General features: G+C 47.0%; 4 protein-coding genes across 10 annotated transcripts in view; 3 read left to right on the top strand and 1 right to left on the bottom strand.

Annotated features, from left to right (window-relative positions):
- Positions 1–8,223: 8,223 nt before the first annotated feature.
- TRIM52 (tripartite motif containing 52) lies at positions 8,224–21,427 on the top strand. Of its 4 annotated transcripts, XM_084885287.1 has the most exons (3): positions 8,224–9,606; positions 19,765–19,837; positions 21,231–21,427. In XM_084885287.1, the coding sequence occupies exons 1-3, from the start codon at positions 8,824–8,826 to the stop codon at positions 21,290–21,292; spliced, it is 918 nt and encodes a 305-aa protein (XP_084741413.1). In that variant the 5' UTR covers positions 8,224–8,823; the 3' UTR covers positions 21,293–21,427. The 4 variants fall into 4 exon arrangements, with proteins under 4 accessions (XP_084741413.1, XP_084741414.1, XP_084741412.1 ...); XM_084885288.1 differs by lacking the exons at positions 19,765–19,837; positions 21,231–21,427 and adding an exon at positions 14,776–15,185 and having other exon boundaries at positions 8,275–9,606; XM_084885286.1 differs by lacking the exon at positions 21,231–21,427 and having other exon boundaries at positions 8,276–9,606; positions 19,765–20,006.
- Positions 21,428–26,110: 4,683 nt separating this feature from the next.
- Positions 26,111–30,465, top strand: RACK1 (receptor for activated C kinase 1). Its single transcript, XM_084885280.1, has 8 exons — positions 26,111–26,356; positions 27,306–27,477; positions 27,923–28,070; positions 28,277–28,372; positions 28,732–28,842; positions 29,267–29,407; positions 29,975–30,085; positions 30,350–30,465. The coding sequence occupies exons 1-8, from the start codon at positions 26,248–26,250 to the stop codon at positions 30,413–30,415; spliced, it is 954 nt and encodes a 317-aa protein (XP_084741406.1). The 5' UTR covers positions 26,111–26,247; the 3' UTR covers positions 30,416–30,465.
- Positions 30,466–32,052: 1,587 nt separating this feature from the next.
- On the bottom strand, positions 32,053–42,444 carry TRIM41 (tripartite motif containing 41). 4 transcript variants are annotated; one of them, XM_084885224.1, is made up of 7 exons: positions 40,882–42,444; positions 40,041–40,097; positions 36,821–36,916; positions 34,768–35,031; positions 34,213–34,235; positions 33,948–34,075; positions 32,053–33,543 (listed from the first exon to the last, which is right to left on the bottom strand). In XM_084885224.1, the coding sequence occupies exons 1-7, from the start codon at positions 41,731–41,733 to the stop codon at positions 32,939–32,941; spliced, it is 2,025 nt and encodes a 674-aa protein (XP_084741350.1). In that variant the 5' UTR covers positions 41,734–42,444; the 3' UTR covers positions 32,053–32,938. The 4 variants fall into 4 exon arrangements, with proteins under 4 accessions (XP_084741350.1, XP_084741351.1, XP_084741352.1 ...); XM_084885225.1 differs by having other exon boundaries at positions 34,768–34,998; positions 40,882–42,443; XM_084885226.1 differs by lacking the exon at positions 40,041–40,097 and having other exon boundaries at positions 40,882–42,443.
- Positions 42,445–60,267: 17,823 nt separating this feature from the next.
- Positions 60,268–60,948, top strand: part of TRIM7 (tripartite motif containing 7) — a 10,997-nt gene continuing 10,316 nt past the window's right edge. The window contains exon 1 of the mRNA XM_084885260.1: positions 60,268–60,397. The gene's annotated coding sequence lies outside the window, so the exon portion shown is untranslated. The remainder of the gene's footprint in view (positions 60,398–60,948) is intronic.

Genomic DNA, 60,948 nt, shown 5'->3' with positions numbered 1-60,948 from the left:
CCTGGTGTTCAGAATACACCACTTCTGAGCTTCCTAGGTTTATGTGCTCCTGAGTACTGGTGTATGTGCCAAGCTGGCTTGGCCTGGCCTGCTCTGGGGAGGTATCTGGCAAGGAGAGACCTGGGGGTATACTACAGCATTTCTTTTTTTTTTTTCTTTTAATATATTTTTAAATATATTTGATTGATTTTTTACAGAGAGGAGGGGAGAGGGATAGAGTTAGAAACATCGATGAGAGAGAAACATCGATCAGTTGCCTCCTAGGAAACTGGGTAAAAGGAGTGAAAAGATGAAGAAGTACAGATTGGCAGTTACAAAATAGTCATAAGGATGTAAAGTACAGCATAGGGAATATAGACAATAATCAATACTTATAATAGGGTAATATGCAAATTAGTTGGGACCTCATCACATAACAACAGATCAGCAGGAGGGTGGGGCAGCGAGCTATGAGCTGAGGAGAGCAGCTGCAAGACACCCACCTCAAAACGAAAGATACAGATAGACTACAAGTAAAGGGCTGGGACAAGATATTTCATACAAACAAACATGTGAAAGAAAAGAGCCACATGCTAACCTGACAAGCTCAGGGAAGGCCTGCGTGGCAGTCTTGCAAACCCAGAGACCTAAGATAACCACAAAAGATGGTTTGAAAATTAAATATCTCTTCATAAGCACGCGGCTTCCCTGCACTTTGATCTACTTTACTGAGCCCCTCTGCCTTCCAGCATCTGAGATAACATATCTGTGAGATGTCTGGGTAACTTATAACTTCCTTTTTACCCAGGACCCCTCAGGGCACAACAAATGGCCTCGAGACATTCCCTCATTGTTATTGTTATCAAGTTAATTGTCAACTGTTAATTACATTAGAGTATCCTGTATCCATCTCTGTAAAAGAAGCTCATGTCCATCATTTCACCTTTTACCCTATCCCAGAGGTTTCCCCAGTTCACTCTGTCCCACCTCCCTAATCTATCACCAATGAATTTCACGTCACTCACCTATGTCCCTTTCCTTTGATTCCAATGTATAAATATAGAAATTTGGCCGCCATTCTCCGGAGCATTATCTCAATCCGTTGAAGTTCTGCTTCCCGGCATATGTCAACAGTTCTTCGTCACAAAAATTCTTTACAGGTTTCAATTGTTGTTGTTTTTTTCCATTAACAGATATATATAAAAAAAAAAATCTGGGGTAGCAATACTTATAGCTGATGAAATAGACTTTAAAACAAAGGCTATAGTAAGAGACAAAGACACTACATACTGATAAAGGGAGCAATTCAACAAGAGTGAAATATAGTGGCAACCATACTTTGGTAAAAACTGCTGTCTGAATTTTAACCCTGCTAAGTCTGGCCCCTGCATCTGATTAAAACACTGGGTACTTACCTCAGCTTCCCGGTGGAGACCTGGAGGCTAAGGCAATTTTCCCTTGCCTGGGACCAAGACCACAGGAGTTTGATTCCCACTGACTCAGTAGCTTCAAGGATAGAAACTGTAGATAAACTTTAGAGACTAACGCTGAGCTCTGCTTCTGTGTTATCGCTATCGCAAGGTAGGACCACATTCCAATGTCCAGCAGGATGTGACTGGGAACCAACCCTGCGGGCTGTCCCGTCTTTAGAATTTAGTCTTTAGGATTTAGGAACAAAGGAAAATTCTTGTGGTTTAAACCTTCAGAAGGAATTGCCTACCCCTGAAACAGTGCAGTCATTTGGAGTCCACCTGCGTGTGGTGCTCTTGTGGCTGTCCTGGCCAGTTCAATAAATCCTTGCCTGCTTTTTTTAAATTAATTAATCAGCCTCCGGTGGTCTTATTTTGAACCCAGGGTTCGACCCCACAACAAAGAGAATGTAATTTTTGTAAACATTTATGCACCTAATGTAGCACCTAAATATGTAAAGCAAGTCTTTTTTTTTTTTGTCTCCCAACATCTTTAAATGACAGATTTCTTGAAATATAGTCCATTTCATGTATCATGCAATCTACACATTAAAGTATACAATTTTAGTATATACACATATATATGTAACCATCACCACAGTCTTTTAGAACATTTTTTTTTATTTTATAAATTTTAATTGTTCATATTATTACAAATGTTCCTTCCCCGCCCCCTTCTCACCCCACCCTCTGCCCTTTCCCCACCCCCCATTGTCCTCATCCATAGGTGCAGTTTATATTCAGTCTCTTCCCACATCCCCCTCTCCCCTTTTCCCCAAGAATCATCAGTTCACTCCCCTTCCATACCTCTGATTCTATTATATTCAACAGTTAATATTGTTCCTCAGATTTTTATTTTTTTTTAGTTTCCTTGGTTTTTAGATTCACTTGTTGATAGTTACGTATTTGTTGTTCATAATTTTTATCTTTATTTACTTTCTCTTCTGAAAGAACCCCCTTCAGCAATTCATATAATTCTGGTTTGGTGGTGATGAACTCCTTTAGCTTTTTTTTATTAGTGAAGCTCTTTATCTGACCTTTGAATATGAGTGATAGCTTTGCTGGATAGATTATCTTTGGCTGTAGGTTCTTACTATTCATCACCTTGAATATTTCTTGCCATTCCCGTCTGGCCTGCATGGTTTCTGTTGAGAAATCAGCTGACAATCGAATAGGTGCTCCTTTATAGGTAACTACCTGCTTAGCTCTTGCTGCTTTTAATATTCTCTCTTTGTCTTTTGCTCTTGGAATCTTAATTATGATTTGTCTTGGTGTGGTCCTCTTTGGATTCCTTTTATTTGGAGTTCTGTGTGCTTCCTGGACTTGTAAGTCCAATTCTTTCACCAGGTGGGGGAAGTTTTCTGTCACTATTTCTTTCAGTATGTTTTTGATATCTTGCTCTCTCTCATCTTCTGGGACCCCCATAATTCTGATGTTGGATCGTTTGAAGTTGTCCTAGAGGTTTCTTACATAATCTTCAATTTTCTGGATTCTCTTGCCTTCTAGCTTCTGCAGAGGAGTGTCTTCTGGCTCTTTATGTTCCAAATCTTTGACTTGATTCTTGCGATCTTCTATTCTGTTTTTAGGACTCTAGAATATTTTTTATTTCAGACAATGTATTCTTTATTTCTTGTTGATCCCTTTCATATCCTCATAGGTCTCATTTATTTTATCGGCCTTTTCTAGGAATCTCTTGAAAAACCTTATAAGTATGTTTTTGAACTCTATATCCAGTCGCTTTTTGTCCTCCATTTCTTTCGTTTGTGATCTATTTGGTTTAGACATTTTCGCAGGCAGCTTTGCTGATGGGGCGGGGTTTCAGGATGGAGCCTACAGCCTTGGCTTCCGTCAGCCCCGCCCTATGCGACTCCTGAGACTCAGGGTCCTTCAGTACTTGTTGCAAGCGCCTCTGAGAGAAAGGTGCCCTCAATTTTCGCCTGCTGCCAAACAGTCTATGCTCTCCCCCAATGAGTCCGATATTGGGGTTCCAGTTGGTAGTGGGATTGGAGGTGGCGTTCAGAGCAGTCTGGAGCCCCAGTCTCCTTCCAACCGGAGCAATCCTGCGGCACAGCCGGTTGGCCCTTCTCTGCGCGCAATGTGCGTGCTGCAGGGACCTCCTTTCACCGCTCCCCCGGGGTTCCGCCTTACAGCCCGGCTCCCTATGGATGAGCCTGGGTCCCCAGGGTCTGGCCTAGAATTGGGGTTCAGAGCAGTTGGAGCTGGGCCCAGCACAGTCGGAGCTTTTCTCTCCTTCCTGCTAGGGAACGCCAGCCAGGCACTCAGGCACCCCTCCTCTCCGGCTCCGTCCTCTCCGCGCACGCCGCGTGTCTCGGTACCTTAGGCTTTTACAGCTCCTCCACGCTTCCTTCTGGTTTTCTCCTTGCTTCTTCTTGTAGAATTTCCAGTCAGTCGACTTTCCTGTAGTTCTGGGTAATGTCCATTTTATATTTTAGTTGTATTTTATTGAAATTGTTGTGTGCGTCTGCGGCTAGTTGCCTACCTGAGCAGCCATCTTGGATTCTCCTGTAAAGCAAATCTTGATGGACATAAAGGGAGAGGCTACAATAATATGGTCACAATAGGGGATTTTAACACTCCATTGAAATAAATGGATAGATTTTCAGACAGAAAATAGACAAGGAAATGGTGGCCTTAAATGACACACTTTAGCCCTGACAGGTTTGGCTCAATGGATAGAGCATCAGCCTGTGGACTGAAGAGTCCTGGGTCCGATACCGGTCCAGGGCATGTACCTTGGTTGTGGGCACATCCCCAATAGGGGGTGTACAGGAGGCAGCTGATCAATGTTTCTAACTCTCTATCCCTCTCCCTTCTTCTCTGTAAAAATTAATAAAATATGTATTTCTTAAATGACACACTATATCAAATGGTTATCTTCAGAACATTTCACCCCAAAGCAGCAGAATATATGTATTCAAGTGCCCATGTACTATTTTCTAGAGTTAACATTAAAACATTGAAACCTGTAAAGAATTTTTGTGAGTTTATTTAAGCCAAATTGTCGACAACTGCCAGGAAGCAGAACCTCAATGGATTGAGATAATACTCCAGAGAATGGTGGGTTACATTTGTATTTATACATTGCAACCAAAGGAAGGGACGTAGATGGGTCACACGAAATCCATTGGTGATAGACTAGAGAGGCGTGAGAAAGCAAATCGGGGAAACCCCTGGGATTAGATAAAAAGTAAAATGATAGACACATACTTAGGTGGGAACAGGAATAATTAATATGATAATGAAGAAATTTTTGTTATCTGTCCTGGTGCCCAGGCACATTATGTTGTGCCCCAGAGGGGGTCCAGAAAAAGGGAAGTTACAAGTTACCCAGACATTTCAAGGGTGTGTTAGCATAGATGCAAAAAGACAGATGGGCTCAGTTAAGGTAAAGGGTGACCTTTTCAGTGAAGATACCATCCTAGGACTAGGACTTAACTGCCCACCATAACTGCTTTTAGTTAAAGTTTAACTTCAGACCATCTTGTGTGGTTACTGTAGGTCTCTGAGTCTGCAAGACTGTCATGCAGGCCTCCCCTGAGCTTGTCAGGTCAGCATGTGGCCTCTTTCATCCACACTAGGATAGACCATGTGTTACAAGTTTCAATAAATTTAAAAAGAATGAAATAATGTCAAGCACCTTCTTTAACTATATGCCATGAAACTAGAAATCAATCACAAAAAGGAAGCTGAAAATCAAAGACATAGAGGCTAAATAATGTTACTAAACAATGAATGGGTTAACAATGACATCAAGGAAGAAATTAAAAGATACCTTGAAACAAAAGAAAATGAGAACAGAGATTTCAAGATGGCTACAGAGTAGGTGAAGACTGCTCCCTGCTGGAAAACAAATCCGTTTCACTAAAAAAGAGATGTTGACAGGAAGCCAGGAAGGCTGGTCAACAACTTTAATTGCTCTAACCTTTAGTTGAGATTTTGTTAGCTGAAGCAGCCTCCACCTTGTTTGTCCCGTGAAAGTTTCTGTTATTTCCTGCCTAAGGGCTACATGTAAATTTCTGTCTATGTTGCCTAAGATGTTTTCCCCAAAGCCTCAATAAAAGGGATGGCAGGGCCAGAGCAGGGAGTAGTTCTCCCACTAGAGTTGGACTATCGCCTGGCCCCCCATATCACCAAGTTGAATTTCTTCAAGTCTCTTTTCATTTGTGTGCGGCCCTTCTCCAAAACCCGAACCCTGAATTGGAACTCTTTCCACACGGGCCGTGAAAGAGAGTCCTGCAGCTCCCGCCTGCTCCCAGCTCCAAATCAGATTTACAACTAAATTGCAGAGCAATCAATCTGACCAAGTGAAGGCTACCTAAACCAAAACATTATAACCAAGGACTACATAGTGCTGGAAGTCCTAGCCACAACAATCAGACAAGAAGAAATAAAAGGCATCCAAATTGGAAAGCAGGAAGTAAACCGTCATTATTTGCAGAGGACATGATATTGTACATAGAAAACCCTAAAACTCCAACAAGAAACTGCTAGATCTAATAAATGAATGTGGCAAAGAAAGAAAAAAAGGTTAATATTCAGAAATCAGTGACATTTTATTTAATTTTTTAAAAAATATATTTTATTGATTTTACACAGAGGGGAATTGAGAGGGATAGAGAGTTAGAAATGTCAATGAGAATCATCGACCAGCATCGACCAGCTGCCTCTTGCACACCCCCCACTGGGGATGTGCCCGCAACTAATGTACATGCTCTTGACCGGAATCGAACCCGGGACCTTTCAGTCCCCAGGCCGACGCTCTTCCACTGAGCCAAACCGGCTTCGGCCAGAAATCAGTGACATTTTATAACTAGAGGTCTGGTGCATGAATTCGTGTACAGGTGGGGTTTAGCTGATCTGCCCCTGATCAGGGTGGAGGTGCCGATCAGGGGTGGGATTGGGGGGGAGGAAGTGGTGTCAATCTAACTCCAGGTTAAACTCCCAGTTGAACTCCTGGTCGAGGGGATAATTCGTATTTTATTATATAGGATGAACTAATTCCTTCATTATCATGTTAATTGTTCCAGTTCCCCCCTAAGTATGTATCCATTCATTTTACTTTTTATCCAATATCAGGGTTTTCCCCCTGCTTTGCTTTCTCCCACCCTTGGGGGTCCCGGCCTGCAAGAGGGCACAGGCTGAGCTAAGGCACACGCACGTGCACACACCCGCCAGTGCACAAATGTCATGCACCAGGCCTCTAGTATAAAGATAACTTCAATGGGCACTGTTCCAATCACTTTACAGATGTCAGTTAATCTAACTTAACAACAACCCATGACTTGTGTGCTACTATCATCTTTATTTTGTAGATAGTAAACTGCTGCACAAAGATGTTGAGAAACTAATCCAAGTGGGTACTTGAATCATCAGGGGATCACTTTGCAAATTACATAATTGTCTAACCACTATGTTGTACGCCTGAAACTAATATAAAGTAATACTGAATATCAACTGTAATAAAATTAAAAAATACTAATCCAAGGCCCCACAAAGTAAGTGACAGAGCTGGATCCTAACAAAGCCTGGTGCCAGCGTTGGGGAAGAATCTCCCTCAGGAGATTATGCCTGGCAGAGACCTGGAGGATAACGAAGAATTATATCTGGATAAAGCCCTGAGACAGCAGCCCTAGATGAGGGAGAGAACAACATGTACAGACAGCCTGCTATGAGTATATCAGACTCCCATTCCAGATGAATGGTTCTGGCGGTTGCAGGATGGACTGAATTGAGGGCAAGTGATTCTTTAGGAAACTTTGATCATTGGGAGATAATGGGGTCAGATCTAGAATGGCAGAAACAGGGAAGAAGAAGGCCTAAGTCCGAGAAGATGAAAATCAGTGAGATCTGATTCATTTATGTACTCAGCAGATATGTGGGGAGCACTGGATGCATGTTCCCCACTAGGATAGAAAACTATGTGTACATGGACAGCACAGTTCCAACCATCCTTGCTTTGTGACACTTACAGTTCAAGTTCGGGCCCAGAGTGAGGAACGGGGGTTCCAGGGTGTGTTGAAGGTTCCATTAGGGCAGGTGATGTTCCTCAAACCAAACAGTGACCAAGTACTGAGGGGTGGAATCACTTCGGTGGATCTTGAACAGCACTTACTGAAGTAAAATAGAACACATCAAGCTGCCTTGAATGCCATAAGAATAATTTCCAGAAACTTTGTTTCTGTTACAGATGTGCAAGTGAGCACTGGATCAATATATGCAATATACTTTTTACTGAGGGTGAAGTAAAAGTAGTTTAAAAAAAACCTTAGAGAACCTTCAATGAACAGTAACCACACACCTATAACTCTGTACTCCTTAAGGAGGCTAATTATGTCTTACTTGTTTTTTGTTATTGTTGTTCCTATAACGAGGATAGATCAAAGTAGATGGATAAATAAATGGGTTAAGCATGCATAAGATGGATGGCTAGATGGAAGAATGAAAAATGCATGGATGGGCGAGTGGATGGCAAATGGAAGGATGAAGAATGGTAGGAGGGAAAGGGTATGCAGAAGTCTGAGGTACCCAGGGGTCGCGGGGCAGTGGAGATGAACACAGAAGTGAAGGTCGTGGGAGAAGTCAGCGCTGGGAAGCGGAGGCTCTGCAGACAGCAAGAAAGGGTGCACTGGTTTGAAAAGTTAAGGTGGAGGCACACAAATCCCAAAGACAGATACTTTGACCTTGCGGCCACTCCACGCCACCGCCAGCTCAGTCCCACGCGGCTCCTCTGTCCCACAGCGGGACCAGCCGCCGAGGACTCCGGCGGAAGCGCGAGGCGCGCGGGCCCTGAGCCGGTGGCGCACGCAGCGTGCTTCATGTCCGTCTCGGTGCCGGCTCTCCCGAGCGGCTGCGGGACCCTGTCTGCGTGGTGAGAGCGCATCTCACCCGCTCAACAGCTCCGCTTGCTCCTCAGCCTCACGCGTTCGCCGCAAGCTGTGCCCTCCCGCAGCCTCCAGGCTCCCGGCGGCCCCGCGCACCATAGAGATGAGGTCCGCCGACGGCCCAGACGGCCCTCCGTATGGGTTAGAGCGCCCCTCCGTCACTTCCGGTCGCCGGGAGCCGTTGGGTGAGGAAAGCGGCGGCTGAGGCACACGCCGATTGGGCAGACTCTGAGGGAGGGAAAAGCGTGCCGGGACCAGCGTTTGCTCGCTGAGCCTCGAAGGGGAACGAGGCCCGCGGCCCGGTCAACCCCGCTGCCCGCGGAGCGCGGCCGTGAACCTGGGCCGGGGCCTTCGGGCCTGGAGCTGGGAAGAGCCTGAGAGGGAGCAAGGCTTCTCTGCGGCCTGAGGGGGAAGAGAAGGAGTCGGTCTCATCCCCGCTCCTCGACGCCAACACCTGCAGATAGCGCATTGAGATGGCCGGCCATCCCACTACTCCCAACCCCGTGCAGACCCTGCAGGAGGAGGCGGTGTGCGCCATCTGCCTCGATTACTTCACGGACCCCGTGTCCATCGGCTGCGGGCACAACTTCTGCCGAGGGTGTGTGACCCAGCTGTGGGGCAAGGAAGACGAGGACAGGGAGGAAGAGGAAGGTGGATGGGAGGAGGAGGACGACGGGCAGGCAGTGGGGGCCATCGGTGGATGGGACAACTCCATTCGAGAGGTTTTGTACCAGGAGAGTGCTGACGAGCTGTTCCGGGACCCAGAGGAGGGCGAGCCCTGGGTCGGAGAGAATGGCATAAGGACCTGGGGTAACGTGAACTACGTGTGGGACCTAGAAGAGGAGGAAGATGGGGACTATTACCTGGGAGGCCTGGGAATTGACATCTACGAAGAAGAGGTACTGGGAGGATACGATGAGGAAGAACTGTATCCTGACACCCACCAGCCTCCTCCCCGGATCCCTCCGGCCCCTCCGCGGCAGTTCACCTGCCCCCAATGCCGAAAGAGCTTTACAAGTCGCAGCTTTCGCCCCAACTTGCAGCTGGCCAACATGGTCCAGGTGATTCGCCATATGTGCCCCACTCCGTATTCAGGGAGCCTGGGGGACGACAAGGGTATCTGCTCCAAACACCAAAAAGCCCTGAAGCTCTTCTGTGAGGTGGACAACGAGGCCATCTGTGTGGTGTGCCGAGAATCCAGGAGCCACAAGCAGCACAGCGTGGTGCCATTGGAGGAGGTGGTGCAGGAGTACACGGTGAGAGGCTTAAATTAGGGAATATGGAAGTTTGGACAGAAGTTGGGAGGGATGGGTACTTGTTAAATCTTTTGCGAGGGGGAGGGGGGCGCGGGTACAGAGGAGAAAGATGAACACATGTGAACAAAGGCTGAGGCTGTCTTCCCCAGAGGAAGCTAAGCAAAAACATGACAGAAGCTGACCATTGTCATTCCCTTTCAGTCAACCTAGGTATAAGGGATAGAGGTAACAGATCCCTAGTACTTAATTTCTGTCTGATGTGAGTTCTGAGTTTATCCCTAAGATTTCAGGACTCTTAACACATAGGAATGGAAAGCTGTAGTACTTGAAGATAAGACTTCTAAGCACAAGCAGTATCAAAACATAACTGGACTACTAAGAGCAGCTGGCCATGCCCCACTACCAATTGGCCATGTCCTGATCACTTTGCTTCCCTAGTATGATGTAGAGTGAAGGACTTAGGATAAGATGACCTATCTCATCTTATGCAGGTTTCAACCTATTAGCATTACTTTTTCCCTAGGCTTGTTACAATTAAGAGATCACGTGTGCCCTGGCCAGTGTGGTTCAGTTGGTCGAGTGTCGTCCTGTGCACAGAAAGGTCACCAGTTCAATTACCAGTCACGGCATATGCCAAGGTTTGGGCTCAGTCCCCAGTCAGGGTGCATGCAGGAGGCAGGCAATGGATGTTTCTCTCTCCCCACTCCCTTCCTCTCTCATATATATATATATATATATATATATATATATATATATATGGCACTGTTTACTTTTATCTTTTACTTTCCTCTTTGTCTTCCCTTCTTTGGATTTTGACTTGGTTAATGCCTTGCTTTCTAGTTCTCATCTGAGTATTAGAAAGTTGACTAAATGACAAGTCGGTATGAATGCTATCTTCCTTACCAAAACCTAGGTGATATGGCCCCTTGCAATACCAAGGAAGAAGAGGTTGTCTTCAGGCCCATAAAAGTCTTAACCTGGAGGATATTTAGTAGCAGCTGCTCACACCTCAGTAGTGCTTTACAATTTATAAAATGTATTTCCTCATGTTCTCCTACAGCAGTGATCTGTGGTTTTTTGCCAACTAATGGGTCTTAAAATAAATGAGTCATGCCCAGCATTATTTAAAAACTAAATAGAAAAATATCAGAGTGCATGGAGCAAAGGAAGGGTATCTATAAAAGCCGTTTAATCAGGTCGCTATGACATGCACTGCCCACCAGGTGGTGACACTAAACACAGGAGCTGCCCCACCTGGCGGTCAGTGTGTTCCCGCAGCCAACCTTCCTCAGTCCCTCCCCTATTTCCCCTAATAGGGCCCCAATCCCCAGCCAGGCCAAGAGACCCCATCCGTGCATGAATTCGTGCACCAGGCTAATAGTTGTTTTATAAAACTTATAAATTATATATACATATGTGTATACTTGGTCCAGAGTAAAAGGTATTGCTTACTCTGAGTTGCAGTCAAAACACAAGCAGAACATCATTTATTAGACATTATCCCACACACTCATTTTACAGTAGCTATTGGTAAGTGCACAGTTAAGATAAATCTTTACAGCCAAAACCGGTTTGGCTCAGTGGATAGAGCGTCGGTCTGCGGACTGAAGGGTCCCAGGTTCGATTCCCGTCAAGGGCATGTACCTTGGTTGCAGGCACATCCCCAGTAGGGGGTGTGCAAGAGGCAACTGGTCAATGTTTCTCTCTCATTGACGTTTCTAGCTCTATATCCCTCTCTTCCTCTCTGTGAAAAATCAATAAAATATATTAATATTTTATTTTTAAAAAAGATAAATCTTTACAAATCACTGCTAATTCCATATTAAGATGACTTTAAGGACAAACCCAAGCACCCACTTTCCACCAGCGTAATACTTAAATTTGCCTACAAACGGAGCTATGTTCTATACATCTGGGTTTTAGTACACTGAAGCTGAGGAAAAGAGATAACCATAACATTCCTCTTAGAATTTTTCTGGAAAGGATTTGAAACTGGAATTTTAATTAAAAGTCAGTTTAAACAAGAGAAAAGAGGTGGTCTCTTCAACTGGGAAGGTCAGTAACATATATGAAACCTGAAAATTATTTATAAACAAATTCAATTAAAGAAATTGAGGATAATCCCTTTTGAAATATAGAATATTTAAAACAAAACATTTACTCTTTTTTTAAATGTTTTTAATGATTTTTAGAGATAGAGGAAGGACGAGGGATAGAAACATCAATGAGAGAAAAATCATCAATCGGCTGCCTCCTGCTGGGGATCGAGCCCACAACCCGGGTATATGCCCTGACTAGGAATGGAAACAGCAACTTCTTGATTCCGGGGTTGATGATCAACTTCTGAGCCACACTGGTCGGGCTTACTTTCAAATACACACCAGAACTTAGGTATAGATAGCACTGCCAACCAAACATAGGAATTACAATGAAAAAGGTAAAAATCTTTTGTTTTATATAAGTTATATGTAAATTGATAGTAATTGACATATTCTTTCATTCTTTATACAGTTCATAGTTTTATAACTTGCTTTCAATGGTGAAGGCACATGATTTAGAATTTTACTGAACAAAAGTCTTATAATAGTTAACATTGTATAAAGAACCTTTTGTACAGTGGCTTATTTAACATACATTATCTATCTCACAGTTCTGGTTACATGAATTCTCTCGTCAGCTACTAATTCAATACAAATTTTTTATCTACTTTGGAGTGGTCAGGCTTTTTAGTTTTAGGCGTTATGAATAGAGTTGTTACTTATCAATTCAGGAATAGGAGAGAAAGGCATTCTCCCCCTCCTTCCACAATTTATATCAGCATTGCAGGGTATGGGGAGTTATAGTGGGTAGAGCAAGCAGCATTCAGATGAGGGCTATATTACTTAATGAGGTATTTAACAGGCTAGTTAGCCACACAGTTCATTTATACCAGTGGTCAGCAAATTCATTGTCAACAGAGCCAAATATCAACAGTACGATTGAAATTTCTTTTGAGAGCCGAAAATCAACTTCTGTGCATGGGCCACTAAGTTTCTGTACATGCGCATCCGCATGTGGTATTTTGTGGAAGAGCCACACTCAAGGAGCCAAAAAGCCGCATGTGGCTCGACAGCCGGTTTGCTGACCACTGATTTATACTACTGCATATCCAGGATAATTATATTGTTTTGAGGTCAATGTTTTGTTTTTCATTTCCATCCTATTGTTCAAAGTATTATAGATATCCCCTACCCCCTTCCTCTAATCCCCCTCCTCCCCTACATGTGCCCCCTCCACTTTCACCCCACTATTGTCTATGTCCATGGGTTATGCATATATGCATATAAGTGCTTTGGTTAATTTCCTCCCACTCCACCCTCCAAAGTCATTGTTCTTTTAAAGTTTAAGGTTTACTTTTGTATAAAAAGAGGCTTTTTAGCTCTGAAAACTTATTTACATCTTCCTTTTTGTCCATTCCATGAGTTAGAGTTCGTCTTGACTCTTCAAGCTAGAATCAGAGGATTATGAAAGTAAGATCATTTAGATTTGACCAAGGGCACCATTAAATGGTGTCAGGTTTTAAGCAGCAGATGGGTGTATAAAAAGATGAACAAAGAATTTCAGGGCTCAGGCATAGCTGGATGCCTGTATTGCCCTGCCACCCAGCTGCCATCCATAAAGTCATTCATCGCTCTGCAAGAGGGACCAGACGCTTCCATCACCAGTACTCCTTGTTTATGTATTTTCCTTTGATATAGCTAAAGATGACAGCCAATTTTTTTTGAGGTTTTTATCAAGCATATATTCGCATTATGATGTAGAAGATAGGGTCAACTTCTCCAGTTGAGTAATTTGTGTGTTGGGCAGTGACACCATGCCAAACACTGTTAAATTTATGCCATTAAAAAGTGTTCTGCAAAGCACAATTCTCTGCAGGTTTAAGATTGGACTGTATTGGAATATTAACAGGAATCTTCAAGGCCATGAAAACTTAAATAGCCCTTTTAATTGCAAAGGGGTAATTTGTGAAACCTTACATTCCAAATACTGTCACAACTTTAAGAAGAAATTGAGGAATCCCAGAATCTCTTCATTTACTTCTGCAGTTTTAACAACGAATTGATGACTGAGCATATCACTCTTCAGGTTTTAAAAAAACATCATCTCATCTTTCTTTGTTATTAGTTGAGATGAATCTACTGACAAAGGAAATTGTGCTTTGCTTATTATCACAGTTAGGCTTTAAAAACCATGGATGTGCTGTTTTCATAAACCCTGTACTTGACCACTAAAGACAATATTTTTGAAACTGTATCAAATACACTGAATTTGTTGAAAAATTATAGTATTTATTGATGGTGCTACAGCAATGGCATGTTTTAGATCTGTTTGTTTCGTTTTGGGGGGCAAAAATTGAAGAAAATTGGCATTCAAAATGTTCTGCAATAGTCAATGCCAACCATAGACTTCCATCTATCTGCCCACAATCTACTGGAAATCTTCAGCTTTGCTGTCGGCATCATTGTTTGAAAAAACGTTACATTTGATCCCAGTTTGCCTTGGGTTTTGAAGATGTGAATGCTGTTCAGTGTTTTCTATTATATACTGAGGTTCCTTGGTTGTTAAAGAACCGAATTCAGCTGAATTTATGGTCAGAACAACAGAATTTGGAACACCAATGACAGCCCTGATTTTAGAACACCTACAAGAACCTGTACTTTAAAAATTAAAACTTTCAGAATGTAACACATTGAAGTTTAAAATACACTGACCCTGAAATGTCCAGGAGCAAACACCAGCACTGCTCATTATTAAATACTTTAAGCAAAACTTGCCAAAATTCCAGCTACAGATAGCAAATTCATGCTAACAATGTGTAATTTTCTTGGTCAGTCTTTTGAGGACCAGATTCATGAATGTTATTTCAAGAAAAAAGTGAAATATACATAACTATTTTGGGTTGATGTATTCTTTGGTAGCTTTTGGGAAGAATGTGTTTCACACTGATATTTAGCTTTCACTGGAAGAACTTCAGAAGGATTTTATGGAACTCAAAAGTCTGATTGTTTTTACAAGCCAACTTCCAGATACTCTAAAGAAATTTAGATGTCAAATGACTAAACAGAATACTTCATTCCATTTTTTTCTTGTATCGTAAAAGCTTCTTTTTTCTTTTTTTGCTGTATCTAGCTGTGGGGTGAAAACAGTGAAAAGAATATTGTTAAACAGCTTGCGTTTTGTTGCATCTTCTACACTGCCCAGGAAAAAAAGTTAAGTTATAACTGTAACATGGTTATCACATCATCTGAATAAAGTTTTGCCTTCCAAGATTACCATTTTTTAAATTGATTTTAGTTGTGATACTTAATTTTGAAAATTTAAATATCACTGGAAGGAAAATGTAAGATTTTTAGATATGAGTAGAGGTGTGGGTTAGAAAAATGTTGAGAAAAACTGGTGTATCCATAGCCACCAGATGTTCATCAGTTTACTGCATGTCTTCCCTACTAGGTTTAGCTACTGACCACTGTATCACAAGTCAGACTGTTTATTTTTTTTAAAATATATTTTATTGATATTTTACAGAGAGGAAAGGAGAGAGATAGAGAGCTAGAAACGTCAATGAGAGAAAAACATCGACCAGCTGCCTCCTGCACACCCCCTACCAGGGATGTGCCCGCAACCAATGTACATGCCCCTGACCGGAATTGAACCTGGGATCTTTCTGTCCGCAGACTGACGCTCTACCACTGAGCCAAACCGGTTTCGGCACAAATCAGACTGTTTAAACTTGCTCCTCTCTATTCCTGTGGCTGTACTCGGAACCTCATTTTCACAGACTTGCTACATACCTGAAATCCTCAACTTCAATTGCACTATGATCTTAGCTCTTAGCTTTTAGCTTTCTGGTGCAGTTAAAAACACTCATTATACTAGCTAATGTTCCATCAACTTCTAATTGGTTTCCTTCCCAATTTATAAGATGCTTCCTAGCCTTATTTACTATCCTACTGAGCCTGAACCTTGTGATTGGTCTTGGCATGAAGAACTGGTTCATATTATGGTCTAGACCAGGGCTTCTCAACCTCAGCACTGGTGACACATTTTGAGTGAGCTAATTTTTGGTGGTGGGGAGAGGATTGTGCATTGTAGGATACTTAAGAATCTCTGGACGTATGTAAGTAGCACCACTACATCAGTTGTGACAACAGATGTCTCCAGACACTGCAGGATGAGATGTCAGGGGAGGAAGGCTACACAATCATCCCTAGTTGATAACTACTGTTGTAGATGCAGGGAAACTGGTTATATTCACAGACTAGTCTCACTCAGGCCCTATAGCCAGTGCTTGGCATAGAAGATTAGCCTTACCTAGCTGGACCCTTACTAAATATAGTCTTAACATTAGTAGGTTAATTGATAGGACCCAGACTTCTCCCAGCTCTTGGCATGCAGATGGCAGAGTCAGCAAGCCTTTTATAAACATTAGTGCTGCCTATGTCACTGACATTTGGGAGAAAAGGACAGTGACAGAGCAATATATGAAATCAAGATCTAGAAATGATTAGTAAAAAGCAAAATCACTTTATTTACTGTTTCAGCCAGGCCACAAGGGCAGTCTTTTGTTTAAGTATTATGCAAAACTAATACAGGAAATCAGAGACTGTCTATTCTTATCAGAGTGTGGGTGGCCCTGCATCGGTACATATGAATATCAGCCCCTAAAGTACTTCCTTAAAAGCTAAGACTCCATCCTAACTGGTTTGGCTCAGTGGATAGAGCATCAGCCTGCAGACTCAAGGATCCCAGATTCAATTCCAGTCAAGGGCATGTACCTTGCTTGTGGGCATATACCCAGTAAGGGAGTGTGCAGGAGGCAGCTGATCGATGTTTCTCTCTCTCAATGTTTCTAATCTCTCTCTCTCCCTCTGTAAAAAAATCAATAAAATATATTTTTTAAAAGGCTAAGACTGCCGAAACTGGTTTGGCTCAGTAGATAGAGTGTCGGCTTGGGGACTGAAGGGTCCCGGGTTCGATTCCGGTCAAGGGCATGTACATTGGTTGCGGGCACATCCCTAGTGGGGGGTGTGCAGGAGGCGGCTGATCGATGTTTCTCTCTCATCGATGTTTCTGGCTTTCTATTTCTCTCTCCCTTCCTCTCTGTAAAAACTCAATAAAACATATTTAAAAAAAAAAAAAAAAAGCTAAGACTCCCCTGCCATTGGCCATCAATCTCTGGCCACTATGCCATGCCTCCTGAAACTTTTATAGGACTTATAATTTCCTTGCTATTTCCCACCCCAATCCCTGACCCCTCTCTGAAAGTTATAACAGTGAAGTTATTACAAACATGTATTGACTAATAAAATAAGACTAGAGGCCCAGTGACCAAATTCATGCATGGGTGGGGGGCACAGAAAAGGGCTATCTCTCAACCCGGCCTGCATGGTCTCCAAATCCAGGACCCGCAATCCAAGACCGCTGGCTCCTAATCACTCACCTACCTGCCTGCCTGATCACCCCTAACCACCTCTACTTGCCTAATCAGCCCTAACCTCCTCTGCTGCCTGCCTGCCTAATAGGCTCTAACTGCTCCCCTACTGGCCCAATTGCCCCTAACTGCTCCCCTGCTGGCCTGATCGCCCCTAACTGCCTCTGCCTCACTCCGCACCCAGTATTCCCTCCCTCTGGCCAGCTGCAGGCACACAGGACTCAGGCTGGCTTTACCCAGACTGGCTGCAGCAGCAGGGGACTGTGGGAAGGCAGCTTTGCCTGGGCCACCATCACAGGCACCTGGGACTGCAGAATGGGCAGCTTGTCCCTCCCCTGGGCCAAAGCCACAGATGCTGGCACCCAGGATTGCAGGGCAGGCAACTTGTCCCTCTTTAGCTGGGCCCATTCCTCACTTACGAGCGCATTTCGCCTGGCTGGTCCCCATTCCTCTCTCCCCAGTATTGAGTGTTTGAGCTATGATCGTATGACAACCATTTGCATATTAGCTTTTTATTATATAGAATTACAAAAAGGGTGAGGCAGGCTTACTAGTCCTATACTAGATCTAATAGGACTTTCTACACTGATGGATGTGTTCTAAATCTGTACTGTCCAATACAGCAGGTACCACTAGCTACATATGACTTGAGCTCTTGAAATGTGGCTAGTGCAACTCAGGAACTGAATTTTCAATTGTGTTTAATTTTAATTGATTTTAAATAGTTATCCTTGGCCGAAACCGGTTTGGCTCAATGGATAGAGCGTCGGCTTGGGGACTGAAGGGACCCATTCCGGTCAAGGGCATGTACCTTGGTTGTGGGCATATCCCCAGTAGGGGGTGTGCAAGAGGCAGCTGATCGATGACTCTCTCTCATTGATGTTTCTAACTCTCTATCTCTCTCCCTTCCTCTCTGTACAAAATCAATAAAATATATTTTTTTTAAAAATTAAAAAAAAAATAGTTATCCTTGGCTGATGGCTAAAGTATGTTGAATTCTCCTTCCTAGGGCCCTAAAGAGTAATAGCAAGTCCAAAGGAGAGATGAAAATAAGCCAAAAAAACAAGTGCAATTTCTTTACCCAATCAGGAGAGAAAAGCTGTAAGAAGATATTTTAAGGCATATAAGGAGAACATATTTAAAAGGCTTTCTTGTATTTTTTAAAATATTTTAGCCGAAACTGGTTTGGCTCAATGGATAGAGTGTTGGCCTGCGGACCGAAGGGTCCCAGGTTCGATTCTGGTCAAGGGCATGTGCCTTGGTTGCGCGCACATCCCCGGTGTGGGGTGTGTAGAAGGCAGCTGATGGGTATTTCTCATCGATGTTTCTAACTCTCTATCCCTCTCCCTACTTCTCTGTAAAAAATAATATATATGTGTGTGTGTGTGTGTGTGTGTGTGTGTGTGTATTGTATATATATATTTGATTTTTTTACAGAGAAGAAGGGAGGATAGTTAGAAACATTGATGAGAGAGAAACAACAATCAGCTGCCTCCTGCACACCTCCTACTGGGGATGTACCCACAACCAAGGTACATGCCCTTGACTGGACTTGAACCTGGGACCTTTCAGTTCACAGGCCGATGCTCTATCCACTGAGCCAAACAGGTTAGGGTTTTATTGTATTTTTTTTTAATGTAACAAAATGGCCTTGAGCCAGTTTCACTTTATAAGTGAATGTGACAGGGTTTTAATAGAAATTAGCTTTAAAAAAAAAAAATTTGTAATAACCCCTTCAAAAAAAAAGCTGAGAGACTTGGGTCCTCAAAACAGGGAAAGTATAAATGAGGTTTTATTTGGTACATGATGTGGGGCAAAACCTAATATTAAGCAGGTAAGTGAATTCTTCCCTTTCTCACTTCACAGCAAATCCTGACAGAGGAGGTCTGGGAGCCCTAAAAGGGAAAGCAGTTTGTTTTGACAGTATTAATGAGAAAATTGAGAGATGTAGGAAGAACAGGGCTAAAAAGGAGACCATGAGAAATAATGGGTGGTGATATATTACATTTCTAATGACAGTTTTGGCCCACAAACCAGAGAGTCCTCAGAGGGACAGTATGAGAATTCTGTGCTTGGAGAAATGGCTCGTTTTTGCTGTGAGAAGTACAGGAGAAGCAGTAAGGCTCCTGTTATCAGACCTGCCAAGAGGAAGGACATGGCCTCTGAGTTAGTACTTTTCTCCCCCTCCCAAAGGGGGAGAATGGACAGCTCGGAGATTTGTATAAAGGAAGGCTTGCACAACCTGTATGGCTCAGTGGTTGAGCATCCACCTATGAACCAGGAGGTCACAGTTCGATTCCCAGTCAGAGCACATGCCAAGGTTGCAGGCTCAATCCCAAATTGGGGGCATGTAGGAGGCAGTCAATCAATGATTTTCTCTCACTGATGTTTCTCTCTCACCCTCTCACTTCCTCTCTGAAATCAATAAAAATATATTAAACACAGGAACTCTCATTCCTCCATAGCAATCTGATGTTCAAACTTGAGGCGTTCCTGACTTGTTCATCCTAAAGTACTTCGATCCAGAGTAGGTCTGAGGCTTCTGGTTGACAATTCCATTTGGCACCAAGATGGGCCCAGAAATACAAAGGGGGATCCATGTGGCCTGGAAGAGGCTCCCTGAAGGTCACATAACCCTTTATCATCTGCCATTTCCTTGGCACCCAGAATCCCCTCTCCCCCTACAGCAAAGGATGGAATTTCTCAGCAGACCAAGTGTGAGCAGGAAATACTGTCTCGTCTTCAGCCCTCTATCTTGTGGTAAGCTAACCAGCTTCAAGGTTCCATCTCAATACATTGTTCTGACCCTAGTTCATATGAAATTCTCTTGCTGATAATAAACTCAGAATAGGCACCTTGGGTCACAACTTTTATTTCTCCCCTACCACCTAATGCTGCTTTAAATCCTTTAATAAAGCCAAAAGCTTGCCTTCTCCCTTCATTTCTTAGAGGCCCAGTGCATGAAATTCATGCATGGAGCGGGGGACAGGGGGGTCCCTCAGCCCAGCCTGCATCCTCTCCAATCTGGGACCCCTAGAGGGATATCCGACTTCCCGTTTAGACCCGATCCCAGTTGATCAGGCCTAAACCAGCAGTCGGACATCCCTCTCACAATCCAGGACTGCTGGCTCCCAACTGCTCACCTGCCTGCCTTCCTGATTGCCCCTAATCGCTTCTGCCTGCCAGCCTGACCACTTCATAGTCACTCCCATGCCAGCCTGATTGATTGATGTCTTAACTGCTCCCCTGCCAGACTGTTTGCCCCCAACTTCCCTCTTACGCCGGCCTGGTCACCCCTAACTGCCTTCCCCTACTGGCTTCTTTCAGCTGCAGGGCTACCTTGTATCAACAGTAGATGTTTAGACAGTCCCACCTCCTTGCTGTCAGGTGAAATAAGAGTCCTGGCTGTCAGGTGGCAGGGAGCTCCTCTGACCAATGGTCAATTCTCTACGGGTGGGACTTCCTCCTCCCTGCTGTCAGACCACTGAGCTGCCTGACCAATGGCTGATTCTGTGGAGGTGGGACTTCCTCCTCCCTGCTGTCAGAGTCTGGGCCAGCACAAACTGGGACACAGCATCAAGTCCCCCTGTGCCAGAAGAGTCAACTCCCCCTCCACTTGTGTGTCCCCTGAATGCAACATCCAGTCTCATGGAGGGGCTGACAGGCCCAGACATGCCAGAGGCTGGGAGCAGTGAGGCTGGATCTGCCACTGGAGTAAGCAGATCCCGCCTGTCCACCTGGTCCCCAGGGCCCCTGGCCAGGCCTATAGGCCCAAACGATCCAGCCTCGCTGCTCAGCCCCGGACACTCCAGAGGTCACAGGGCAGCCAGGCTTGACCTGCTACTGGAGTGGGCGCATGACCCCTGGCCGGACACGCCAGGCACCTCTCAACCACACATCCCAACCACTGGTGGCGGGGATCCATGTGTGGGGCCTGGCCGCCTCCCAGCCGCACACCCAGTGCTGCCTCAGCTGGTGGCACGATCAGTTTGTGGGGGCGTGAGTGCCTCCCAACCAGACTGTGGGACTCCAGAGGGGTTGGACTGGGGGACTCTGGCGGGGCTGAGAGCACTGGACACCGCCATCTTGTGGCTATGGGCGCCGCCATTTTGTAGCAGATTGATGTCTAATTTGCATATTACTCTTTTATTAGATAGTATAGTCCTGCCTGGACCAGGCCTGCTTCCACAGCTTTTGACTCTGCACATCAGGTAAAGCACCCAAGGCCTAGGGGATCCCACAGTCCCTCTTCCAGGGAAGACTCAACAGAATGCTTTACGACCCGCTTCCTGCGGGACTGTTAGATCTCAGATTTCTGCCCAAGATGAACACCGAGTCTTTATCAAGAGGGGGGAAAAAGGCATGTGATTTCTTGTAATTACTGTTCCCAGTACTGATTAAATGCCACATCCCCACTTCTTACTAGGAGGAATGGACAGAACCTATAATTATACCCCCTTATTTCCTTGTTAGCAATTTTTTAAAGCTAATTCTTAGGCCTTAGTCATTAAATAATTTTTATATACATTCCAATACTAAACTCAGGAGTGAAGGTAGCATGGGGGAAGAGAGATGGATTGGAAGAGATATTCAACTCCTCACAAGGCCTTTGGTAAGTCATCAGTCCCTCCCTTCATAGGTCTCATGATCCTCCTAGAGACTCTCCTGTCCAGCTTTGGAACTCCTTCTTTCTAGTCTTACTTCAACCTAGCCTACACTGTGACAATCAATACCTTTTAGCAAACTCAAGTCTAGGCAGGAGAGATGAGAATCCTTAAAAAAAAAAAAAAAAAAAAAAAGTCCTTTGATTTCAGGACAAATTCCAATTTCCTTAGCACCACCTCTGGTTTCATTCTCTCCTCCCTTTTCTCTTGAAAACATCTCTCCCAAGCTTGCATGCATACCACTTGTATGCCTCTTCCCTGTGCAGTTCCTGTTTCCTGAACATCCTCCCTTGCATTAGTCACTTGCCATTTAAGTCTGAGGATGGCCACCAAGATTAGACTCTTCCACATGCCAGACTCTTTAGCTTGTGCTGGGAATGCAGCATGCTGGCAGAAAGGGAATGAAGGTCTCTGCTCCTTGGAGAAGGAATCACGGGCCTCTGGCAAGAAGTCCAAGGGGCTCTTCCCAGCTATGCAGGTCTTGTGGGCTTCCCTCCAGAAAAGGAAAGTTGAGACAGATTTCCTTAGAAGAACCTCTCTGATCTCCTCTTGGGATTCGAACCTTGTGTGGAATGGAGAAAATGCCTATAGGGTCATGAGAGAGGGGCAAGTCCAGGGGTTCTAACAAGTGGGGGAGACCCAGTTGAATTGCCAGGTGGATTGGTGGGGCTGAGCCCAGACCAAAAGAGTCTGGCTAAAAGAGTGTTTAGGGGTGGAGGAGGCTCTGAATACAGTTGGAATTTTCCCCAAAGGCCAGGTAGGTCCTCCAGCAGGCTTCCACCTCTAAGAGGCTAGAGAAAAGATGTTCTGGATGAGATGGACGCGATGGAGGCACAGCTCATTTTCAGATACATCACACAGCTGAGGGACGTCACCCCAATGGAAGGAGCTCATCTCTCGGCTCTCTTTGAGGACAACAAGTGAATCCAGACTCCTGATTGAGAGTGAGGAGTCCAGGCGAGCCCTTGAACTGGGCCAGATGGGGGCCCTGTATATACCTAGCAGTGAGCCACAGAGCCACTGGGGGAAGCAGGTGTGGGTGGGGTTTAACTCCAACTGAATCTGAGTTGGAAAGGATGTCCCACCCATGTCTCCACTCTTAGCTTTACCCAAAGTGGTCTCCAGCGTTGGGGAGCCACCTCCCTTGGCGCAAGATTGTCCCTCAGAGGCACTGTGGCCTGCATCTCCAGGGAGGGAGGAGAGGCTGGGCAGTGGTTGGAGGAAAACACCAAAGTGGGAAGCCCAAATGCCTCAGGCTCTAGTTGTCTGCAAAGTCCACTCTGTTCCATTTCTCTCTCTCCACTGGCATTGCCAGCTTGGACTGTGTGCTCCAGGGCAAAGTCCAAAGACCCCTCTGAGACCCAAAGAGGGGACACTTCCAGAACCATCTCACAGAGGGAGGGATCCATGCGGAAAGAGGCCCGTAGACCTGAGGGAGGTGAAAGGCATCTATTGTGGCCAGAGTTTAGCTCTCGAAAACAATGCGGGAAAGATGCGGGAAGTAGGGGCTAGCCTGAGAATTGCCTGCCTCTGGAAAGGGGCCTGGCGATGCAGAAAGGTTCCACCCTTGAGCATGAGTGTGGGGGACTTGGGAGACTCATTTCAAACCTGGGCTCCTGGCCCTGTCTCAGGGGTGCTGATTCCACAGGGGCTCCTTGGGCTAAGTTCAAAAACCAAATGAATTTTCTCAAGTGGGAAAAATATAATGTGACTATTGATGTCTTTGGGAAGTGGAGGAGCAAGTGCTCTTAAGAGCAAAGAGGAAATCCTCTGCGTATAAAGACCAACAGCCAGGGAAACCCTTACGCAGCGAGCATCTACTCACCCAGATAGATGGAGTCCCTGGCCTGACCAGTCATAAGCAGCGAGCTGATACTGGGGTGGGTAAAGACAGGGGGTTGGGGTGTAGCACAGTGTTAGAAAAGTTAAAGGTTGGAGTGCAGGTGGCTACCTGGATGAATCATCAAGCTGTAGAGGTGCAATCAGGACAGAGCCCTGAGGAAGGAGGAGAGTCTGCAGGCCACCAGAGGATCAGGTGCTCTCAAGGGAGGGATCATGGCCCTTCTCCACAAGCCTGAGCAGCCACAGCCTATGGCGGCTTTGTCACTGCCCCTCACCTAACTTCTGCCCTCCTTCCCCAAGGCCATCCAGCATGTTGCCAAGGTCCTTCCCTGAGGCTGTGAGGCCCCCAACCACCACCTCATTTTCAGTCTCAGCTTCTCCAACATTCCAGCTCTTTCCAACAGACACATTTCCTCCCATATACCTTCCCTCCAAGTGGAACATTAATTTCTCCCTATATCCACTGGTATCTGTCCCACATCTCCTTGTCTTTGCTCCCTGCCCACAATATCCCTTCCCCCAGCTCCATCTAACCTCCAAAAACGGGTCCCACCTCCCCAAGACCTAAAACAGGGCCTGGTCCCCAAGAGGTGCTCACTAAGTAAGCGGTGCATTACTCTGCCACGCATTCTTCTGGCCGCTTTATCTGTCTTAGTTCACTTACTCTCCACACCACCATGTGAGGTGGGTACTTTAACTTCCCACCTCATTCCGCAGGCCTGAAACTAAATTTATTCAGTACACAGAAAAGTAAGTACTTGTGCACAATTCTCTATTTTGCCTATAATATAACTGCCATCATCCTGATCTGTGCCCCGCCCATTAAAAAAACATTTGAGCCCTGGCCGGGCGATTCACCTAAAGCAGTGATTCCCAAAGTGGTCTATATCGACCCCCAGGGGTCTATGACAACCTGCAAGGGGTCTACATCAGCGGGAAAAAAATTGGGGGGGTCCATGAAATGAAAATGGGGGTCCACGATAATGGATCTCAACATACACTGATAGTACCTATTTACTTACATTATATTATCTTATAATATAAAAACATATAAATTATTTATAAAAGTACCTATGAAGTAAAAAATTTATTACATATGTTTATAAAATTGTGTAAGTTGTAGGATAAAAACCTGCACATAATGATATACCAGTATCATCTTGTTACAAGCATTCGCGCAGTAAACATTCTTGCCAATTTTTGTCTCAAAGCTTCACGAACTTGCACCGACTTGTTCAATTCGTCACTCTATAAATATGAATGTGAGAAAAATACGTTCATTCGTTTCCTGAATCTTGAATAGGAAAGTGCTGAGAAAATATTTAAAAAAATATAAACTGGTAGTTTATCATACAAATTATAGTGAATCAGTGTTATTTTGTTTGAGAATGCCGGAGAAAAGTAGGTACATTATTTTTTATTAAATTTTAACACTAAACTTCACTACAGTTAGAAATTTACAAAAAAAATCAATATCAGGTAAGTAGGGGGTCTACCCAAAACGGAAAAACATGGCAAGGGGTCTACGGCACAAACAAGTTTGGGAACCTGTGACCTAAAGGCTGAGTTCAATTCCCCGTCAGCCCCTCAGGTCCCCCCTGGCGGTCGTGAAAAGGGAGGCAACCTTGATATGGATCGCTCTCTCCTTCCTCCCTCTCTCCCTGCCTGCCTGTCTTGCTCCTCCTTCCCGCTTCCTCTCTAAAAACCAGTAAACATATCCTCAGGTGAGGATTTAAAAAATAAGCATTTGAGGGGGCGCTGCCAGCATTCTCGTATCAGGGATGCGCAGCAGTGGGAAGCACACGCACCCGCAAGCTCAGCGGCTCAAAGGGAGGGCGGCAGGCAGGCAGCCAGGGGATCCTAATAAACTGCTTACCTGTCCAGGGCATGTCCCTCCGGGCCTTTCCGGGAGGTCGTTAGGCCCGGAGCCGGCTTTCGACTGAGTCCCCGGAGATCAGAACCCGGAGACCTTCCTCTCTGACCCGCCCCGTTCCTGCCCCCGCGATCCGCGCTGGTGAGCGGCCCGCAGCCGCACACCGGTTTCTCCTCGCCCCGGCTTCCCGCTCTGGAACTCGTTCTTGCCTCAGTCTTTCCGGACACGGCGTGTCTCACCCAAAACCATCGGGACGTAAACCTCTTGAGGGAAAAGCCGCCACTGCGCATAGAAATCTTTTAGGGCTTATTAGTCCTGGGCACCGTTTACATTAAAATATGCCAGTTACAATTGCGCCCTGGATATTAAGACCCCCTAGCGCGGCCACGCGGGGCGCGGCGCGCAGGGACCCGGAAGTCCCTGCAGTACTCAGGGATTTGCCTGCACGTCCCTCTTCCGGACTTCTCAGACTTCACGTCCCAATCAGCACTCGAGAAGCATGTTGAAACATGGTGGTCTTGGTTTCAGAATATTTATACACGTTACCAAATTACACTGTATGGTGTGTTGTCATTTCACCTCGCTCTATACTCTACGTGGCGCCGCCATCTTGCGCGGAATTGAATCATGGGGGCCGCCATTTTGCAAAGAGGGAGGGTATTTCCGGTTCCGGCGGGGGATGTTCTCTCTTTTCCTCGCAGGGCTGCGGCGGTGGTGGTTGTGCTGCTGCTCTCTCTGAAGTATCCAGGTCCATCCTCGTCGCTGCGGCGACACCCACACCCGCCACCGCCATGACTGAGCAGATGACACTTCGTGGCACCCTCAAGGGTCACAATGGATGGGTGACCCAGATCGCTACCACTCCCCAGTTCCCGGACATGATACTGTCCGCCTCTCGAGGTACGAGCTGAGATGCGGGGCGGAGGATTGGAGGATAAGAGAGGTTATACCTGTCGCATGGCTGGGCCAGTGGCACGCGGCTGGGAAAACTGGGTGGAAGCGGTGTGCGGACCTGTGCCCAGGCCTCAGCCGGGATGCAGACATGAAAACAGGTCAGCAAATGGCTGCCAGGAGGATTTCAGGATTGGGGGCTTTTTTTATTTCTTGCCTGCCTCCCCGCCGGTGTGTTTTAAGTGCTGGGGAGCCTACGGGTCGTGCGGGGCGGTGATGACACCAACATGCCATCTGAGTGCTCGTGCGGAAAACCAGAGGCTGTTTCTGAGCTGCCGCCGGCCCTCTGCCCAATGGGAAGTGGGTGGACACCGAGGGGGCTGCGCGGAACTAGTCCCCGGCCGGCCCGAGCCGGCCCTTTGTCTTAGGTTTTCTTCTCGCCTGCACCTGAGTGCGTTGGAAAGCTTCTTGCTTCTTCCGTTTGCGCCCACACTCAAAAGAGCTGAAAGATGACCTGATCGTGTCTGGTGCTTAATCGGAAAGCGTCCATGTACAGGTCTCGGTGAAAGCATCCACCAGGGAGCGAGTGAAGCGATTTGACTAGCTGCACACTGCTGCAGCCCACATCTAGTCTTCCCACACCTGAGCTTCTGTGTTTTGCATTAGACGTCAGATAAGACTGAAATAGATGTTTAAATGGCTGGGTCAGGAAAGAGCGTCCCTAATCTCTGGTGAAGTTAGGCACACCTGGGTTAAATTCATGGTATTGCTTAGCCCCACTTGGTCACTTGGCCTTGGCTGGTAATGTGCTCAGGGCCGGCAGTTTCCCTCCCTGCCTGTCCTTTGTTAGATTGCAGACCCACCGAGGACCTTGAGGCATCCTGAATTGTCCAGTAGGTAAGCAAGTGGTCTGTAAGATTACTCACTGAGCTTCCTTTCCTGTTTTACTTACCTGTAGACAAGACCATCATCATGTGGAAGCTGACCAGGGATGAGACCAACTACGGCATCCCACAGCGTGCTCTTCGGGGTCACTCCCATTTCGTTAGTGACGTGGTCATCTCCTCAGATGGCCAGTTTGCCCTCTCTGGCTCCTGGGACGGAACCCTTCGCCTCTGGGATCTCACAACGCAAGTAGCTGCTCTCTTAGCTCTGGGGGGAGGTAGGTTCCCATGGGCTTTTCCGTCCCTTGTGGGAACTATAAGTCCAGAGAGCACCTAAGAGAGGGATCTCGGGGTGCTTGCGCTCTCTCCTTGTTGATTTTCTTTTTCTATATAAAAGTGCTGAGGAATGGTCTGGTTGAGTAGTCTTGCCAGATATTGCCATTGAGGCGGCAAGAGTTTGAACAGGTTCTGCCTTGGGAACATAATGGAGGATCCTGGTGATGACAGGCGACATTGTCAGCCAACCCCAGGTGGGAGTGAGGACATGTCCTGCAATTCTGAAGGGAGTCCTCTGGCGGGTTCTTACCGAGGGCCTGCTGTGTGCAGGTCCACGTCGGGGCTGGTGAGGAAATGCAGCTTCACTGGAAGCTTGCAAAGTGTGTCTGGGCAGTGACCAAGTCCTTCCTCGCAGGGGCACCACCACACGCCGATTCGTGGGCCATACCAAGGACGTGCTGAGTGTGGCCTTCTCCTCTGACAACCGGCAGATTGTCTCTGGCTCCCGAGACAAAACCATCAAGTTATGGAATACTCTGGGTGTATGCAAATATACTGTCCAGGTAAAGTGAAGACACGTGTTATGGTGCTCTCCCACCCTCTGAACCTGGGCCTTATGTGGTGACCCCAGGCTTCATCTGATGAAAGTTTCATTGATCTTGAAGGTTTGGGTTTGGGGATGAGAAAACAGATTGTCATTATAACTGAGAAGTGGGGTCAAGAGTTTCATGGACGGGATGGTTTTTCCTAATTTCATTTTCATCTGTAGGATGAGAGCCACTCAGAGTGGGTGTCTTGTGTCCGTTTCTCGCCCAACAGCAGCAATCCCATCATCGTGTCCTGTGGCTGGGACAAGCTGGTCAAGGTGAGCTCAGAGCCAGGGCGTAGGGTCTCTGCCAGCTGGAATGTGTTGTTCCTCCTCCCAGATGGTCATACACTTTGAAAGATTTGTCCCTCAGTTTACTTTTCTTCCTAGTTTATCTAAAATAGCCAATTGATGGCCCTAAGTCCATTATGAAGCAACAGAGCATTTCTTGCCTGTTTTAATCCTAATTGTCCACAAGTAGCAAGGCCTTTTTTTGGTCACTGAATGAAAAATGGCCACCAGATCCAGGAATGCTTTTAAACGAGTTTTAAAGGCCCTTTTGTTTGGCTAGAGCTCTTCTGACTCGACAGCTCCAGGGCCAAGTTCTTTATCTATGACCACCACCACCCCTAATTTAGGTATGGAACCTGGCAAACTGCAAGCTGAAGACCAATCACATCGGCCACACAGGATACCTGAACACTGTGACCGTTTCTCCAGATGGATCCCTCTGTGCTTCTGGAGGCAAGGTACTTGGGCCAGGAGTCTCCTAAACAATGGGTACAGTGTCTTAGAAAGAATACTTGACAATAAGATAGTAATCTAAGAAAAAATATTTCCAAAGATTGCTTTCTGAAAGTGACATCTTGAAGGCATACTGTACTGTTCAAAAGAAATAGGTCTTCAATAAATCTGGTTTCTTTTAAAGCTATTGATGACATTAGGATTTCACCTAACAAACGGTAGTATGATTTAGATCACAGACTCTTGGTAGTTTTGGTGAGTTGGGTGGTGCATTAAAGGAAAGGTATAGAGGTAAATAATGCTTCTTCAATCATTGGTTTTGGGGAAGTTTAGGGTACAGGAGCGGGGTAATTGAGATAATCTTGAGACAGCTGGGGTTAACATCTGGAAGAGGTCACATTACCCTGACTCAGCTTTGCTCTCTCCCAGGATGGCCAGGCCATGCTGTGGGACCTCAACGAAGGCAAGCATCTGTATACACTTGATGGTGGGGACATCATCAATGCCCTGTGTTTCAGCCCCAATCGCTACTGGCTCTGTGCTGCCACTGGCCCCAGCATCAAGATCTGGGTGAGTAGGGGCTGCAGTTGAGGACAGGTACCTGGCTATACTTTAAGCCATGGCATCAATGTGGTGATTTCCTGAACAATTGCTGTCAGATTGTCAGTGGAGGCCCAGCAAAAGCTACTTAAAATTTCCTGGGTTTAGGTTTACAATGATTAGATCTTTGCCTACTTAAAGGAATGGCTAAATAGAGCAGCTTATTCAACCACAGCGCAGTTGACATTTTTGTCTGAATGTTTGACAGAGGGGTGTAGTAGTCCTGTGTATTTTAGGATGTTCAGCAGCAAAACTGGTCTTTACTCACCAGTAAGTGCCTATAGTAGACTCCCTTAATGACAATCAAAAATGTCTCTAGGCATTGCCAAGTGTGAGTGCAAAAATATCCTGTTGAAATTATTGAGGTATAAAGTGGCTTTTGAGAGGGCACTTCTGTCTTCTGTTTGGTTTTTTTTGGGGGGGGGGGGGGTGTTGTTTTTTTGTGTGCACGTGTGTGTGTGTGTGTGTGTGCGCGTTTAGTATCAGTGGCATTAAAGTGCAAAGAATTGCCTTACCTCCATTTTGCTCCTTCCCCAGGACTTGGAAGGCAAGATCATTGTAGATGAATTGAAGCAAGAAGTTATCAGTACCAGCAGCAAGGCAGAGCCACCCCAGTGTACCTCTCTGGCCTGGTCTGCTGATGGCCAAGTAAGTAGGTGTACCATTTAGCGGGAAGATGGTGGTCTAGAGCAGCAGTCACCAATGGGTGGTCTGTCCATGAGGTCCCGAAAGGTTGGTGACTGCAGGTCTGGAGGGAAGTGATTACCTGCTTTCAGTTCAGTTTAATTTGACCAATTTACAAGCATATTAGTTCTTCCTCTAGGAATAATCACCCATAATGTAGTTAGAAGACTGGGGATCTAATGGGACTAGAGTTTCATTACCCTGACACCACTCATTTCTCCTTTGCAGACTCTCTTTGCTGGCTATACAGACAACCTGGTGCGAGTGTGGCAGGTGACCATCGGCACCCGCTAGAAATATATGGCAGAGCTTTAGTAATAAAATGATTTTCTGGCTTGTAGAAAGCGTCTTTTCTCTGATTAGGGAAAAAAACTGCTTCTTTCCATTCTGGAAGCAAATGCCAAGTAAACAAGGCTTTGGGGAAGAGGGAGAAGTCAGACCATGTTGGGTACCCCCATTCATAATGTCCTATTTCATGTAGATCCTCAATGCTTTTTAATGTTTTTATTGACTTGAGGGAGAGAGAAATATCCATCTGTTGTCTCCTGCATGCCCCCTACTAGGGATTAAGCCTGCAACCTGGGCATATACCCTGATTGGGAATTGAATCTGCAACCTCTGGGTACATGAGGTAAGGCTCAACCAACCGAGCCGCTACACCAGCCAGGACCAGGTCCAACTCTCTTTAACACACACACATGCGCGAAGAATTTAACAGGTACATTTTGTTTTTCTTCCAAAGGGAAGATTAAAAAACTTTCTGAAACTCCAGTTGTTAACATAGTCTACTTCATATTGGGTTTTTTGTTAAGCTAGAGACTTTTTAATAAAGGCAAGTCAACTCACCAAAAGAACTACCTAAATCCTTTTCACTCCTCCCATACAGGAGATTTAAAATTATATACAGTGGTCTGGAATTACTCAATCACAGAACTGGTATTAAAATAGCCCGTATACATACATAGACAGACACACTAGAGGCCTGGTGCACGAATTATGCCTAGGTGTCCCCCAGGGTAAGCTGCTGGGATCAGGCTGAAGTCCACAGCCAACACTGCCTGCAGCTCCTTCCTGCACCTGGCGCCCTCCGGCACTGGGCCAAAACTGGCTCACCGGCATCCCCCAAGGGGTCAGGTTGTGAGGGTTCGGGCCAGACTGAGGGACCCTACTGGACCCAGGAACATAATTAGGGTCAGAGAGGGACCATGGGACGGCTCCAGAGTGTCCAGCCTATCTTGCCCAGTCCTGGTTTCACAACCTGAGCAGCAAGCTAACCTACTCCGAATCTACTCTATGGTGGTCAGTACACATCAAAGCCAGTAGTTGAGTGGCTTTCGCATGTTATTAGCATATGCTTTGGTTGAACAGTTGACCAGACACTTCACATATTAGGTTCTCATCACATATGGATACCCTCCATTTCTCCTCAGCTAACAGTAATGGAGCATCTAGCTTTATCTCCAGCTCCATGGGATTTCTAGATATAGTCACCTATACTTTGAAAATGGGCCTGAGCCAGGAGTGTGGAAACTCGGGGAAACAATCCTAAAGCATCAAAGCAGCAGGAGATAGCAATCAGCAAATGCTCTAAAGTAGTCTGAAGAGTATGCCAATAAAGTAGGTAGGTCGTACAAATGGGAGGAATGATAGGGTTTATGTTCCAATCTCTAAACAGGACCTCATGTGTTTTCTGTTCATCTAAAGCAGGGGTCCTCAAACTTTTTAAAGTGGGGGCCAGATCACGGTCCCTCAGAGAGCTGGAGGGCCGGACTATATGAACTACTAATTCCTACTGTAACACCTCGGCTGCGCTCACTGCCCAAAAAACCTGGCGGGCAGGATCAGACTCCCCTGGGGGCTGCATGTGGCCCACGGGCCGTAGTTTGAAGACCCCTGATCTAAAGGAATGGACTCCATAAAAAAAGCAAATAAAACTTTTTTCTTTTTTTATTTCCACAACCCAACTTCCCTTTTCCCCAGGAACATAATTGACCTGGGCCATCAAAGCACAGGACAAAAGCTGATAAATGACACAAAGCAAAGGGTTACTAGAAAAATACACCCCAGGCACTCCTAGGGACCTAAACCCTGCTCCCCATCAGAGCTCATCAAATGAAACAAGACATGAGAGGATGGAAATAAGAACCTCCGCTGAACAAAGGGGAAAGGAGTCACAGTGAAGAGGGTAGGGTGTGGTTTGGGGAAGGGTAAGAATAATTTATGGAGGGGTGTAGGGGGGATAATGGTATGTGGTTTCAATCATGTCTACCACTCCAGATCTCACTGAAACTAGATTCTGGCCAGTCTGTGGAGGTAGAAATTGGGATAGAAGAAAGTTTAGAGTCCTTCCTTTCCCAGTGGAGATGGTTCTTTATTACCCAGCTCTACCTTTTGCCCAGCCTGCCTCCCCTCAAAAAACCTCCAAATTCCATAAACTTCCATTAGAAAATGGAATTGGAATAGGGATAGTCATGTCTTGCCAAAATCCTCAAGCCTGGGAACTGATGTGAAGATTGAAAAGCAGGGATGGATAAAGAGAAGTTAATAAAATTAGATATTCCCTCCCCTACTCAAACTTGGTCCCTGGGTGGACAGGAAGGGAAGACTAGGCAGCTGATAGCAGAGACCCATGCAGGTGAGGCAGAGCTGGAGGCCAGAAAGGTTCTTAGGCTCCTATAGGGGAAACCGGGGGTCAAGGAAGAGCAGAAAGCAATGCAGAAAACTTAGGGAGCCTTTAGCCCCAAAACTTGGGCCACCCTCCACCACCACCCGCCCCACCAGTGCTGACCAGAGGGGCCCCAGCGGGTGGTAGGCTGATCAAGGGCACAGCTTAATTCGGGTACCCTTGGAGAACACCCGGAAGAAAGGGAAGACACGCTCGCCCAGAAAGGCAGCCGAGAAGGTGTGCACGTGTGCCAGAGTCTCTGCGTTGTAGAAGCCCAGGCGCCCAGCCTCATAGTCCAGGTACACTCCGAAGCGCCGTGGTTTCTCGCTTGGGCTCAGCAGTGTCTGCTCCGTTGAGCTCTGTGCCTGGTAACGTTTGCCATTGGTGCCCACACACCACACTTCCCTCTGGAGCAGGGGCTGCTGGGGTAGATGGAGACGGCGGCGGCGGTGGTGATGGCGCGAGGAAGAACTGGCATCCCCGATGCCCAGAGAGGAACCCCCAGAGCCCACCTTTTCCTTATGATGGGTTGATTCTCGGGCAGCACCCACAGCCCAGCCCCGCCGTCCACCCACCTCTACCTCCCAGTAGTGCCGGCCAGAGCGGAAGCCCTGGGCCCCCAGTACGCAGCAGTCAGCTGAGAAGCACTTGGAATGGTCAGCAACCTTCTGCCGCCGTTCTGCCAGGCGGACCCCCCGGCGATCAGGAGACAGCATCAGGGCCGGGTGAGCCGTGTCGGGGTCCAGTGTCAGGTCCACTTGTGGGAAGAGGACAAATTCACCAGGGATGGGTCCACTGTTGCCCATCAGCAGCCAACTCCAAGGTTCAGCCTTTCCTAATGCCCTCCCCCCATTCACCTTCTGGACCCCAGCAGTCCTTAGTGTCCCACCCCTTCCTAAAGGCCAGGATCAAGTTCCTCTAGGTTCTAACACTTTCCCTATTCTTGTTTCCAGGACACTGGACAGGTCTTCCCTCTGGCCCTGGCTCTTCTTGCCAGCACTCTCCCCAACACCTACCTGAGCTAGGACAGCAGTCTTGGCTTGAAGCCCCAGATGGCCTACCTGTAGTCTGCTCCATCTCAGCCCCCAATCTTCCCTCAGAACCTACTCTCAGGTCTGTGAAGGTAAAGGCAAAGGAAGGTCGCACAGGTGACCTCCCTACCTCGAGCAGCCTGACAGAACATCCGGCTCATTTTCCTCACGATGGCGTCTGTCAGGAAGTCATGGCTATGGGGTTGACACGGGTCAGGGGACCAGATCTCTGGGGGCTGCAGCTGTATCTCTTCACACCTGGAGGAAGGGGACCAGGCAGGGGGGGGGACCATGATATTCCCAGGGGAAGGAGAGGAGGAGAGGGGCAGGATAGCCAAAAGGGGATGGGGAACCAGATGCCACTAGATTACAAAGAATAATGGGTGAGAACACACCTATTGAAAGTCTCCTTGATGTCCTGGGAATAACAGAAACACAAAGAAGGAGAGGGAGAAAGACAAAGAGAAAGTCAGCTGTGCAGGGATGGCTCCTTTCTCCCTGCCTGATTCTAGCCATAAAGACTGAACATAAACAGGGAGTGAGAAAAAGCACTTCAAGGCCTTCAATAAACATGCATCCGTCTCACTCATCTTTGTGCCTCAGCACACATAGCTCATCTCTTCCTGCTGTGAGCCTAGGAATAGAATTTTCAACCCGGTAAACTAATTTTCACAATATGACTTGGTTATCTCTTTCAGAATGTCACTGCCAAAAATTCTTTCCTCAACTCTCATTTAAAACCCTCCTACAACTGAAACTCCTTTATTTTCATTAGGTATAATCTCACACACCACATTTTACAATAACTCTTGTCTTCAGCCTCAAAAGACCTTTAGGTCTTCAGAAGAAATCCCTGTGGATTCATCCCAGTTTAAAAAAAAAAAAGCTGCTATGGACAGGTGTCAAACACAGGGTGCTGGGGAGCAGACAGAGAAGTGGACCCTGCTCACCTGGAGCAGCCGCAGGCCCCCCTGCTGGCTCCGTTCCTGGGCCTCGTTCAGCAGGCGGCTCAGCTGGGCAGCCTGCTCAGCCAGAAGACTGGCCGCTGCTCCCGCCCGGCCCAGCTGGGCTTCGTGCATCTCTCGAAGGCGCCGCTCCAGCCCTGCCTGCTCTTCAGCCAGAAACCTTGTCAGCCGTCCAAACTCTGAGGCCACAGCTGCCAGCTCTGACTTCATCTGGCTCTGGGATGATGCAAAGGGGATGGTGGATACCACCTCAACACACAGAAACATAAACCTCCAATTTGGCAACTCTTGCCCCTCAATCCAAGGCAAAGGAGCCCCATATCCCAAATGGAAAGAGGCATCTGTCCCCTTTCCCACTCCCAGCCTTACCAGGCATCACTGGTCCGAAACTCACCCGCCTCTGCTTGCTATGCTTCTCTCTACCTTGGCTGCCCAACTTGACTCATTTTAGGTCTAAGTTTTACTATCTCCTAAGAGAAGCCTTCCCTCCCTCCATATCTAAATCAGGACCACCCCCATAAATCAATGTCTCTTCATGGCATAGCTCTCAACTAGAAATGTTGTGTTAACATTGGAGTACCCTTTAACATCTTTTCTCTCGCTACACCATAAACTCTTTGCTACAGGATCCTTGCGCCCTGGCATAGTGCCAACCATGGAATAGGTGCTTGGTAAGAACTTATGAAATGAATAAATAAAAAATCAGTAATCAAGCCAAAACCAGTTTGGCTCAGTGGATAGAGCGTCGGCCTGCGGACTGAAAGGTCCAGGTTCAATTCCAGTCAAAGGTAAGTACCTTGGTTGAGGGCACATCCCCAGTAAGGGATGTGCAAGAGGCAGCTGATCGAAGATTCTCATCGATGTTTTTAACTCTCTATCCCTCTCTCTTCCTCTCTGTAAAAAATCAATAAAATATATATTTTTTAAAAATATGTAGGTACTTCTATTATAAGAGAAAATGTCTGTCCACTTCCACCCATTTGCTGAGCTGGGCAATCCCAGATGGTGGACAGGCTTTTGCCCATGTATTATCAGCTAGAGACGTTCCTGGGACAAAGAGTGATAGGCAGAGGGGGGAAGAAAGTCCTGAATGGCCAAATGGGTGAAGTGAACAGTTAGTTTCTCTGTGTCCAATGACTCATTCTTACTTCTCTGCACACCAGGAGCACAAGAGACTCAATTTGAACAACAAGCTGGAGGCAAGACCAACTCCCAGACCTAGATCCCACCACTTGGTGCAAGGCAGCCACCAGCAGCAGAGTCCCTAAATCTGGGAATGTATATAAAGTGTAGGTGGCAACAAGCACAGACAGGCCCTGGGAAGTGGCAAGGTCCTGCCACCAGCCAGGGTGGCAGGCACAGAAGAGATGGGGGAAGAGGTCTGACAGGAGGGATGTCTCAGACCAGGTATCTGAAGCTCAGCATCAGGCCATTCCAGTGCCTAGTGGCCTTATAAAAACAGACGGGATAAGGGGTGGTAATTGGGGGGGAAATAACTAAAATACTCATTGGGGAGAGGTGAGAACTGATGAAAAAAGGCTGAGAAACTGGACTAGAGGATATTGGGTCTCTGCAATCCTAACATTCACTAATTCATCTCCTCCACTGGCCCCCTCCCATGCTCAGGGCTGCTCTGCCTACCCCCTGCCACCTATCCTGGGATCTGGGGCTTCTGATGGCTGCTTTATGGATTTTGGCTTGCCTCCTTCTGCCCTCTGCTACCCAGTGTGATGGGCACAGCATGGTGGGACAATGGCTCTGGAGTTAAATGTCCTGAGTGGTAAGCCTGCTCTGTGGCCTTGAGCCAGACACCCAATCTCCCCAAGCCAGGCCTCCTGCCATTTTGGAATCTGGGAATGTATATAACTCATCACCCTCTAAGGCCCCTCTCTCCTCAGGACCCTAGGAGGGTGTCTACCTCTCCCCCAGGCTTTAGCTGCCCCTCTTCAGGAGATCTCGTCACCACTGTGCGAGTGGGCAGCCCATCCTCCCTGCCCTGACCACAGAGCCAGTCAGCCTGTCAAGGACATTCACCCACCTTCAACTCTGTCACCCGCCTCTCCTCCTTGGCTTTCATCTTCTGCACAGCCTCCAGGTGCTTCCTTAGAGGTTCCACATGCCCCTGCAGTTTGGCCTGAAGGAACAGTAAGAGGAAGGCTAATGGCCTGGGCTGGAGAAGCACCTGCTCTTCCCCCAGCCTCCCTGCAGTGGGTTTGGTCTCAGAGCCTGATCCCCATCCCAGTTATCAAATGAGCATCATCCTCCCATCCTCCTCTTCCTTCTCTTCAGATAACGGCAAAGGCTCCAACCCTCCACCTGCACTCATGTCCACAGCCCTGGATGCGTTTTCTAAAGGTGGGATCCTGACTAGAGAGCCCCACACTCCGGTGGAGTGTGCCTGGTTGAGCACCTCATCACACAAAGTCCTCCCGTCTGAATGTTCCTGTCTGTGGTCCCGGCCCCTCATAGCAACCTTCCTCATTACTTTCATCTCTAAGTGCTTTTCTGATTATTTTCATGTGATAAAAAAAAACCAGTCGTTCACCACCACTTGCGAAGTATGAGACTCTAACTGCCTCGACATTTCTAGCCTACTCCTTCTACAGTCTTAGTTTGAGCCATATTTTGTCTTTTTCTGGCTTTATAATGCTTCCCAGGCACTGTAATCATTGTAAGTTCACCTGCCTTTCCCAGGACAGGGGCTCTTGGGGACAGGGTCGCCACTTTAATTTCTGTGTTTCTCCCTGTCCTTCTGCTTTCTCTTCCACTCAATCAGTTGCTGAATGAAAACCAAAACCCTCTCCTCCTACTTAGCCTTCACAACAACTATGCACTTAAGCTCTGTGTTCCAATCATCTGTACCAGTCTTTTTCTTTAAAGGACTGATAGAGACCAAAATGGGTGAGATTAACCCAAACTATTTATTTCCTTTTTTATGTCTTCTTCATTTATCCCTCCTTTTCCTTTAGGGGTAACACAGGGCAGAAAAGCTCAAGCCTAGACTCCAATCTGATCCTAAATGCAGCCAAGTGTCCTGAAGCAAGCCATGATTCCAGTTTTCTCATCTTAAAATGGGAATTGGGAATAGTAGAACCTACCCCTTGGGTAGTATGCTTAGTACAGTGACTGGTATATAGCAACAGATCAGTAAATGTCACCTAGTGTTCCCTACCTAGGCCTTAAGCTGCCAATGAAAACATGACAATGACCCTTGAATTACAGACATTACTGACTCAGGGTACAAAAGGTCATTGTTCTTGTTGTCTATTTTAATATATTTTTATTGATTTCAGAGAGGAAGGGAGAGGGAGACAGAAACAGAAACATCAATGATGGAATCATTGATCGGCTCGGCTGCCTCCTGCACACCCCACTGGGGATAGGAGCCTGCAACCTGGGCATGTGCCCTGACCAGGAATCGAATTGTGACCTCCTAGTTCACACTCAACCACTGAGCCATGCCAGTGAGGCCAAAAGGCCATAGTTGCAGATAGTGTTGCAGACAAAAATCATAATAATAATAAGATTACAATCGATCCATAACATGAAAACAGCATAAACTACACAAAATTTTGCCTTTTGATATCACTTTCCACTTATGTCCAGTAGTGTCAATAATTTCAATTCTATTAATACAGAATTTACGATGCTTAAATTTTCCACTTAGTATTTTTCCTAAATTGTTGACTAAAAATTCATAAGCAGAAATCCAGAGTACTATGTAAGAAAAATTTTTAAGGACCTTTAACTTTTCTGGAGCGTTATTTATACAGCATTTGTATGTTACTACCTACTCAATAAAGAAATATTTCTACAACACAATGCCAAGCCAGTGCTAGTCAGTGTATGTATCCAAACAAAACAAACTACTTGTCTGTAAAATAGCCTATAACTTAGAAAGGGAATCACTCAAATTAGTTCAATATAATAAAACTTATGTATTGACATTTGCTGATCAGTTACTGTCCAATTATTTGTGTCTATGTGACCTCCCCAAATTGCAGAGCCTACTGGAGTGGAATTCAATAGATGTGGTTAACACAAATTAAAATCCAGCTTCAGAAACTCTTCAGAAGTCCTACCAGGGAAGCGTGAAAAAAGGATGGAATGCTCATGGATATTCCACCCTGGGATCCAGTTAACCAAGTTGGCTACACATTGTTTAGAATTAACTAGGAACTGAGGGGATATAAAAAAGAACAACAAAAAGAGCTAGCAACTTCCCCTAATATTGCATGGCCTAAAAGGCAGGTGAGCCCTCAGTGGATAGAGCGTCAGGACTGAAAGGTCCCAGGTTCGATTCCAGTCAAGGGCATGTACCTTGGTTTTCGGGCACTTCCCCAGAAGGAGGTGTGCAAGAGGCAGCTGATGGATGTTTCTCTCTCATCAGTGTTTCTTTTGGAACTCTCTATCCCTCTCCTTTCCTCTCTGTAAAAAAACAATTAAAATATATTAAAAAAAAAAAAAAGCAGGTGATATTACTAATGCAATGAGTTCCATCACAGCTGTGCTTCCTAAAGATAGTCTCCCATCACTGATTCAGAATCTCTAGTGGTAAAGTTCACTCTATTGAAAATACTCACTACCCTGTTTCCCCAAAAATAAGACAGTGTCTTATATTAATGTTTTCTCCCAAAGTTGTGCTAGGTCTTATTTTCAGGGGATGTCTTATCTTTCCATGCGCTAGGTCTTATTTTCAGAGGATGTCTTATTTTCGGGGAAACACGGTAGTAATTTAGCCAATCAGCCAGGTTTGACAATCACTGTGTGGAAGGAATAGTTAACCTGTCATGAAGGGATCTTGGTTTGTCTTAGCTATACGACTTATAGCTGAGAAAGTTCTAAACTCACTATTCTAAAATCAGGGCAACAATAATACTTAAATGGTAACCTCATAGGAATCAGGAGATATGAAAACACAAGTCATAAAACAAAAAAGTTCTGGGCCAATCACATAGAAGCTACCTTCTCCTCTTCCCCATCCCACTGCTTCAAACACAACCGGGCCTTCTCTAAGTAGTGATATTTGTGCTGGCTGTCTCACAGCCAACTCTCCTTTACCAATGTCCAAAAAGAGGATCAAAAGTAGGGGGCAAGATATTAAGCAAAATAGACTCAAACTCCAAGATGAAGTTGTATGTCAGAAAAGTCAAACAAACAAGACATCCAAATAGTAGTGACCTTGTTAACAGTATAGACCAGGGTGGGGGGATGGGGTAAGGATAGGGGAGTAGGTCATAACCAAGTCCATCACTTACTAGCAGCTGTGTGGCCCTGTGTATATTACTTAAATCTCTCTGACTCTGTTTCCCGATCTGTAAAATGGGAATAGAAACCATATCAAACTCACAGGGTTGTTTTGAGTTTTAAATGAGACAGTCCATGAAAAATGCTTAGTATAAATATACTGGAGTACACAGTATATGTTTAATAAATATTAACTTTTAATCCTGAAGAAAATAAAATTCAAAGACATTCAGAAACTTAAGTCTCTCCCTTTTTTCTGAATTCCCAGGAAAGGTAAGAAGTTCTGGCCAGTACGTCACAATGCTGCAGTTGAAGCATAAGTCCTCAAGGGAAGAACCAAGCCATATCAGTCCTGATGGGTGGAGAACCTATCAGAAGGCAAATTCAGAGCCTCTGAGTCTGATGCTAGGAGTTATGTGCCTACTCCTCAGAGCCCTTCTTGTTCCTTGAGGCCCCATCTCCAGGGGTCTCAATCAAGGAGAGACTTAAGGTCACCCAAAGGAAAATGAGATTGGTAAAGCCCTAGGGGCCTGTCACCTGCACTTCTATACTTAGGGACTGTGAAAGTGAGAAAGAGCGGTGGTTCCCCCCCACCCCCTCCCCGGGAGACACAGCCCAATGATATGGCATCACCAGCTTTGCCCAATTTCCTTTGAGAAAGCCAATCCACCTGGTCTTCACTATGTCTACTTTGTCTGTGCACTGGAACCTTCTCCCTCTAACCCTGGTGACAAGGAGAATCACCTCGCCATTACCGGAGATTCTCGGCGGGAGGGGGGGGGGGGATTTCCTTTTCCCAGCTCCTAACTTCCTCTCCTCCCCCACTAAACTCCCATCTTCCACTTCTCTCACCTTGTACTCCTGCACCACCTCCTCCAATGGCACCACGCTGTGCTGCTTGTGGCTCCTGGATTCTCGGCACACCACACAGATGGCCTCTTCGTCCACTTCACAGAAGAGCTTCAGGGCCTCTTGGTGTTTGGGACAAATGCCCTGCTCATTCCCACGGCTCCCCCGACCAGGTGCTGGGTGCATCTGCCGGATCACCTGGACCATGTTGGCCAGCTGCAGGTTGGGGCGGAAGCTTCTCCTGGGAAAGCTCTTTCGGCATTGGGGGCAGGTGAAGCACCTCCGAGGGGCTGGAGGCGGGGGAAGTGATGTGACAGGGTCTAGCTCCTCCTCATCCTCCTCCAGCACTTCTTCTTCGTCCTCCTCCATCTCCAAGTAGTAGTCCGGGTCTTCCTCCTCCATGTCAAAGTAGTAGTCCTGGTCGTCCTCCTCCTCCATGTCCAAGTAGTAGTCCGGGTCTTCCTCCTCCTCCTCCTCCTCCCACACGTTGTCCATGTTATCCCTGTTGGACCCGCCCATGCCACCGGTCCAGAACACACCTTCCTCTTCCTCCTCAACCTCCTCCTCCAAGTCGCCCTCATAGTCTTCATCCCTCATGGGGGTGTCCCAGCCCCCACCGGCCCCCACAGCCTCCACTTCCTCCTCCCCTCCTCCATTCTCCTCCACCTCCTCCCGGTCTAACTCGTCCCTGTCCTCCTCATCCTCCCCTCCCCACAGCTGGGTTACACACACTCGGCAGAAGTTGTGCCCGCAGCCGATGGACACGGGGTCCGTGAAGTAATCGAGGCAGATGGCGCACACCGCCTCCTCCTGCAGGGTCTGCACAGGATTGGGTGCCATGGCAACGGCAGCCATCTTAGTGTCCACTCAGCCAGCGTAAAAGGTAGGGAGCTGAGAGGGGTCTAGCCTCTCAGACACCCTGACGACCCGGCCCCACCCCCAGCCCTGTCTCTCCACACCTTGCCTCAAGCGCAGGTAGACAAATGTTCTCCCGACAACTCACCCTCCACACAGTCCCCTTCTCCCAGGCTACAAGCGTGCTGCTGCCACGGGAGAGGACACATCTGAGCGCCACTGCCAAGCCCGTCAGGCAGCCCTGAGTGCAAATCTGCCCCCAACGCTCTCCGGGCCTCCTCATAAACCCCCGCCCCTCCTCACTTCCTGGCTCCGCCCCCTCACTTCCGTTCTCCCTCCCAATACTTCCGGTTCTGCCAAGCCACTTTAACTAGCGAGTTCCTTCCGCGATCGCGCAATGCTCCCTTCCCGCCCCGAGGCGGACGACAGGAAACGATGAGACGCTCTAGCATCCACTCAGGAAGAGAGCGGGAGGGCTAGGACGATGGAGGTCCACATCTCTATGGTGCGGGGGAGTGAGCAACACGGAGAAACAGAAAGACCGGCCACTCCCAGCCCCCACCACTGGGGATAAATTTCGGGAAAAGACGGAACCCTCTGTGGCCGTCCGCTGTCTGTGCTACGACCGCGTCAGCCGCGCCATCCTACCGGCCGGGCACCAAAGACTGCAGCAAGCACTGCTCACAGCTGATGCCGGAAGCAGAGGGGCGGGCCCCAGGGAGCGTCCTAAAGTATTTCCGGCCTTTCTAGGCAGAGGACTTTGGAGTTTGAGGACTCGGTGCGTCCCTCGGTGACCATCACGGGGCGGGGTCTGAGGCAGTGTAGTGGGTGGCACCAGAGACTTCCCCACCTCTGCACTCCAGTGGCATTTCCACACCCATTTCGAAACTGCCGTGCCGGGACCGGTTTGGCTCAATGGATAGAGCATCGGCTTGGGGACTGAAGGGTCCCGGGTTCGATTCCGGTCAAGGGCATGTACCTTGGTTGCGGGCGCATCCCCAATAGGGGGTGTGCAAGAGGCAGCTGATCGATGACTCTCCCTCATCGATGTTTCTAACTCTCTATCTCCCTCCCTTCCTCTCTGTATAAAATCAATTAAAAATATATTAAAAAAAAAAAAAAAAAGAAAGAAAGAAATTGCCGTCTGGTCGCCTCGCATTATTAGAGGAACTTTCCTAACTGCACCCCAGTAAAAGGATAGTGAGTGGCAAGTCATTGCATGCACATTCACATGATGGAGCACTTGACTGTAGTGTAAAAAGGCGTGGCCGTCAACAAGCTAATTTTTTGTTTGTTTGTTTGTTTTTGAGAGAGAGAGAAAGAATACGTTTATTAAAGCTGGGGACAGTGAAACAAGGAAGGGCTAAGGTTAGAAGCAACAAGTGCTCTGCTTTGGCTTTCCAGAAATGCTATGGGAAATAAGTGAGCCAAGGCGGGGATGCTGTCAGCTCCCTGCGGAGTCAAAGGAAAAGGGACCTTGGGGCAGGTTCAAGGCGGTTAGCTCGGCGCCCATTGCTCTCCTGACTTCAAATGGTCTGGTAAGGACCCATGGAGTTTACGAGGTGCAGGCTGGGGAGAAGAGAAGGAATAGGCGCGGGCGAGCTCCGGGAGGGAGCGTGCACTTCAATACGTATAAAGTGAAAAAAAAAGCAAGGCCCCCAACTGTGTAGAGCACATGTGTCAAACACAAGGCCCGCGGGCCAAATCCAGCCCGCCAGGCCTTGCAATGTGGCCCGCACCGCGCTGTCATCACTGCACTCCGCTGTCAGTTTATGACATTGTAAGTTTATGACTGTTCAGTAAACCATTCGGCCCGCGATTTAGGCTGGATTTTAGATTTTGGCCCCTTCTCTGATTGAGTTCGACACCCCTAGTGTAGAGGGTACTGCCATCTAAAAAAGGGAGAAGGGGGAAATGTTAAATGTATTTGATATTTTATAGTCCTGTGTTTACTCATGAAATAAAGATAATGTTCCTATCTTAGAGGATTTTGTTTGTGCAACCAGAGTTAATGTCATGCCAAGCGACAGAATGCTGCTTAGCACATAGAGAGAATAAGATTTAGCTACGGGCTATTCCCCTCGTCTACCCTCTGGATGAATACCGTAGCAGATATTCTCCGGGAATGCCAAGGGTCCGGGATGAGAAGGGTACTTTTTCATGTATGTCGTTCTGTGTCTTTTGAATTTCGAACCAAATAAATGTATTTACCTTAAAGAAAAAAACTTTCCAAGTGCCATCGATTCAGTCAGCTGTGCACCATCTTGCTCCGCGAGATCCAAAATGCCTCGAGATCTGTTTTCCTGGGGTCCCAGTCTCAGAGCAGCGGCTCAGAATGCGTTTGTGGTTTTGGTTTTACTTGAGAAAATCGTGTCCAGGTTGTAGCACTCTACTAGATGTTGCTGTTAGCATCTCTGTCAAATAGATTATTTGTGCAGGAAAAATACTGTGATACTTGAAGCTTTTTTTTAAATGTGTCGTTTAATTAAAAAAAAAAAAAAAAAAAAAAAAAAAAAAGACTGCGTGGGATAGAGAATCCCCAGCGAGTGCCGGCGCTCCGGAGTGCGGGTGGGGGAGCTCCAGGTGGACTTGTGCTTCCAAGGGGGTGGGCCCCGCCCGAGAGCCCTGGCGGGCGGGCCACCCGAGGCGATCCGGGAGCCGCGGGAGCTGCTGTGGCAAAAAACTGAGCGTGGCTGGGCAGCGGGTGCGGGGAGCTCACTGTCCGCTGGAGCTTGGCTTTCTTCCCCCGCCATTCCCGCCACGGGTAGGTTCAGAGCGGTGTCAGACGAGCGTCCAGAGCAGCGGTTTCCGTAGTGTAGTGGTTATCACGTTCGCCTCACACGCGAAAGGTCCCCGGTTCGAAACCGGGCGGAAACAATGATCCGTTTTGGTCTAGTTTCCTCTGCAGTCCCTTCCTCGCCCCCTCAGACAGAGGACCGGTGGCTCTCACCTGGGGAAGCGCGAGTACGTGTGTATCTGGATCTCTGTTGCAGGTAGTCGGGGGCTGAAGCGGAAGCACAGCGGCCCCTCCATGGTGCTCGCAGTGTAAATTCCGGTCTTGAATCTCAGCCGTTCTTTTTTTTTTTTTTTTTTTTTTTTTAATCAATCTTTATTGTTTATATTATTACAAAGGTTCCTCATTTCTTCCCCCCTCCACCAGGTTCCCACCCCAACCTCTGCCCCCTCCCCATCCCCCATTGTCCTCATCCATAGGTGCACAGTTTATGTTCAGTCTCTTCCTCCCTCCCTTTCCCCGATAGTAAATCCCTTTTCAGATAGTAAATCTGTTACTTAGCATTTTCTCATATCAATAATACCTCCACATGCCCAATGATACACTTCACACAAAAGACATTTCCAAATAGGTCAACCAGCCTCATCCAGGCCCCACACAAGGCGCTCACAGATCAACACCCCAGCGCTATACTAACTCAACACATCCAGATCTAAGCCTTCATCACTTGATTCAGCAGACCCTCAAGTTCCCGCAAAAGTTTCCAGCCATGTCTGAGAGGCAGCCTTGGGCAGGTACAGGCGAGGAGCGAGCTGTTTCGGGCCTGGCTGCTCCGGGCCTGGCCTCTGTTGCTCTGGTTCGTTCCACAACCAGCTGCTCCGGGTCTGGTCACTGCCGCTCCCGACCTAGTTGCTCTGGACTTGGCTGTGGCTGCTACAGGCCTGGCCGCACCCGACCCGGCTGCTCTGGGACCGGTTGCTCCGGTCCCGGCCGCTCCGGGCCTGGCCGCTCCCAGCCTGACAGCCGCTGCTCCGGGCCTGGCTGCTCCCAGCCTGGCAGCCATTGCTCCTGGCCTGGCGCAACAGACCCGGCTGCTCCGGGCCTGGACGCTCCCAGCCTGGCAGCTGCTGCTCCGGGCCTGGCTGCACCAGACCCAGCTGCTCCGGGCCTGGCCGCTCCCAGCCTGGCAGCCGCTGCTCTGGGCCTGGCTGCACCAGACCCGGCTGCTCCGGGCCTGGCCGCTCCCAGCCTGGCAGCCGCTGCTCCGTCAGCCATTCTTTTGATCTTTCCCTCAGAAGCCGGCTGGGCCATCTCTCCCACGTCGAGGGATGGATCCGGGCGCAGGTGGGCGCTCCATAGTGCTTGTACAGTTGGTTCTTAAAGTGTATCCCATCCCTGCGTCTGAGCTTGGTCTCTGGAGACAGAACGAAGAGTATTAGCTGTTGCCCAGCTAGTTCACCCAGTAGAGTATGAGGCTCTTAATGTCCGTGTTGTGGGTCTGAGTCCGACATTGGGAGTCTTCTCTTTTGCAGACTGTGAGGACCTTCAGGCCTCCATCCCACTGGCTGAAACCCGCCTGCCTACCTTCAACACGGACCGGTGCCTCTGTTACTGGAAGACCAAGGAAGGGCAAGTAGCTTTCCGAAGCCGCAGTGGGACCCCAGATGAACTCGCCCTGGACGTTCCTCAGTCCAAACCTTAGTCCTGAGAGGTGCCAGGTGCTGGAGAGGTCGGGATTCCGCGCTCTCAGCGCCGCCCCCTGGTGTCCAGGTCAAGTCAGGAAAGAGATGAGATGCCTTTTATCTGAGACCTCATCTTCAGTATAGTCTCTTTATCCTCGATGTTAAGCTGATCTTTTGTGAAACGTTGTCCCACACATTCCAGCCTCTACATTTCCCCCGCACATAAAGGAACGTAAAAATATCCTTTATTTTGGAACACCCTGCCTAACATGAACATCCTCCGTTTACTGGTCTTGTCACAGAAGTTTTCCTTAACTGCAGTTGAAATGCATTTCTTTCGTTGACTGTTTCTTAGCCCATTTCCTATTTTCCAGCTGGGGAAGGCTCCCCACATACACAGCAGACCACAAGAGCAGCCTTGTGATCACATAAAGCTGGTTTGTTAACCTTGCTAAGTGAAGAAGTCAGTCCAACTTGGGGAGAAGTGGTAGCATGATGCCTCGTGAGGGCAGTCTGCACAGGAATAGATTGGCGTTTGTAAAAATAGGCAGAGTTGCCAGTTCAGTCCTCGTTCATGAGCCCTAGAGAGTTGCTGTCATTATGTCTTACCTTGCAGCATGTGAATCTAAACAGCCTGGTGTTGGAAGAGTGTGAGCTTTGATGTTTTGTCTTGCACAGAGGCTGTGGATTCCAATGCAAATTGTGGTTTGACCTACCGTGTGCCTCAGTGCTTGAGCGTCCACCTATGAACCACAGGTCAGGGTTAGATTCTGGTCAGGGCTCATGGCTGGGTTGTGGGCTCCATCCCCAGTGGGGGGCATGCAGAGGCAGCCAATCGATAATTTTCTCTCAGCATTGATGTCTCTATCTCTCTCTCTGTCTCCCTCACCCTTCCTCTCTGAAGTCAATAAAAATACATGTTTAAAAAATAAGCATTTTTTAATTTGTAGTTTCAGAGTCTTTTTTTTTATCACCTTCACTGGGACTGGAAAATATTCCCTTTAAAATGCTGGCTTTTTAATTAAAGGGAAAACATATTTGATAGGCTTCTCATCCCTGTCTCCCAATAAACAGAGGGCTCCCTGGAGCTTTTTACTACAATTCCTGCTTTTCTCTCCTGTCCATTCCTTCCACTGCAGCCCCTCCAGCCAGACCCAGTTTGAAATTCCCCCTCTGAGTAGTGATCCACACTACTCTTGGCACAAAGGAGTCAAGTTCATCAATTCAGCAAAAGCTTGGTAGGATCTTTGGTCTTTATCCTGAGTGGTGATGGTAGGTGCAGAGGTAGAGGGACTCACTCAGATTTACATTTTTTTCCTTTTTTATTTTTTATTGATTACATGTGTACATATCTTCCCATTGCTGCCACCCCACCCCACTCCCATACATGTCCTCACCCCCCAGTGTCTTGCATCCATTGGTTACGCTTGTATGCATGCATACAAGTCCTCTGGTTGATCTCTTCAGATTTACATTTTAGAGTGATCCTTCAGAAGTGATGAGCTGCGGGTGTGTGGGAGGGTGGCTGCCTCAGGGGGAGGGGCTGGAAGGACAGCTGTCTTCCAGACCTAAGGAGGCTGAGGAGGGGCCCAGGCAGCAGCAGGTGAAGGAGCTCAATGCCTGGTTTGGACCGGGGCAGGAGAGAAGCTCCCAGGTTCCTGCTTTAGATGGTTTCTTAACCAAGAACAGAGACTGCGTGCTGGGAGGGGGCAGTGACAGAGGAGAGAGAAGGACAGTAATCCCCTTATCAGCAGTTTCACTTTCCCTGGCTTCAATTATTCCGGGTCAACCATGATCCCAAAATATTAAATGGAAAATTCCAGAAATAAGCATAAGTTTTAAATTGTTCACCATTCTGAGTATTGCAAGATGCAATCTCACGCCCTGGCAATCCCTCTGGCCCAGGATGTGAATCATCTCTTGACCACTGTCTCCAAGCTATACATGCCCTGCCCCTGCTCAGTCAGTAGCCATCTGGGCTGTCAGATCGAATGTTAGGGTGTTGAAGTGCTTGTGTTCAAGTCACCCTTATCTTACTGAATACCGGCCCTAAGGTGCAAGAGTACTAGTGCTGTCAATTCGGATACGCCACATGTGTTTCCTGTACAGTCCTATGTACACACAGGAAAAAGCATAGCTCTGGTTTCAGACGTCGACTGGGGGTCTTTCACATGCCCCTGCAAACAAGCGGGTACCACATCCACATCTGAGAGCTACCTTGACAAGCTGGGAGAAGCCTAAGCTGACATTTCCAAGACGAGTGGGTCTGAAGCTTGGGGAAAGCAGTCATTGCTAGAGCCACAGATGTGGAGATAACGGTTGGGTCAAGCGGTGAGGCGAATCTGACTGTCCAGGTAGATGGCCTCTGGTAGATGGTGGAGGAGTTGAAAAGGAGAAAAGACAGCAGGTAAGCTTCCACCAAGGCCAAGGGAGTCGAAATGGGCAAAAAGGGGGGAGGGCAGGTCTGTAGAATCAAATAAAGGAAAGCGGTGAAGCATCCATGGACTGGGACACCTGCAGGCTCCTGGTGGCTTGACTGAGGCTAGAGGAGAGTCGTCGTGGCCCCCGCGCCCCCGCGCCCCCGCGCCTGTGTGCTGGTGGAGAAGGGCTTCCGGTCACAGACACATTAAGGATTCTTACTCCCTAGAGCTCAGCCTCTGTTCCCTGTCCTGATTCCACAGGATCAAGCATAATAGACAGGAAATATTTTGCAATGTTAAGCCATCATTACTACTTTTGAATTTGCTTATATGTAGATGTACGTATAACATACATTAAAATGCATCCCAATTCTGTACACTAAATGCTAGGAATGATGGGTTTTATTTTTATAAAATACTTAAAAGATTTCATTAAGTTTTCAAAATTTGATAAAATTTTAGCTTCCCTTAAATATCACTGACTTAAAATTTGATATTCATTAATTTCAATCTCCTCTCTTAAAATAGGTAATTTTATATAACTTATAGGAAATATATAATTATTTTTAAAGCATGTGTAAAGTTAATTTCTTTTTTACCTATTGGTATTTATATTTATTTTCATTTACATTTTGATGAAGATACACTCAAATCTCATAAACTTTGAGTGCATTTTGTGTTTCTTTAGCATATTTTTGTTGATTTCAGAGAGGAAGGAAGAAGGCAATAGAAGCATCAAAGATGAGAGAATCATTAATCAACTGCCTCCTGCAGGCTCTTTCACTGGGGGATGGAGCCCCACAACCCGGGAGTATGTCGTGGTGTAGAGGTCAATGCTCACCCACTAAATCACGCTAGACAGGCATATTTTGTGTGTTTTAATTCTTTAGCCCTTAACTGTCAATAGGAAACAAGTTAAGTGAAAATTTAAACCTTGCACCTGTCTCTCTAGAATAGGGGTGTCGAACTCAAACAGAGAAGGGGCCAAAATCTAAAATCCAGCCTAAATCGCGGGCCGAATGGTTTACTGAACAGTCATAAACTGACAATGTCATAAACTGACAGCGGAGTGCAGTGATGACAGCGCGGTGCGGGCCACATTGCAAGGCCTGGCGGGCTGGATTTGGCCCGCGGACCTTGTGTTTGACACATGTGCTCTAGAACCATAAACACAGTAAAGGACAGAGTTAACCGGACACAAGTCTTCGAAGCCACATTTTACCTTAACTTCTGCGAGGCCCGCTGCTTTTGTTCACAATTTTTTTTCTTTTAATTACTGGGCGTGACTAATTTCCCGACCCGTTAATGGGTCACGCTCTACAGTTTGACAAAAATCATTACCCAGGGACACGGAAGTATTTGTATTCCAGGACTCGGACTGGGCAGGTGGGACTGGCAGAGCTGGGCGTGACCATGACCTACATCTTATAGGACTCAGAGGAAGAACTTCTGCCGCCGGTTTCCGTAGTGTAGTGGTTATCACGTTCGCCTAACACGCGAAAGGTCCCCGGTTCGAAACCGGGCGGAAACAGTCTTGGGGGTTTGTCTTTTTTCCCATCTCGAAGAGTTTCTCCCAAATAGTAAATTTGTCCACTTCAGTCATTACTTGGACTGTCTGTGTATGTGGCACATCTACAGTATACACGTTTTATTCGAACTCTTCAAAGGCTTACAACCCCGTCCTATAAAAAGGCTACACGAGGCGGGAGTGCCACGCAGCGACAAATGAAATACTGGAAAGTGCAGGAAGGAGCTCGGGGAATGCTTTTCCAAGGTTAGAGGGGCGGTCGCAATAGCGCGCACCCCACGGGCAGCACCTGGCGCGGCGCACCTGGGGACCCCACAGCCCGGTGCAGCGCGCGCACGGAGGCTCCCGCCGGCTCGGGGGGAAGGGTGGATGGAGCCGAAGGGCCGGGTCCGGGAAAGCAACGGCCCGGGAAAGCCGCCCGGCTCAGCGGTCCTGCCCACGACTCCCTCCCGGGGATCCCGCCGCTCGCGCCCGCGCCGAGGGCCATCGCGGCGTCCGGAACTCGACGCCCAGTGAGCGCGGCGAGGCTTCTCCGCCGGGCAGGTTCGCCCCGGCCGGCACCTGCCCCCCGGGCCTCCGGGTCCCCTGTGCCCCGGGCCGCCGGGGCAGCCCATGGGCGTCCACCCCGCTCTCCGCGGCCGGGCGCCCCGGGGCGCGCACAGCGGCGGGGCCCGCCCGGCCCTCACTCTGCCGCCGCCGGGCTGCGGCCCGCGGTGCCCGGGAGCAGGGCCCGAGGGTCTTGGGGGAAAGGCGGCCAGAGCCTCAGAGCAGCGGCCGGCGCGCGGGACCCCGTCCGAGCTCCTGTGACAAGCAACTAATTTCCCTGCTGTTCTGCCAAACGTGGAAATCAAATAAAGAAAACATCAAAGTGGTAAATCAAATTCTCTTTAACGTTTTATATGTCTTAAATGTAGACAAAGCATTCATGACTCAAAGTATAGCCAGTAGTGGTAAAACCCGAGACCGCCTGCATTCTGTAAACAGTGATTAAACGGAACAACTTTAAAATGGAGCTGGAGCTGCTATTTCAGAGCAACTGCCGTGCAGCCTGAGGCCCGGACCCTTCGGGAGTTAAAACCCGGCAGAAAAGCCTTCGGACTGGGCCTAGGCAACCTCCGCTTGTAAAAGATGTGTTAACAAAGATAACAAGAAAGCAATCATTATGGCTACAGGACTGATGACTACCTGACAGAAAATTAAAAACATTGTTTAGCGTCAACATCTCTATGTTATGTCTCTGCACCAATAGAAATGCCTTCCTTCTGTTGATGTAATTGTTCCCCTTCCCCTTCTCACAAAACCCCTTGCCTTCGTCTCCTAATCCCAACACTGTTTGGGCTTCTGCGCGAAGCAGTGCTCACAAATGGCTATTTTTATTGATCGCAAATTAATGTTTGTTGCCTCTCATTTTGCGAAAAGCCTTTTTACCTTTGGTTAACAATTCTAATAACTTGTCCACAAAAATCAATGTCATGCCCATTTTCTTATCATTGCATTGCTCTTTCATACTTATTTGTATACCTTCTCAGAACGTATAGCTGTACTCACCCAAGGAGGAGGGCCAGGGCCCAGCCATGGATCTTAAAGACTAAAAGGTGTGAAGAGTGAAGAATTCTCAACCCCATTTGGAAGAATTCTCCAAGTTCCCTTGCTAAAACCCCATTTCTTTCCACCACCACCCCCCTCAATTTTTTAAAAAAATATATTTTATTGATGTTATTACAAAGAGGAAGGGAGAGGGATAGAGAGCTAGAAACATCGATGAGAGAGAATCAATCATCGACCAGCCGCCTCCTGCACAAAGTTGGGATGTGCCCGCAACTGGGACCCTGCACTCCACAGACCCGACGCTCTATCCACTGAGCCAACCCAGTTTCAGCACCCCCTCAATTTTTACCGACTGGTTTGAGATGAGTCAGTACAGACTCCACCTCAGGCTTTGGACTGCCAGAGTGTCTTCTGAACTGCCACCGGCTTCCCTTCCCCACTTCAAGCTGACTTCCTTGGTGGCCCCAGGACTCTGGGAGGCCAGACTGTCAGTCAGGCCTGTCACTCTTCTCCAGGTGGGTTTTGATCTGTGCTCAGCTAATGTGCCTTCTCATCATCTTCCTCGTGGAGACAGTAAACAAATCCAAAACAACACAACTAACCTCAAAAGCACTCGCTGGGCAAAAAGCTTGTGTGAACGGTATTTCTTTTGGGTTATGCTTAATGCTAACTTGTCATTATTCCTAGGCTGATCTTGTTTCAGTAACACCATTATTCTCTTTTTTGAGGCTGAAACTGTAATTGCTTGTCAATAGAAGATCCTTTTCACCAACCCCTTTGTCCTTTCAGCATCGCCCCAATGCTTCAAAAGCATCCTTGTTTTCTGGTGGCAATCACATCCTGGGCCTTGCTAAATTTTCCTGCCCTCGGATACAGGGGGATTTCAGGAACTCGTGTTTGTTTATGTGTTTGTTTTTCAGTGAAGAGTAAAAGACAAGAGCCAAACCTGGGCACCAGTACAGTACGCAGGGCCAAAAAGTTCGTCTCCCCACTTCCTTTTATTTTTTTTTAAATATTTTGTTTAATATATTTTATTGATTTTTTTACAGAAAGGGGCCAAGTCTCCACCCTCCTGCTACCTTCTGATAGGCAAGTAAAATAACAAGCAAGGAAACAGGTAAAGGGAGGGGGATAGTTAGAAACATCGATGGGAGAGAAACATCCATCAGCTGCCTCCTGCACACCCCCCACTGGGGATGTGCCCGCAACTAAGGTACATGCCCTTGACCGGAATCGAACCCGGGACCCTTCAGTCCGCAGACCAACGCTCTATCCACTGACCCACACCAGTAAGGGCTCCCCACTTCCTATTACCCTGAATTCCCACTGAGCAGGATTCTATTTAATTGTAGCTTTGCTACATCTTTACTTTTTTCCCCCAAATAAATATTATTCCACAGCATCATTACAGAATTTTTTACCGAAATGTTTAACCTCTCACTAAAAAGTAATTGTAACATCTTTTGTTTTGTTTTGTTTAAAAAAAAAAAAATATATATATATATATATATATATATATATATATATATATATATATATATATATATATATATAATTGATTTTTTTTTTTTACAGAGAGGAAGGGAGAGGGATAGAGAGTTAGAAACATCGATCAGCTGCCTCCTACCCCCCTCCCCCCCCCCGCCTCCAGGGATGTGCCTGCAACCCAGGACACCACCCCCCATTCCCCCCGCACTGGGGATGTGCCTGCAACCAAGGTACATGCCCTTAACCGGAACTGAAGCTGGGACCCCTCAGTCCGCAGGCCAACACTCTGTCCACTGAGCCAAACTGATTTCAGCATGCAATACTCTTTGTTTTCTTTTTAAACCTTTTTTATTAGGAAATTTAAAGTAGACAGAATGTTATTGTGAAACCTCAACGACCCATCTCCCAGCTTCAACAATTTTCTCTTTCCACCATTCCGTTTTACCTCTACCTCCACCACCTCCCACCCCTTGCTCTTTTCTTTATAGTCCTCAGATTCCACAGATGACCCTTCTGTGGTCACTCTGTTGACCGTCTCCCCTTCCTGCTGCTAGTTCCGGTACTCTGTAGACCTTCAAAGTTTAGGAAATAATACTAATAGCTACAGATCCCATGAACTGGGCTGTGGTATGGACTAGGCACTTGCAATAAACTATTAAAAGGAAACTTCATCTATTTATTTGTTACATTGCAATAAGAAAGGGGCCAGGTCTCTACCCTCCTGTTACCTTCTGATAGGCAAGTAAAATAACAAGCAAGGAAACAGGTAAATAACAAGAGAGCTATTATGACTGTGAGAAAATTAAAAACGATGATCTAATAAAGTGGCAAGCGAGCAGACAACAACATTAGAGAGGTAGGCCAGGAAAGGTGACAAGAGCTGATGCATGAAGCTAAAGAGCCAGCCTTCCAAAGTATTAGGGAATTGAGTAGGAGGGAGCTCGGTGGGTTCAAGGACAGGAAAGACCAAGGGTTTGGAGGATAAGGAGTCACAGTTGCACTCCTTGGCTCTTCATCCTGGTTACTCCATCTGTACTATTTGCTGTTTTTCTTAGCAAGTGGATTGAAAAATGAGTGGAGGCCCTCACTGTTTTTGCTCAGTGGTTGGAGCATCAGCCTGCAGACCAAAGGCTCCTGGATTCTATTCCAGTCAAGGGCGCACATGCCTGGGTTTCGAGCTCAATCCTCAGTAGGGGGCGATGCAAGAGGCAGCCAATCAATGATTCTCATCATTGATGTTTCTATCTCTCTCTCCCTTTCCCTTCCTCTATGAAACCAATAGAAATTAAAGAAAAATGAGTGGAGAACACTGGATATACATTTTTATTTATTTATTTATTTTTTATAGAAAGGAAGGGAGAAGGATAGAGAGTTAGAAACATCAATGGGAGAGAAATCAATCAGCTGCCTCTTGCACATCCCCTGGGGATGTGCCCCACAACCAAGGTACATGCCCTTGACCAGAATCAAACCTGGGACCTTTCCGTTCCCAGGCCGACGTCCTATCCACTGAGCCAAACCGGTCTTGGCTGTGGGTTGGGAGTTAGAGGAGGGAGTCTGCAGCAACAATCAAGGTTCAGATCCCAACTGAGCAACCTAACCAGCGCCTCCTCCTCGCCCACTGAATGAGGTTCTAATACGTAAATCTGTAACTGTCCTTTGAAATGTCTATGAGGATACCACCAATGGCTCAGATGTTCAAGATGACACTTAATGAAAGGATTCTTTAAAATATTGCTAGTTTATAAGGAAAACAATAATATTTGTAAGTTGGTTTAAAACCGTTAAGAATAACTAGACTTGAACATTTACAACTGCAATGCACTGAATATTCATCACAAAACAAGTGTGCATTCTTTTTCATATTCAAAAATCTCTCTCCTTGCCCTTAGACACTAAACATCTCAAATCACAACAGAAAGAGTTTCCCAAAATATCCAGTTATTTTAAGCCAGTTGGTCCTGAACCAGAATGGAGGAGCAGGTCATCTGGGGTCATCTTTTTGGCCACGCTTCCTGTTTGTGCAGCAGCCTTCCAGCAGTAGGTTGCTCTGGTTGACATTTTGTCTTCCGCCTTACCCGAAAGTCACACTCCCCAGGACACCAACGTGATTGAGACCTGTCTTTTATCTGGGGGACTTGTACCCTTAAACCCGTGTGCTGTGATATAAATGGCAGTAAAATAACGGGGTGAGCGTTTGATGTGGGCTGCGCCATTTCTCCCGAAGTCCGGTAAAGGGGAACCAGGGACTGTTGAAAAAGACCTGATACTGGCATATTTTTAGACTCATTAGAAATTGGAGATGATATTTTAAAATGAAAATATTCAAGTGGATGGTTGACTAATAATGTATATATAAATTGTATATACTCATTATTGTAAGACCACTCCACAAACTACATGTCGGGACACCAACCAGTAAAAAGTCATTTACAAACTTAAAATCTTACATCTGGTTGGATTCTTCCTATCCAAGGAAGAAAACCTGCAGAGTAAAAAATAACTAAGTAGCCCTTTCCAATGAGGTTGTGGCTTTGCAATAGAAGAAAACATGTCTCTAAAGAAACAGGCCTGAGAAGAGAAGAAAAACTACTGCCCTATAACTTTAGATTATGAACTATAAACCAGAGTGACGCTGTGATCATCAGAATATTTTGTCTGAGCATTCCCCTGTGAGAGGCAAAAGGAGAATTATTTTCCCTGCCAGGCGGTGCCCTGCAGGCCCTGCCATGGGTATCATCTTGCCAGATGGACAGTGAGGAGCCCTGGCAATTTTAAGGGTGTGGGGGACGAGGGAGTCAGATGTTTAGATTTTTTTCTTTTCTTTTCCTTCCTTTTTACTTTTTCTCTTATTTATTTATTTATTTATTTATTTATTTATTTATGTATGTATGTATGTATGTATTTTTTGCTAAAGCAGCTCACTGCTCCCACAGCAGTGGAGAAATAGGCAATCTCATGCATGGCTGATGGGAGGGACTATCAGCTGGCAGGATCCACAACTGGGTGATTTGCCTATTTTTATAAATTATAATAGCATATATACATTGATCCAGTAATCTCACTTCTGGGAATTTGCCCTGCAGATATGAATGCAAAAGTGAAAAATAACAATGGTATATGCTTACTAACTGCAGCATTCATTGTAATAACAAGAGATTGGAAACAACATAAATGTCCATCAGCAGGTGATGTGTTAAACTATTATTCATCTACAACAGAATAGTATGAGGCTGCAAAAAGAGACTGAGGACATTTTATGTCTTGAGATAGGAAGATCTTCAAGCTATAACAAAGCTGTAATTATATTTTTGGGTAAGTAAAGGGAAATAAAATATTTTTTCATCCAAAAACTGTGGAAGAATATGTACATAGTTACCTAGGGAAGGAGGGTAAAAGTTAGACACTTGTCACTGAATGTACTTATAAATATTAGTTCATTTTTTCCCATCCCGAACTGCCTAGCCACTCCTAGCTCCTCAATATTTTCACTTGTCTCGGAATTAAGGACAGTTTCTCAGTGTTCATCCCAGACCTCAGGAATGTGGCTTGATCCTCGTGATTTAGTGACAATGCCATCTTCACTTCTGTGTGCTGAGACCTGGGGCATTGCTTTAAACTGTGAGGGAAAGGGCTTGGACACACTGGGATATAATAGATGAGAGGCAGGGTGGGATGTTGGAGATCTAATTTCGAAAAAAATTAGAACTGGATTTAAGTCCCTAATTAACTAGGTGACTTAAAGGCCTTTGAGCATGCTCACCTGCAGAATCAATATAATTGGACCTCAGAACCGAAACAAAAGGAAACTTAAAGCAAGGTGACCGGACGTCTCGCTTTTGGCGGGACAGTCCCGATTTTCAACAATTTGTCCCGCGTCTCGCGGCGTTTAAAAAAGTCCCGGTTTTTGGAAAGAATCTTTTAAATCTTTTGGACTTTTTTAAAACGCCACGGGACGCGGGACAAATTGTTGGAAATCGGGACTGTCCCACTAAAAGCGGGACGTCCGGTCACCTTAATTAAAAGGAAACCAAAACAAAAGGACAATTTAAGAGAAAATGGCAGCGGAGTAAGTGGAAGCTACACCGACGCTCCGAGGACCAAACTGGCACTACAACTAAAATATAAAACAAACAAAAAACCACCCTGAATAATCCACTTCATGAGGCTTGGGCTTCTCATAGCATGGCCATGAGTTCTGAGAAGTGTCTCAAGAGTGACCAAGGTAGACTTAGCCTTCAGAGTCCCAGAACGTCCCAGCTGCCACATTCAGTTGGCTAAGCAAGTCACATAGCCAGTCCAGGTTCAAGGGGAGGGGAAATAGACTTTCCTCTCGATGGTGGGAAGAGATTACATTGCAGAAAAGCGGACACTATAGCTGATAGGGAGGGACTATAACCTGATAGATAGAGCACCTGAATTAATCTGAAAAGGAATCATATTATTTTAAAATCTTAGAACAGATATACTTATGTGAATAGGGGGTGGTTCTCATATGTCCACTTCTGGTATATACCCAAAATAAGTGAAAGCAGGGATTCAAATGAATATTCGTACACCTGAGTTCATAGCAGCATTATTCACAAGCCAAAAGATGGAACCAGCTCACATGTCTATTGAAAGATGAGTGTGTAAACAAAATGTATTATATACATACAATGGATTATTTTTCAGGCTTAAAAGAAAGGAAATTTTGACACATGCTACAAAATGAATGAAACTTGAAGACATTATGCTAAGTGAAATAATCCAGTCACAAATGGACAAATATTGTATGATTTTTCTTATATGAGATCTCTAGAGTAGTCAACAAAAAGTAGAATACCAGGAGCTGGGGGGAAGGAGAGAGTGGGATGTAATTGTTTACTGGGTCCAGAGATTCAGTTAGGGAAGATGTAAAAGTTCTGGAGATGGATTATTGTGATGGTTACACAAAAACGTGAATGTGCTTAAAGCTGCAGAATTGTACACTTAAAAATGGTTAAAATGGCAAATTTTATTATGCATATTTTACACAATTTTTAAGAACGAATTTTGTTCACATAAACAGGCTAGATTAATGATCAAGAGTGTAGCCATAAAAAGCCTAAATAAATATTGCACACAGGAAATGTTCATTACAGGATTTCTTTGGTTTCCCGAGGTGTCAAAGTATGAAGGTTTGAAAACAAAAGCAAACCCATTCGCCCAACGTGGGGCTCGAACCCACGACCCTGAGATTAAGAGTCTCATGCTCTACCGACTGAGCTAGCCGGGCGGGATAGCAGGAGTCGTCAATATCTCCAGTTAACAATTATTACCTCATCGTGTGATTAGGTCTGCATCTAGCTGGAGGTTTGAAGTTGTGTTCCGTTGGAGTATGATCCAGCTATTAAAAAGCTCTGGGCAGCTTGGAAACTCAAACTCGGAGTCTCTCCTACTTCCGTCAGTTTTCTGCTTGTCCTTTGCCGGGAACCTGCCCTTTTCCATCCCCGTGAAGCTCAAGGTGCGAAGGGAATACGTGCGCAGGACGATGCCACTGGCCCGATCACCCTTTGATTTTTTAAATCTGGAGTTAAAAGGCAGCGTCAGGGAATGGCAGTGGTGAAGACCGCAGCCGACACCTCCAACGTGGGTAAAACGATGGTGGGGGGGGTGGGGGGGGCGGGGGGGGAGGCGGTGAACACACCATGAAATATATAGGTGACATAGTATAGAATTGCATACCTAAAACCTATATAATTTTATTAACCAGTGTCACCCCAATAAATTAAATTAAAAGAATAGAAAACACCAGTATCTGAGGTCGCATTTTTTTAATTTGGGAGATCCAAAGTGAAAAAAGAAACCGCGCGAGTCCACGCTGGAGATGCCGGGGATCGAACCCGGGGCCTCATACATGCAAAGCATGCGCTCTACCGCTGAGCTACATCCCCCACTTATCAGAACCCTCCTTGCTCTCCTGCCTTAGCGGTTTCATTGTGCAGGGCATGTGTACATGCATAGTCTCTGGAGAGCGCGATTCCCCAGATGTCGCAAACCCCAGCGGGCAGCGTCGCGAGGGTTTCCAGGGCTCGCTACTAAATGACTACGGGGCGCAGACCTCGACGGAAGGACGCCCGGGGAGGTCAGGGCTGGGATAAACACCTGGGGGCAGCGGTGGAAAAAAGGAGAAGTCATTTGATGCGATTCCCCAAATAAACTGTGAAGCGAAAATTAAAAGAAGACTGTGCAGGACGCTGTGCTTATTAAAAAAAACACACACACAAAAGAAAACTGGGAGGAGTGTAGAAAAAATAATACTTGTATAAAATCATTCAGAATTGCTTGGGATGGGGAGGGGACTGGGGTCTAGGCGATAGACAGACTTTTCAGTAGAAACCGCTCTGTTTTTTAATCACTTCCAAATTAATTCAACCCAAGAAAAGTTTACGGAGCGCCTACAGGTACCAAGAATTGCTCTAGAAAACTGGTGTTCCATCGGTCCGAAACTCACATAGTCCATCCGCTCTAACAGCTCGCATTCCCGAGGAAGTAAGTGCTGGATTGAAAATGGAGCCAGCGCTGAGCGAGAGAAAATTGTAAACAGGCTTCATTGAGAAAGGAAACTTTTTTTTTTTGAGAAAGGTAACTTTTTGAAACAGGGTAGCAGCATGGAAGTGAGCCATGCACGTGTCTGGGAGAAGAGAGGTCCAAGTCACCAGCCGGTTCAAAGTCCGCGAGGTGGGGTCTTGGTCGCGTTGCGGGAACAGCAGGGAGGCGCGTGCGGCCGGAGGGGAGTCGGCGGGAGAGTGGTCAGAGCCGAGCGCAGAGGAGGCCCAGTGCGAGGGGAGGAAGACTGCGGGAGGGCTGGCAGGGGAGTCTCCGGAGGGTTTGAGCAGAGAAAGGCCATGATTTGTTTAAAAGTAACATTTTAACAGGAGTGTTCTCACAGCTGGTGAAGATGGGGCGGCAGAGTGGGACAGGGCAGAGATTTGGGGCTCGGTGGAGATGTGCAATGGAGGGAGAGACAGGACACGGGGTGAGGTGTGCAGTTTTTCCTCCTGGAGTCACAGAGGGCTCCCTGGTTTTGTCCCGAGCACCAGGAGGGCCCTGGAGGCGGGAGTTCCTGTGCGGGGTGAGGGGTGAGAGGGGAAGGTGAGGGAGGAGCAGTGGGGGTGCAGGTCAGTGCAGGGTGGACACGGTGCGGGCGCCCCGCCGGTGGAGCTGTGCTGGAGCTGAATGTGGAGGCCGGTCTCCGCCTGTGCTGTGTGTCCTCAGGGATAGGGTCGTCGGGCCGTAAAGTGTAAGAAATCAGAGGGACTGAGTACAGACAGGGAACCGAGGACTGAGCAGGGCAGGGAGAAGGATGGAGGTAGCAGGCCCTAGAGCTGGGGAAGCGTCTGGAAGGCGCCGGGAAAGAGTGTCAAGAAGGAGAAAGCATGCGATGCGAGGGCAGTGAGGTGAGGCCCGAGAAAGGGTCTTTGCCTTTGGGTCAGGACCGCCGAGGTCACTGGGACTTTACCCAGAGCGGCTCTGAGGAGGGTGAGGGGGAGCTGGACCAGGAGAGGCTGCAAACAACGCCAGCAGCTCTGGAGGGGGCTGAGGAGATACAGGGGGCATGCCACCGAGTAAACCGGGAAATCTTATTGTAAGTGTGTGGTTTATAAAAACAATTACATAACGCATAAACAACGGGGGAGGGGACGTGGCAGGAAAGGTAGCTAGCTAGCTACAGAGGTGGATACGGGGCCACGCTTGGGGGTCGGGACTGAGCGCCAGACACGACTCCAAATTTAGCTCCCGGGCGCCGGGCCCGCTGCTCCGGGGAAACCCGACCCGCGGCGGCGCCGGCCC

Source organism: Pipistrellus hanaki (genome assembly GCF_964339955.1).
Source record: "Pipistrellus hanaki genome assembly, chromosome: 5".
NCBI lineage: Eukaryota > Metazoa > Chordata > Mammalia > Chiroptera > Vespertilionidae > Pipistrellus > Pipistrellus hanaki.
This window is presented reverse-complemented; position numbering and strand designations above follow the sequence as displayed.

Coding starts and splice junctions, on each gene's coding strand:
- TRIM52 (XM_084885286.1), top strand. CDS start 8,824: ATGGCCGGCCATCCCACTACTCCCAACCCCGTGCAGACCCTGCAGGAG. Junction 9,607..19,764: donor AGGTGGTGCAGGAGTACACG/GTGAGAGGCTTA, acceptor CTCCCCCTACAG/CAAAGGATGGAATTTCTCAG.
- TRIM41 (XM_084885224.1), bottom strand. CDS start 41,733: ATGGCTGCCGTTGCCATGGCACCCAATCCTGTGCAGACCCTGCAGGAG. Junction 35,032..36,820: donor GGCGGGTGACAGAGTTGAAG/GTGGGTGAATGT, acceptor CTGTGTGTTGAG/GTGGTATCCACCATCCCCTT. Junction 34,236..34,767: donor GGGGCCTGCGGCTGCTCCAG/GTGAGCAGGGTC, acceptor TGTTATTCCCAG/GACATCAAGGAGACTTTCAA.
- RACK1 (XM_084885280.1), top strand. CDS start 26,248: ATGACTGAGCAGATGACACTTCGTGGCACCCTCAAGGGTCACAATGGA. Junction 28,843..29,266: donor TCTGTGCTTCTGGAGGCAAG/GTACTTGGGCCA, acceptor GCTCTCTCCCAG/GATGGCCAGGCCATGCTGTG. Junction 29,408..29,974: donor GCCCCAGCATCAAGATCTGG/GTGAGTAGGGGC, acceptor CTCCTTCCCCAG/GACTTGGAAGGCAAGATCAT.